The sequence below is a fragment of the Myotis nattereri genome (genome assembly GCF_964212035.1).
Source record: "Myotis nattereri genome assembly, chromosome: 14".
Taxonomy (NCBI): Eukaryota; Metazoa; Chordata; class Mammalia; order Chiroptera; family Vespertilionidae; genus Myotis; species Myotis nattereri.
This window is the reverse complement of record NC_138089.1, coordinates 22,220,535-22,292,074: the sequence shown is the minus strand read 5'-3', so window position 1 is coordinate 22,292,074 and position 71,540 is coordinate 22,220,535. Positions and strand designations below refer to the sequence as shown.

The 71,540-nt window shown below is 45.1% G+C and overlaps 2 protein-coding genes and 1 pseudogene across 3 annotated transcripts; 2 read left to right on the top strand and 1 right to left on the bottom strand.

The window, feature by feature from the left end:
- Positions 1-20,379: 20,379 nt before the first annotated feature.
- Positions 20,380-24,818, top strand: PPM1M (protein phosphatase, Mg2+/Mn2+ dependent 1M). Its single transcript, XM_081106496.1, has 10 exons — positions 20,380-20,741; positions 21,446-21,569; positions 21,721-21,975; positions 22,421-22,533; positions 22,861-22,945; positions 23,042-23,160; positions 23,313-23,376; positions 23,598-23,705; positions 23,811-23,959; positions 24,269-24,818. Exons 1-10 carry the CDS (start codon positions 20,509-20,511, stop codon positions 24,411-24,413), a joined length of 1,395 nt encoding a protein of 464 aa, XP_080962622.1. The 5' UTR covers positions 20,380-20,508; the 3' UTR covers positions 24,414-24,818.
- A 5,026-nt stretch (positions 24,819-29,844) lies between these two features.
- Positions 29,845-51,291, bottom strand: WDR82 (WD repeat domain 82). The gene is made up of 9 exons (XM_081106151.1): positions 50,823-51,291; positions 44,926-45,023; positions 42,048-42,114; positions 34,371-34,470; positions 33,795-33,911; positions 33,206-33,361; positions 32,716-32,785; positions 31,241-31,383; positions 29,845-30,273 (listed from the first exon to the last, which is right to left on the bottom strand). The coding sequence occupies exons 1-9, from the start codon at positions 50,981-50,983 to the stop codon at positions 30,244-30,246; spliced, it is 942 nt and encodes a 313-aa protein (XP_080962277.1). The 5' UTR covers positions 50,984-51,291; the 3' UTR covers positions 29,845-30,243.
- A 4,985-nt stretch (positions 51,292-56,276) lies between these two features.
- LOC308529877 (E3 ubiquitin-protein ligase RBX1-like) lies at positions 56,277-56,598 on the top strand (annotated as a pseudogene). The gene has a single exon. The product of its transcript is annotated as an E3 ubiquitin-protein ligase RBX1-like (transcript).
- Positions 56,599-71,540: the final 14,942 nt, after the last annotated feature.

The window sequence follows — 71,540 nt, the reverse complement described above, 5'->3', positions numbered from 1 at the left end:
AGAGATTTCCCATTTTACAAACATAAGTTACTACTATGAAAAACCAGGGCATTTTAGATAAAACAGAGATATATGGGTTTATTGAAAAGGTCCAATGAACTGGCAAACCTGGACCCACATTATCACATGACAACAATCAACTAGATTCTTATTTCTCAGACAGTGGACGAGGAAACCAGGAGCATGGCATCACCTGGGAGATTGTCAGAAATATGGTGTCTCAGACCTCACCACCTCCTCCCAAAACTACAGCCCCAGAGACAGCTGCCCAGTGACCGACCCCCAGGCACACAAAAGTCTAGGAAGCACTGAGCTAGCGCTGGACAAGGTCTTTAGTGAGGCATGAACTCCCAAGACTAGTATGGTCCCCACCAGTCTATCTCTCTTCGCATTTGGTCTTTTTTACTTATTTACATTACCTGCCTGGCCTGTGTACATAGTCCAGCTTTCAACCCTAACCCACACCCCTTGGCCTATCAGCTAAACTCTCCAGAACTATATTTCAAAACTTTCTCTCACTACCTCCCAGCCCAACCCTTCCATTCCACTTATACTAACTCCCTATTAGATCTTTCCTCCCATTCCTTCTGCCAGCAGAAATCCAATGTGATTATTTTACCTATCCATTCATTCATTCACATTAGAAAGCACGTATGCTGACACGCTCTGCATTCCTAATTACAGGACTCTTCCGATGTTACTTTTGCTCACATCTGTAATTCTAGCACCCAGCACAGTAGTGTCTGGCATATAGTAGGCATTCAGTAGTGAAACTATGAACGTAGAGACAAATATTCCAATGAGCGGAGGAATTATTAAAGCCAGAACTTCAGGTGACAAATGTTTATTGCCCATCAGGTACTGTGCTGGGCCCTGGGGATAGTAGGTACATAAGATAGCATCCTACTCTCAAGGAGCTTCCAATACTCCTGGAGAGCCTGACAGGGAAGCCATATCGCAACACAAGAGAGTGTGAGCTATTACAGAAGTGTAACCATTATCTATTGCTTTAACTACTGCATAACAAACCACAGAACCCCAGTGGCAGGCTACAGGCATTTCTCTCCCGGGTGGTCATTTCGGTGGCCTTGCTGTTCCTGACCGGAACGTATTAATACCTGGACGCCGAGTGGAGGCCAGGTGCTCCTGGCTGGAACGACTGGCTCGCCTCCATGGGTCTCTCCCTTTCCAGCACACTGCTCCTGCTCCATGGTGATGGCTTAAACTTATTTTTTCTTTTAATAAGGCAAAACATTTTCCCAAGAAATAATACAATTTTGCAAAAAAGACCCAAGGAACTACGTCTGTCTTATGGTTCAGGTTTGTTTTGCAATGAACTGCCATCCCCTGCCCCTTCTCCCGGCAACACTTCCTGGTGATGTCCTTGGTAAAAGCTTAAAATCCAAACACGGGGAAATTATTTTGGAAGCTTTTCCATTCCACAGTCCCTAGATCATTTTTTTTCTAAACACTATACAATGGCAGGGAGAACACAGCCATTCAAAGCAATAAAAAAATAACATAAAACATGTTGAGTTCTTTCAATGGGTCCTTGTGCTAGGCACTCCGTATGCACTAACTCATCTCTCCTCCTAACAAGTCAAAGACGTGTCTGATTGCTCCATGTAAGTTATAGATGAAGGAACTGCGGTCAGAGAAGTTCGATGACTTGTTGGAGGATGCACAGCCAGGATCCAGCGTTCTAGAAACTTTTCCCTCCTGAGTGACACCACAGAAAGTGAAGTTATGCCCCTTCGCCTTGTCTTACTTTCCCTTCCTGAGGAAGGCTGTGTAATGGTTTTCACATCTCCGTCATTTCTGGCCAAATGTAGAGTCCCAAGAGTTAAAATCTCAGTAAACGAACCACCAGGAGTAAATTACAACACAGGTCAGCCATGAAATTACAGTTGTATATTTTTAGGGCCATTGTGCACTAACAGACAAGGCCTATTTTTTTTCCTTGTCCTGCGATATTAAATTTTGAAACTGCTGCCTTGGTTCAAAAAGTTATGATGCCATTTGCGTTGTGTCAGTCATAAAACAAACCCAAGTAATCCTGAAGAGTCTAATAATTATGTGCCAACCAAAGATGAGGACGGTAGTGTGTGTGTTTTTCCTTCTACGCCTAGTGCATTTTTAATGAAACCACTTCACTTCTCACGTTTGAAAACTGTAACCTAAGTTTTCCTTCCTATCACATTATTTTGTTCAATGTAGTCATTTGCCTGCCTTTGCTGGCAACTTCAAGAGACGGGGAAGAAAGAAATCAAGTATGTAGACATGAATATTCCGGGTCATGTGGTAACTGACTTGCCATCAGAGAGAACTTTCTCACCCTAAAGGACTGGGTTCGCACTTGGTACATGCAACCCACTGGCTTTCTCTCCTGAAATACACAATTTTCCATCTGTTCCAGGAGTTGACTCCCATTAATGTCTGGTGTGGAATAAAAAGCTCAAAAATCAAATGAAGCCTTGCCTCAGCCATCCTGTCAAATTCTGCAGTTTGACTTCTAAAATGGCCCACTTTTCAAAGTGACATAACGATCAATGAGCCATTTAGTGATTTAGCTGGAAATACAAAGCCTGTTTATCTGTAAACCTTTCCATAAGGTTAAAAAAAAAAAAAAAGTCAGCAAGGAGAACAAGAAAGTTAACTTTTTCTTATACTCTACATCAGAGATGGCAAAAGGCTTCATTCATCTCACATGACAACTCCAGTTAAGTAGTAGTTCTGCCTGAAGCACACTGTTGAGAACAATTTTGAGGTCACATCTGGAGATGATGGGAAATGTGCAGCAATCGATTAGTAATGTCTGCTTAATTATACCATTACAATTGGCAGCCTCTGTCCCATCCTGGCTTCGTTCTTCCAAAAGCTACAGTTGTTTAAAAGTTTAGTCATCTAGAACTATCCAGTATATTTTATTATATATGGCCAATAAAAAAGCGTCTTTTGATGCCCAGCATAACTGATGACTCTTAAAGAAATTAGAGTAGACATTATTGTTTTTCCACAATGGGCCACTACTCAGAAAAGTAGCCCAGGGTTTTTCCCTAGACAACTGTGTGAGAAACCTCTAACGTACTTACTAGTACATATTTATGGTTCATATCCAAGCTCCATAGAATTGGCTTCACCCAATTAGATTTCTCTTTTAAAGTACATCATTGGGTTTCATGCTTATGTGAATTCTCTGTACACACACATTAAAATTTTTTTTTTCTACTGTTAAATAATTAAACAAATCATTGAATCTCTCCCCACAGTTTAGAAACTGAGTGCTATAAAATGACTATGTAGCCATGTCTTTCTGCAGCCCGGAATCGAATCAGCGGCTTTTCACTAGGCACACGGTCAGACAATACCGACAGCCTTGTTCAATACGAGCAATGCCCTCCGTAGCGTGGCTCCAAGGACCACATCAGATCCCGAGGCAGAAATCAACAGGCGTTCTTGTCTGGTACCTCATTAAAGGTCAAAAAAGATAGTTGTTCTGACTAGTTGGCCCTCGTACCTCTTCCTTTATCACCTGTAGAGCCATGGTAAGAGGAACATCCTGACTGACTGATGTCAGCAGAACCTGGGAATCAGTGGTGTTTTGTGCAATAAGCAAAGGTTAAAGCACAACCACATTCAAAGACCACATTAAAAAAAAAAAAAAAAGCCACCCTTTCTCCTTTTCCTTATCCTTTAGCGCCACCTCCAGGAGTTTCTAAGAACAGCTCAAACAAAGTCAAGACCTTCAACAAAACACGGAGGCCTGGAATTCCAAAGGAGAACTCAGCCACGTTCGCCTGCTGCAAAGCGGGAGCCACTGGGGCACGAGGGTCCTGCGGGTACCCAGCAGGGTCATCCTGGAGGGGCTTCTCGAAATCCCTTCATAGTCACCACAATAAATATACAGGAAAGGAATTTCAAACCTAAAGAAAAGTTTGAAGAGTTTATTATGAGCCAGGGATTTAGGGCAGTGATGGTGAACTTTTTGAGCTCGGCATGTCAGCATTTTGAAAAACCCTAACTTAACTCTGGTGCCGTGTCACATATAGGAATTTTTTTTTAATATATTTTATTGATTTTTCACAGAGAGGAAGGGAGAGGGATAGAGAGTCAGAAACATCGATGAGAGAGAAACATCGATTCAGCTGCCCCCTACACACCCCATACTGGGGATGTGCCTGCAACCAAGGTACATGCCCTTGTCCGGAATCGAACCTGGGACCCTTCAGTCCACAGGCTGACACTCCATCCGCTGAGCCAAACCAGCCAGGGCACATATAGAAATTTTTTGATCTTTGCAACCATAGTAAAACAAAGATTTATATTTTTGATATTTATTTTATATATTTAAATGCCATTTAACAAAGAAAAATCAACCAAAAAAATGAGTTCGCATGTCACCTCTGACACACGTGTCATAGGTTCGCCATCACTGATTTAGGGGCTAGTCCTAGAAGCAAAATCTCAAGGGACTGAGATAATGCTCTGGGGGATATCAGTTTTGCAGTTTATTTCATGCATTAGCATCAAAGGAGAAGACGTAAAGCAAGTTATATGAGCCCAACCAGTGTGGCTCAGTGGTTGAGCATCAACCTATGAACCAGGAGGTCACAGTTCAATTCCAGGTCAGGGCACATGCCCCAGTTGCTCACTCGGTCCCCAGTAGGGGGTGTACAGGAGGCAACTGATCAATGGTTTTCTCTCATCATTGATGCTTCTATCTCTCCCCATCCCTTCATCTCTGAAATCAATAGAAATATATTTTTTAAAAAAGTTATATGAAATCCATTAGTGGCAGATTAAGGAGGTGGGAGAAAGCAAAGCTGGGAAATCACTAGGACTGGATGAAAAGTAAAATGGAGGAACACATGTTTCTTTCATATCAGTGGGTCCAGGCCAGTTAACACCTAACATATGTAGTTTACAGGGGTATGCAGGTAAAGAGTTCTAATGAGGAATGTTGGAGTTGTCCCACCCTGTTATCGTTGGAGATCTGGAGAAGAGATCATTCTGACATGTTAAGTGTGTTATTCTAGATGCACAGAAATAATGGACAGAGCTTGTTCAAGGTAGAGATTAATCTATCACTTAAGCCTTAGGACATGACTTCCACCATAACATGGACATGAGAACAGGTGTTTCCAGAGTTTCTATTTTTAAGAGAAATGAGAATTCTGGATTTTTTACTGCAATCTCCTTCAATAGCTAAGATCTGGAAGCAGCCCAAGTGCCCACCAATGGATGAGTGGATAAAGAAGCTATGATACATATATACTATGGAATACTATGCAGCTGTAAAAAAGAAGGATCTCTTACCCTTTGAGACAACCTGGAGGGGCCTGGAGAGTATTATGCTAAGCAAAATAAACCAGTCAGAGAAAGGCAAGTATCACATGATTTCACTCATATATGGAATCTAATGAACAAAATAAACTGATGAATAAAATACTAGTAGATCCAGAGACATAGAAGCATGGAAATGACTGATGAATCTCCAAGAAAAGGCAAGGTTAGGAGGGTGGGGGGAGAGATTAACCGGGCAACTTATGCATACTAGAGGCCCAGTGCACGAAATTTGTGCACAGGTAGGGTCCCTATGCCTGGCTGGAGATCAGGGCCAATTGGGGCCTTCTAGCTGCCGGCCAGGACCTTCCTTCATTCTGCTCTGCCCCCTGGTGGTCAGCGCACGTGATAGCGAGTGATCCAACTCCCGGTCTCCCGGTCGAACTCCTGAGGGGACACTTTGCATATTAGCCTTTTATATATATAGGTAGATATGCATAACCCATGGACACAGATAATTGTGGGTGAAGGCCTGGAGGGGCGGGTGCAGTGTGAAGGGGGTCAAAGGGGACAAAAGGGGACATCTGTAATACTTTCAACAATAAAGATAATTTTTTAAAAAAAAGACAAGCATTTAGCCCTGGCCAGTGTGGCTCACTTGGTTGAGCCTTGACCCGTGCACTGAGAGATCACTGGTTCAGTTCCCAGTCAGGTTGTTGCCCAGGTTGTGGGTTCGGTCCCTGGTTGGAGTGTCAACCAGGAGGCAACCTGTCAATGTTTCACTCTCACATCAATGTTTCTCTCTTTCTCTCTCTCTCTCTCTCTCTCTCTCTCTCTCTCTCTCTCTCTCCCCCCCCCCTCCCTCTCTCCCTCTCCTTTCCTCTCTCTCTAAAAATCAATTTAAAAAACATGTTTTAAGCCGAGACCGGTTTGGCTCAGTGGATAGAGCATCGGCCTGCGGACTGAGGGGTCCTGGGTTCGATTCCGGTCAAGGGCATGTACCTGGGTTGTGGGCATATCCCCAGTGGGGGATGTGCAGGAGGCAGCTGGTCGATGTTTCTCTCTCATCGATGTTTCTAACTCTCTATCTCTCTCCCTTCCTCTCTGTAAAAAATCAATAAAATATATTAAAAAAAATAAATTAAAAAAAAAAAAACATGTTTTAAAAAGAAGACTAACGCTTAAAATGACTTTAAAAACTAGAAAATATGCCGAAACCGGTTTGGCTCAGTGGATAGAGCGTCGGCCTACGGACTGAAAGGTCCCAGGTTCGATTCCGGTCAAGGGCATGTACCTGGGTGTGCAGGAGGCAGCTGATCGATGTTTCTCTCTCATCGATGTTTCTAACTCTCTATCTCTCTCCCTTCCTCTCTGTAAAAAATCAATAAAATATATTTAAAAAAAAAAAAAAAAAAAAAAAAAAAAAAAAAAAAAATAAAAATAAAAACTAGAAAATAGACCAGTGCACTAATCTAGCCTTTGTGCCCCCAGGACCTCTGGTTCAGATAGTAAATTAATTCAAAAGAGAAAGATCTCCCTATGGATTAATTATACCAATCAAAGAATGCCACGGAACCCATGAATCCTGAGCCGGACCTTAAAAAATGGGGAATATTCTTGGCAGTTTAAGTTTTATTTTTAGAAAGAGAGAGAGAGACATCGACAGGTTGCCTCCCAAACACACCCAGACCAGGTATGGAACCCACAATCTAGGTATGTGCCCTGACTGGGAATTGAACCCACAACCTTTCGGTGCACAGGATAATGCCCCAGCCAACTGAGTCACACCAGCCAGAGAAAATATTCCAGTTTAGAAAACTCATGAATCAGAAATTACAATCATTTTCAAGGCCTTTCCAACCCTGAACTGAGGCATAAAGATGGGAATGCACGAGGTACATGCCAGGCAAAGAAGAGACAAATGGGTCAAAGGTAAGGAAGATTGACAAAGATAAAAGAGCCTCTTTAAACTCCGTGCTTATTTAGATCGGGTGGAACAGCAGAGGTTCCTCACCCCTTTCATCATCATGCTTGAATTCAGAGGGAAAACCCATTTATAATGATCATTTTATGGAAATTCTAAAATTCAGAGACATCTTAGTGGGAGAGAGAAGGAAGAGAAGAAGAGGGTGGAGAAAACTAGAGATTCGTTTATGATGCATTTACAGATGGAGAGCAGTGATTGTCTTTCCTTTTTTATTTCTTTATTGATTAAGGTATTACATATGTGTCCTTATCCCCCCATTACTCCCCCAAGCCCCTCACTCATGCCCTCACCCCCCTGTTGTCTGTGTCCATTGGTTAGGCTTACATGCATGCATACAAGTCCTTTGTTTGATCTCTCCCCCTTACCCCCACCCTCCCCTACCTTCCCTCTGAGGTTTGACGGTCTGATCGATGCTTGAGAGTAGTGATTTTCAATCTTTTTCATCTCATGGCACACATAACAAATTACTAAAATGCTGTGGCCCACCGAAAAATAACTTTTTTACTGATCTAACAAAAAAAAGGTATAATTTTGATTCATTCACACCAGATGGCTATTGTTGTGTTGACTGTTGTCATTTTTTTATTTGAAAATCTAAGGGAAAAGAGATCAGTGCCCCTGACTAAATAGTTGGGCATTGCATGTTTTAAAAATTCTTGCAACACACCAGTTGAAAATTGCTGATGTAGAGCATCTGCTGTGTGCCAGGAGTTATTTTAGGTGCTGAGGATGCAGTCATGAATAAAGCAGGCAATGCCCCCATTTTCAGGGAGTCTCAATTCCAGTGAGGAAAGAGAAATGATCTACACCAGGGGTCCTCAAACTACGGCCCGTGGGCCACATGCAAATACAAATATTGTATTTGTTCCCGTTTTGTTTTTTTACTTCAAAATAAGATATGTGCAGTGTGCATAGGAATTTGTTCATAGTTTTTTTTTAAACTATAGTCTGGCCCTCCAGCAGTCTGAGGGACAGTGAACTGGCCCCCTGTTTAAAAAGTTTGAGGAACCCTGATCTACACTAATAAAAGAGAAACATGCAAATTAACCATCACTCCGCTACACCCATGAGCCAATTAGAGTGACTATGCAATTTAACCCAACAAAGATGGCAGTTAATTTGCATACGCAGGCACGGAGCGAAGACTGAAGACGACTGAAGATGGCAGCGGCCACAGAAGTGGAGTGAGCAGGAGGCTTGGGTTGCTCCCAGAGACGGAAGAAGCCAAGCTTCCCACCGGCCCTGGACTCCGCTCAAGGAGTGGCTGGGGGCCTGGGTCACTGGGGGCAACCCAGGCTTCCAGCCCGCCCTGGGCTCCGCTCAAGGAGGGGCTGGGGAAAAAAAAGGAAGGGCTGGGAGCAGCCGGAGCGGAGAAGCCAAGCCTCGCTGCTGCGGCCGGACCAAAGGCCTGGGTCCCGGGTGCCGGAGGAAAACCGGTGCCGGCAGCCAGGGGAAGGAAGGCCTATTGAGCGTATCTTCATGCAACGGGCCACTAGTAAACATATAAACATGTAAGTACGTACTATGTCCATTGTGCAAACCACATGACTCTCTGGGGAGGAGTCCCTGGCAGAGGGAACTGCAAGTGCAAAGGTCCTGAGATACGCTGATCAGAGCACGTTTAAGGAACAGTGTGGGAGGCAGAATTCCAAGAGGGCCCCATGAACTCCCTCCTCTTCTGTATTGCTCCCAGGAGTACTAAGTATGTTAAAGGAATTTTGCTGCTGTGATTAAGATTACTAATCAGTTGACCTTTAGAGAGGAAGATTGTCCAGGTGGGGCTAACCTAACTGCATGAGTCCTTTAAAAGCAAAACGTTTTCTCTGGCTGGTTGCAGAAGGGGAACTCAGAAAGATTCACGTCACCCTTTCGGGCTTAGAGATGGGGGAGACCGCGTGGCAAGGAATGTGGGTGGCCTCCTGAGAGTGGCCTTCAGCTGACAGCCAATGAGGAAACAAGGCTTTCAGTCCTACAACCATAAGGAACTGAGTTCTACCAACAACCTGAATGAATTTGGGAGTAGACTTTTCCTCAGAGCCCCCAGTCCTGAAGACAGCTGACGCTGGCCTAAGCAAAAAACATGGTGGAGCCTGACCACACTTCTGACCTACATAATCTATATATATAAAAGACTAATATGCAAAGTGTCCCCTCGGGAATTCGATCAAGAGACCAGGAGTTCAATTGCTCACTATGACGTGGGCTGACCACCAGGGGGCAGTATGGAACGAAGGAAGGCCTCAACCAGCAGGGGAAGGAAGGGGAAGGCCCCTGCCAGCAGCCGGAAGGCTCTAATCAGCCCTGATCACCGACCAGGCCTAGGGACCCTACCCGTGCACGAATTTCGTGCACCAGGCCTCTAGTTTAGTATGTAATAAGTAGTGTTGGCTAGAGCGAAGTCTCAGGCACATGTTACTAGGTCCACCTGGTTCACGGTTTTGTCACCTTCAGAGGCTCCAGGTGAGAGGTCTTCGTTGTCTTTGCTAATGTCACCATGAAAAATGAGCACCATTTTTTTTGTTTCTAAATAGCAGTGCACAACCTCTTTAATTGGCCCAAAACTTTTCCATGGATCCTGGCTATTCTACTTCTTGGCAACAGAAAGAGCCTTAAATTGTGAGTCCCGTGAAGGCACAGAGGTGATTTAGGGCTTTCTCGTGGACCTAATTAAATGACTGCAGATGCTTATTTAAACTATATGCAAGTGTTGTGGGAGCCCCTCAGAAAAATCCCTTACCTAGGCCTCAAGACCCTGACGATACTATGTAATGGCTTTTTCATCTCATGGATACTTGATCCAATTAATGAACTGTAGTCAGTTCCTCCATTCATTTTGTGGGGTCCTTTAAGTTTTCCATTTCTTTTCTCAGAAATGGGCTTTGCATCTTTTTGCTCAAAGTAAGAGGACACTTAATGTTTGCAAACCCTCTGCTGAATACTCCTTCATTTAAAAATCACCCTTGCTTGGTCGTGGAGATTCTCTGCCTGTGGGACCTGGATCCTGGCCAGCCCGTGGGGCTCGCTGGGAGTGAGTGTCTTTTCCAACCAGGGCTGGAGGAAGTACATGGGGGATGTCCTCAAATAGTGGTGGAGTCGGAGCCCACGGCTAAAGCCCTCGTCCCCTTGGCCACCTCAGCAGCCATCACTGTTGGCTCTTTATTTTATTACTAGAGGCCTGGTGCACAAAATTCATGCACGGATAGGGTCCGTAGGCCTGGCCAGAGATTAGGGCCAATTGGGGCCTTCCGGCTGCTGGCCAGGGCCTTCCTTCGTTCCGCGCCGGCCCCTGGTGGTCAGCGCACATCATAGCAAATGATCAAACTCGCAGGGGGCACTTTGCATATTAGCCTTTTATATATATAGATTTTCCCCCATCACCATTTACCCCCCTAGACCCTCTTCCTCCACCCCCCAGTTCCTGTAATCATCACAGTTTTCCATGCCCACGAGTTTTTTCTCTCTCTTTTTCTTTTCTCAATTCTTCCACGTCTCCAATAGCCCTGGGAGATTTACTTGAGCTCTCTGAGCCTCAGTTAATGCCTGGAAAAGTGCCTCCTTCCTCACTGAGTCGTAGGATCAGAGGAGATGACCTAGAAAGGGACTGGCGTACAGCAGCTCGAAATGTGGTAAAGGACTGCGATCATGTCCCCCACCTTCGGTCCTCCTTCTGCCTCACTTCCATTCTTTGCTTGCTCTGTTTATCCTCATTTGCCTCAAATCTCAGCTCAGGGAAGTCTTCTTTGATCTCCTATCTGAAAGAGATGCTTTCCTGTTACTCATACTACTTTTTCAACAGTAGTGATTTTTCTACATAGTTATTATCTCTCTTGCCTACAGACTGTTAAGATGCATGAGGCAGGGACTTGGCTTTGCTTTCTGCAGTATATCTAGTGCCTTGCACAGAGTACACACTCTATATAGTCACTGAATGAAGACATGGTTATTGTCACCATGATAACAGAGAAGGCCATAGCAGGACTCAAGTGAGTTGTCCATCACTGGGATTTCCGGACTCAGCATGCTCTCCTTTAAGCGGCTTTAATCAAACTCCCAAGTGCCACATTCTGTGTTTCTGTGACCACAGGGCTGAGCTGATGCTCACGAAGTGGGGTCCACTCCGCAGTGTCTTTTGCATGTAAGCAGGATTCTCATATTCTGTTTCCACATCTTAAGTCTCCTCTCCTACCACCATACTCTCTCTGAGTTTCATCCTTGCCCCTTTCCACCCATCCACCAGCTTTCCTACTAAAAATACTAACAGTTTGTTCGGTACTTATCATGTGCCAACCACCCGCACATGCTTTAAATGTGTTATCTTCCAAACCATCGCTATCACCCTTTGTGATCAAATCACGAGTATTCCTAGTTTACAGAATTTCTAGTTACAGTTTATTCCAACAGCATTAGGCTCTGACTATGGATCTTTTTTTGTTTGTTATTTTGTTAATCCTCAGCAGAGCATGTTCTTTCCATTGCTTTTCCAGAGAGAGTGGAAGTGGAAGGGAGGTGGGGAGAGAGGAAAAGAAATGGAGGGAGAGAGGAAAGGAGGGAGGGAGGGAGGAAGGGAGGGAAGAAAGGAGGGAGGGAGGAAGGGAGGGGTCAATGGGTTGCTTTCCTCGCAGGGAGCGAACCGAAACCCAGGTACTGCCCTTGACCAGGAATCAAACCCACGACTCTTTGGTGCGAAGGCTGATGCTCTGACTACTTAGCAACACCAGACAGAGTTGAAGAGAGAGAGTGGGGAGCCAGGAGAAAGCAAATATGGACAAGAATGGAAATGGAAGCTAGGAGTACCCCAAAACTGACAGTTGGGATAAAATTCATCAGAAACCAGTCAAGAAAGTCACCAAATAAATAAATTTTAAAAATGGAAAAAAAAGAAAGTCACCAATACCAAATTCAGGAAGCTCAACCTGCTTCGAGAGTTCAGCATCCTCAGGGAGCAGGGTCAAAGCTGAGCAGAGAGCTGCGCGCACAGGCAGTGGGCACTCAAGGCATCCTCCCCAAGCACCACGTGACATGGACCCTCGGTGGATTCCTGCTGGCGCACCCTCCTACAACCAGCGCCACAGGGCCCATCCTGCACATGGTTCGCCAGTGAAAGTGGGAATGGGGGACGCCCATTATGGAGAAGTCAGGTAGAGGATATGAACAGATTCTGGCTGGGGCGGCGGGCGGGGTTAGCAGTAAAGGCATTGCAGATACAAAACACATTTTTAAAGGCATCTTCACCAGGACTGTTCTTTGAAAATGGGGCAGAAATCTCTTAAATGTCAAGAGATAGGGTTTTTGCCAAGGCAACAGAATGCTGAGGACTGCAAGGACAGATTCTCACTACAAGAAGGTGCTGAATTGTGGAGTAGGGTTTAAATATACCTGAAGTATTTCTGATTTGGTGTGTGTGAGGAAGGCTCTGCCTCTCTCTCTCTTGCTGTTTTTATCTTGGGGGTCTATATTTTTCCTATGGTGGGGTTCCCTTGCCGTTTTTCCAATCTTCCAGCCCCATCTGGAAGGCAGTTTCTGGCAAAGCACCCAACCGCCAATAAAAGCTGCCCCTGAGTCGCTACTAGTAATCAATTCCTGGCCGTGGCAAATCATCAAATTTAATCATATCTTAATCATTTGCCAGGATAGCAGGGGGCAGGCTGTGGATATTCCTGAGGCTGAGTCTCTACCGCGTAGATATGTTTGCTAGAGAAGCACATCTCCTGAGAGCCTTTTTCCTACTGTACGTGGGAGCTGACCAAAGAGGGAGGCGTGTGATCTCTCTTAATGGATTTGCTCTTCTCAGTCGCTGGTATATCCTTAATACTGTATCTGATATGCATTGTCTCTCAACCGCTCCAGGTGTTCTCCGTGTGTTTTGCTGGCTCCTTCGGAATATTTTATGATGAAGGATTTGCCAGGATAAATGAATTCAGTAAAGTAGCAGGATACAAAATAAATATTCAGAAAGCAGTTGCATTTTTATACACCAATAATGAACTATTAGAAAGGGAAACTAAGAAAACAATCCCATTTACTACCGCATAAAAAAGAAATAAAATAAAATACCTAGGAATAAATTGAACCAAGGAAGTAAAAGACCTGTACTCAGAAAATTACAAGACACTGAAGAAGAAATTGAAGAACTGAAGAATAAGTGGAAGCATATACTATGTTCATGAATAGGAAGAATGAACATCATTAATATGTCCATAGTACCCAAGAAATCAATGGATTCAACACAATGCCTATCAAGATACCAGTGGTGTGTTTCACAGAACTAGAACAAATATTCTGAAAAGGTATATGGAACCACAGAAGACCCCAAATAGGCCTCAGCAATCTTGAGAAAGAACAAATTGGGAGGAATCACACTACTTGATATCAAACTATAACTGAAACCAAGGGAGCCCATCTCCCTACCTCAGTGTGAGCAGAGGTTTCTGTAAGGAGCGGGAGGGAAAGCAGAACAAGAGGTCAAGGGGAGGGGATTGAAAAGTTCTCTACATACAGACCAGCACAGTCTATTCCGATAAGGATCTGGAAACTGGTCACGCAATGGTCTGGTGTGTGTCATCCTGGTTCTACATCATCCTGGTTCTATGATTGAAAGTCAGCAAGTCTCCTGGAAATGGGGTGACTGAAGATCAGAGTCTGCATCTTCTGACGTTAGCTCCTCGGATTCTAATACAAGCATATTGTTTATCTACAAGCTACATATTAGTCAGAGTCAGCATTTACCAAAACAATGTCAAAAGAATGATGGATTACAATTCCCCACTGTTACAAAACTATACTACAAGTCCATAGTAATCAAAACAGCATGGTACTGGCAAAAAACCAGACATATAGAGCAGTGCAACAGAATAGAGAGCCCAGAAATAAACCCATGCCTTATGGTCAATTAATATTTGAAAAAGGAAGCAAGAACATACAATGGGGTAAAGACAGTCTAACAATAAATGGTTTGGGGAAAATTAGGTAGATATATGCAAAAAAAATGAAATGAGACCACCTTCTTACATCATATTCGAGAATAAACACTAAATGGATTAAAGACTTAAATGTTAGACTCAAAACTATAAAACTCCTAGAAAAAAAACATAGGCATAAAATCTCAGACATTTCTTGTAGCTATATTTTTTCTGATATGTCTCCTTGGGCAAGGGAAACAAAAGAAAACTAAATAAAGGGGACTACATCAAACTAAAAAGTTTTTTCACAGCAAGAACTATAAGCAAAATGAAAAGACAACCCACTGAATGGGAGAATACATTTGCCAATGATATATCTGGTAAGGGGTAAATATGCAAAATTTATAAAGAACTTATACAACTGAACACCAAAAGTCAAACAATCCAACTAAAAAATGAGCAAAGGACTTAAATAGACACTTCTCCAAAGAGGACATACAGATAGCCAATAGACATGTGAAAAGATGCTCAACGTCACTAATCATCAGAGAAATGCAAATTAAAACCACAATGAGATATCACCTCACACCTGTCAGAACGGCTATCATCAATAAATCAACAAACAATGAGTGTTGGTGACGATGTACAGTGGGGCCTTGACTTACGAGTTTAATTCGTTCCATGACGGAGCTCATAACTCAAATTACTCATATGTCAAATCTTAAAGTAAACGAGTGAGACACGTGATGCTGGGCTGATGTTGTGGCGTTCATTGTGACGTTCACTGCGCCAACTAGCGGTGGGGTATCTGAAGCTGGCTCGTAACCCGAATTTTAGCTCGCAACTCAAAGCAAAAAATCGGCCAAGAGGCGGCTCGTATCTCGAAAAACTCGTTAGTCGGGACACTCATAAGTCAAGGCCCCACTGTATAGAAAAGGGAACCCTCGTGCACTGTTGGTGGGAATGCAGTTTGGTGCAGCCACTGTGGAAAACAGTATGAAGTTTCCTCAAAAAATTAAAAATGGAATTGTATTATGACCGAGGATTTTCCACTTCTGGGAATTATCTGAAGAAACCTGAAACACTAATTCAAAAGGATATATGCACCCCTCTTTTCATTGAAGCTTTATTTACAATAGCCAAGATTTGGAAGCAGCCTAAGTGCCCATCAGTAGATGAGTGGATAAAAAAGCTGTAGTATATTTACACAATGGAATACTACTTGGCTGCAAAAAGGCAGGAAATCTTACCTTTTGCCACAGAGAGTATTATACTAAGTGAAATAAGCTAATCAGAGAAAGACAAACACCATATGATTTCATTTATATGTGGAATCTAATGAACAAAATAAACAAACAAAATAGAAGCAGATTCATAGATACAGAGAGCAGACTGATAGCTGTCAGAGGAGAGGGGGGTTGGTGAGCTTGGTGAAGGGATTGAGCAAAAAAACACACAAACCTCTTACACACAGACAACAGTAGCGATTACCAGAAAGGAAGGGGAGGAGGTAGAAGAGGGTAATGGGGTGATAAATGGTGATGGAAGGAGACTTAACTTGGGGTGGGAAATACACAATACAATGTACAGATGATGTATTATGGAAGTGTACACTTGAAACCTATATAATTTTATTAACCAATGTCACCCCCAATAAATTCAACAACAAAAAATGAAACTACTAAAGAATTAGAACAACAACAACCATCAACTTAAAAAAAAAGGATCTGTTAGTACCACTGGAAGTCCTTGGGGGTCCTACCAGTGAAGTTGCTTTCTCTGGCTACCAGTTCATCAGACAGTACTGAGCTCTCAGGAGCAGGTCAAGGCCACTGTTCCTCTGCTCAAACCTTCCAGCAGCGTCCCATCCCAGTCACTGGAAATTCAATGGCACGACCAAGGCCCAGAAAGCCTTGCGTTTTCTGGCTTTGGGCTAGCTCCCAGATTTTATCTTCTCAAAGTCTCCCCTTACTTATTTCATTCCTGCCATATTGGCCTCCGTGCTATTTCTATTAGTTTTCTGTTGTTACATAATAAATTACTGTGTAGCAGCTCCCCACTCCCATCCCCCAGTCTTTTACTATTATCTTACAACTAGAGGCCCAGTGCACAAAATTCATGCATGGGTAGGGTCCCTAGGCCTGGCTGGTGATTAGGACCGATCGGGACCTTCCGGCTGCCAACTGGGGCCTTCCTTCCCTGGCTACTGGCTGCCAGCCAGGGACTTCCTTCATTCCGCGCCACCCTCTGGTGGTCAGCACACATCATAGCAAGCAATCGAGCTCCCAATCTCCCGGCCGAACTCCCGAGGGGACACTTTGCATATTAGCCTTTTATATATATAGACTAGAGGCCCAGTGCACAGATTTGTGCACCGATGGGGTCCCTCGGCCTGGCCTGCTGGGATCGGGCTGAAACCGGCTCTCCACATCCTTCAAGGGGTCCTGGATTGCAAGAGGGTGCAGGCCAGGCTGAGGGACCCCACCGGTGCACGATCGAGGCCAGGGAGGAACCACAGGAGGGCTCCAGGGCGTGTCCAGCCCATCTCACCCAGTCCTGATAGGCCAGACCCCAGCAGTAAGCTAACCTACCTGTCAGAGTGTCTGCCCCTGGTGGTCAGTGCGCATCATACCAACTAGTCGAACAGTCGAACACTTAGCATATTAGGCTTTTATTATATAGGATAGTCTGCCTAGAAGGTTCAGCATTCACCCAGGTCTCTTGTGAAAGGCTGACATGCATGGTACGTCCAACTCTCCAATAAGTGAATGATGCAGGGGCCCAAGCACTGGCCTCTGACAAGTTTGAATCCCAGCCTAACCATCTTCCTACAAGACCTTAAGAAAGTCATGCTACCCTCTTTGGAACTCATTTCTCATAACCTGTAAAATGATGAGTCTGGACCAGCGTAGTATTTCCCAAACTGTGTTTCTTAGAAAACTAATTTAACGAGACATTTCATAGATTAAAAAAGAAAACAGAAAAATATCCAGTGATCAAATAAGTGTGAAACATGCAGCATACTGAATGCGCCCACTGTACTACACTCTCAGATCCTGCTACTGATTCCAGTGGGATTCGCGCTAATAAACCTCTGAGATGGAAGATTGAGCTGTAGCTGCTGCAATCCCCATTTTGTTTCGTTACAGATAGTATGTACTCACCAAAAGTTACTTTATTATTCTTCTGACATCTAATTCCGAAATGAGCGATTCCAGTAGTGAAATGTACATGCTGTGTGCCAATATTTTCAGAAGCTGGGCAAACCCGATTGCTTCATGAAGTCATACGTGAAGAAGGGTTCATACGTGGCCGCTCTGAGTCTCCATGCAGCCCCGGTGGCCCTGTGGTCAAATTCACACGGACACATTAGTGACGTGGCTTCCTACCTCTCAGTCACTGCCTGGAATTGTAGTAAAGGGGCAGGGACAATTGCACTGCTCTGGACGCCACACTTTTTTAAGGGTTGGGGAGCGCTGCCAGGTCAAGCACAATCTAGGGTTGCTGACATCAGCCCCCAAACACTCAGAGACTCCAAACTGAGTAGGGAATCTGCCTGCGCTTTAGGCAAGGAACTTCAGGAGACCTGGTTTCTGAGGGAGTGCTGTCCCTCACGCTCTGCGACAATGGAAATATCCTCTGGTCTGCCTGCTCAGTAAGGTAGCCATATGTGTCTACTAAGCACTCATAAAGTGGCCGATGCAACTGAGAAAGTGGAATGTTAATTTTGTGTCATTTTAATTCATATAAATTTGAGTAGTCACTATGTGACGTCAGTCAAGTTAGTTAACTTCTCCAGCCCTCCCAAATCCAACCACTTTTCCCCATCTCTCTAATCCCCTTAATATTTTGAGGATCCTCCATCCTGTTTTTCACAGTGGCTTCACCGATTGACATTCCCACCAACAGTGCACAATGGTTTCCTTTTCTCCACATCCTCCCCAGCACTTGTTATTTCTTGTCTAGTATATGCAATGTAATGTTTTTGTTTGAATTTCCACAGAATACCCCTGACATTTCTGGAAGGATCCACAAGAAGGTAGTGATATTGGATGTCTCCAGGGAGGGAAGCTGGGTAGCCAGGGGTTGGGGTTGTGAGGGAAAGTTGTTGCTAAATACACTATTATACTTTTTTAAAAATTTTGAGTCATGTAAAAGTATTAAATTTTAAAAATTACATTTTGTTAAGGAGAGATATTGGACATAACAAAAGCTATTTTCATTGTGAGGTTTTAAAAAAATGTAGCATAAACATTTTTCTCCTTTTCTAAGCTTGATCCTCTCGTACCTTCCATTCCTCACGTGCTGAGGGAAGGCCTCCTGCCAGGAGAGGGCGCAATCGAGTTCATTCAAGCAATTGGAAAAGGTTGTCCAGAGAAGGGTGTCACTGGGGAGTGAGGTGTTGCATGACCTCCAGGGAGGGCCAGCCCAGGAATGTAGCCCCTCCCCCACAATTTCAGACACCAGAGTCAGAAGAACCAGGAAGTTTGTGGAGAGACAAAAAGGCAAAGACAAGCCAAAGGTCTGGGAATAAGACAGACACTGGATTTCAGCAGCAGCCACAGGCAAAAGACAATATACAGAGCAGTCAGCATTCTGAGCCAAAATATCGATCAAAAGCAAAAGTAGGATACAAACTTTTTCAGACTTGCAAGCTGTTAGAAAGTTGTTAAAGGACGTGCTTCATCAAAATGAGGGAGTGAACCAAAGGAGTCAAGCTTGGGATCCAGGCAAGAACAGAGGCTCAGGGGAGCCTAAGAGCCCAGAGGATCCTGGTGGCACTGAAGGAATACTCAGGACACCTGGGAACGGAGTATGGGATTGCCATAGGGCTCCACGCGGCTGTGAAAACTTAAAATGGCTACGCTGGGCAACATGTGGCATCTGGCTGTCAGGAGCTTCTTAAAGAACAGGACCTGCATCCCACCAAGGAGAGGCCATGACAGTGGGTTGGAGGAGTAGGCTGTGTTTTTGGTATTTCCTTGAATTTTAGACTTTACAAGCCTCTTAGCCATTGGCTGGTGGGGATGAGGTAACCCACATCCTGAATTAAGTCTGCCCTACCCTGGGTCCCTGGTCCAATTCTGTCTAAGGACAAGTCAGAGCTCAGGTGTCCTTTGGGAAGCTTTCGCTGACTTTGCCTTCACCCCCTTGCCAGCTGGATCAAGCAGCATCCACCAGGACTTCCACCATCACTGCTGGGGAGCTCATATCCATCAGTCAGTGCTGTGCCCCTGCACCCAGCGCGGGCCTGGCACACACAGTGGGTCCAGTAAATTAGCCCACAGGCTCTCTGGAACTGAACCATCTGAGGGAGGTGTTGCACACAGCTTCCAGCCCCGAGAACCTTCTTTTTTGGGTAAGGGGAACTCACAAAGGGGCAGGCTGGCCCACCGGGAGGAAGTAAGGCCTAGTGGGCATATGATGGGTTTAGGAGCAGAGGCAAAGGTAGGGACTTCTCCTATCACCCTCCCTGGGGGCCCTGGGCTCAGGGGCTTTGAGTTGACTAGCCTGCCTTCCCGGAGGAGGAAAGGGGAAGAGAAATCCCTGGGGGGTGGGTTTTGAGTCAGCTCCACTGTCATAATGGAAACAGCACAGCCCTGGGCGCAGGACACTTCCCCTGTGTGGCTGCACGGTCCTTATGGGATGGAAATAACAGGCCTGCACGGGGAGTCGAGTGTAAGTGACAGAGGGTGATCTGCTGGCATCCCGATGTGAAGGGGGACCCTGCCGCTGACCCTGCAGTGACAGCCAGCCAGGGGCTCAGAGCGGTGTCCCAGGACGAGTGTTGTCCATCCCGGGGTGGAGGGGGCCGAGCTGAGCCGGAGGAACAGAGGCCACCGGAGGGGAACGCCGAGCTGAGAGGCACTCCCGGTGTCAGCCCAGCACCTCAGGACATCCTCTTCCCTCCTCCCCTTGCGCAAGGTCCGGGCCAGCAGGAGGCGCCCGGCGGCCCTGAGCCCTGCGCGGGCCCCTGGAGCGGGGAGGAGGGGCAGCCCCTCTCCACGGCGAGGGCCCCACCCCCACACGCGTGGGTGGACAGTCCGCCTGCCCAGGTCACCGTGGGGCACGGGGCGCGACTTCCCTCTCTGGGCCACACTTTTCCGGCCTGCGAAGTGGGGTTGGTAACGGCGTTTGCTTCTTAGGTTGTTCAGAGGTTTGACGAGCCCGACGGCAGCAGGCGGCGCACGGACTCCGCTGCGAGGCTGGGGTTTAGGGGAGTCCCCGCCCGCCCGCCCCGCCCCAGCCCTCCCGGCCCGCTTCCTCCTCCCGGGGCCGGGTGGTGTCCGCCCAGCCTTCCCGCCAGCCCCGCGCTCCGCCGGCAGCCCCTGCCGCGCCATGTCCGCGGGCTGGTTCCGCCGCCGCTTCCTGCCCGGGGTCGCCGGCGGCCCGCTCCCCGCGCCGCGCTCGCCCCGGCCGCGCGCCAGCCCCGTGCCCTACCGGCGGCCCCGCTTCCTGCGCGGCTCGGGCTCCTGCCCCGGCACCCCCGACGCCCCGCGCCGCCCGGACGCCCGGCCCGTGCGCTGCCCCGCGCGCGGCCGCACGCTGCCCTGGAACGCAGGCTACGCAGAGTGAGTGCCCCACCCCCTGCGACCCCGCCCGACCCTCCCCTTTCAGCGACCCAGTCCCGGGACCCCTCACCCCGGACCCCTGCCGATCCAGCCGGGGCCTGTGCAGAGCTAGGGGACAGGCTAAACGGAGTGAGTGACGCCCTCCCCAACCTGCGGCCAACTCCTTCTTGCCCTCGTCTCTGGGCTCCGACAGCCTTCCCCTCCTCCACCTCTGCCTTTTCTTTGGGACGCCGACCTCCCTCAGAGAAGAAGGTTGCAAGTTGGCAAGGACCTGCACCCCTGGGCTTCCAACATGAGACAGGGAGACTGGGTGGAGTGCCCGCATTGTGGGCTTTGGCGATACCTCCCCCGGTACACACACACACACTCTGGGTTCTGGCTTATGCTGTGTGGGACAGGGATTCTCGCTTACATGGGGGGTGGGGGAGAATAGCAAGGGAACCCCAGATTTCCCCAGCAGCCCCCCCCCGCCCCCCGACCTCCCAGCCAGGTCAATAGGCAGGCTTCAGAGGAGCTGGGCCCTGCGTTTTGCCTTAGGTCACTGAAGAGTTAAGAAACTTACACCATCTTTGTCCAGACATAAGGGACAGCGTGGGGGCTATTGCCCAGAGGGAGGGCTCCTCCCTGTGCACCTGCTCTGGTCTCTGTGCCCACAGGGACATGGGTGTGTCCCTGGAGGGTCACTGATCACTTCCTGGCCTCAGGATCATCAATGCAGAGAAATCGGAGTTCAATGAGGATCAGGCCGCCTGTGGGAAGCTGTGCATCCGGAGATGTGAGTTTGGGCCTGAAGAGGACCAGGAGTGGCTGACCTTGTGCCCAGAGGAGGTGAGCACACGGGGTTGAGCCCCTCTTACAGGCTGGGGCCAGGACTGGGGCTAGGACTTCAGGCTGAAGTTGTTGCCCTAGTGCCCCATGCTGGGCCAGGGATCAACTGGGGAAGCCAGGAAGAACCTGACACCAGTCCTTTCCTGGACAGTTCCTGACCGGTCATTACTGGGCACTGTTTGATGGGCACGGCGGTCCAGCTGCAGCCATCCTGGCTGCCAACACCCTGCACTCCTGCCTGCGCCGGCAGCTGGAGGCCATAGGAGAGGGCATGGTGGCCACTCAGCCCCCCATGCACCTCAGTGGCCGTTGTGTCTGCCCCAGTGATCCCCAGTTTGTTGAGGAAAAGGGCATTAGGACAGAAGACTTGGTGATCGGGGCTCTGGAGAGCGCCTTCCAGGAATGTGTAAGTTAAGTGTGGTTTTTGACTGGGGAAGGAGTGACAGTTTTGTCCCCAGGGACCTGAGAGACCTTGGGTGTGGTAGTCCCCCTCGATGTTTGAGTTGGGAAGACAAGATTGGGTTGGTTTGTTCCTAACAGCCATCATTATCATCATAACCCCTCCCATTTATCCAGCGCCTACTATGTGCTATGTGCTCTTACCTGCATCATCTCGTTGCACACCCTGTTGGTCCTTGGTGCAGGAGCTGGCTTCCCTTTCTCACTCTTTTGAGTAGGACTTCCCTCCCCCCAGCGATACACACAGATCTGACCACGGGGTCCTGGAGACATAGCTAGACTTTGGACGAGGACTGCCAGGCTGGTTGGTGGGGAAATGAACTGCAGGGTGAGCACTGGGGACAGAGTGATACGGTGGCAGTACAAGCTAAAGTGGCCTCTGTTTGCCCCAGGATGAGGTGATCGGGCGGGACCTGGAGGCCGCAGGCCAAGTGGGTGGCTGCACGGCCCTGGTGGCTGTGTCGCTGAAGGGGAAGCTGTATGTGGCCAATGCCGGAGATAGCAGGTGAGTGAGCTCCGAGTGGGGCAGGCGGCAGGCAGGCAGCACAGGCAGTGGGGACAATGAAAGGGGGCTGGAAGTGGAGGGAGGGAAATGGGGAGGCTTGACTACCTGAGCTATTTGTACACCTGGTCTACATGGAGTCTGAGTGGACAGCAGATGCCAGAGAGCGCACAGGGCGAAGGGGCAGAGGCTTTACCCTGCAGGAGGTTATGGAGGGCTTCGAACACGGGGGTGTGGGCAGAGCAGGCCCCTGGCCAGCAGAAAGGAGGCCATGGGTGACGTTGGAGGCTTCATCACAGCCCTCTCCCTCTCCTCCCCAATCCCATCCAGGGCCATCTTGGTGCGGAGAGATGAGGTGCGGCCTCTGAGCTCTGAGTTCACCCCGGAAAGTGAGCGACAACGGATCCAGCAACTGGTAGGTGCCCTTGGCAGAGGGAGGCTGTGGAGCTCCAACTCCTGGGTGCAGGGCCACCAACAAGAGCCTAATCGGAGCATGGCCTCCCTACCCCAGGCCTTTGTCTACCCTGAGCTTCTGGCTGATGAGTTCACCCGACTGGAGTTCCCTCGGCGACTGAAGGGGGATGACTTGGGGCAGAAAGTTTTGTTCAGGGATCACTACATGAGCGGCTGGTGAGCAGGATGGGGGTGGGGAGACACACGGGGTCTAAGCCCAGCTCTGTAGCCTGGGGCAATCCCATCCACATGGGCAGGGTGGGCCCTATGTTGAGGGGAGAGGAGGTGGGAAGTAGGGCCTGGGTTGATACTGGGTCTGCTCCTGGTAGGAGCTACAAGTGCGTGGAGAAGTCGGATCTCAAGTACCCACTGATCCACGGACAGGGTAGGCAGGTCAGTGAACAGCTCCCTCCAAAAATCCCTCTTCACTTGCCCACTGCAGAGGCGGGAGCTTCTTTGTGCTGTGGCTGTGGCTGGTGTCTTGGGTCTGCTCCAAGGCCACAGGATGTTTCTCCCTCAGCCCAGGGTGCCTGAGGACCACAGTCCATCTCTGTGCTTTACTTGTGCATTTGCTGGGGCTATTTGCTGTCACCTCACATCTCCCTTGTCCCCAGGCTCGGTTACTGGGAACACTGGCCGTCTCCCGGGGCCTGGGAGACCATCAGCTCAGAGTCCTGGATACAAACATTCAACTCAAGCCCTTCTTGCTCTCTGTCCCACAGGTGAGAGGGCAACAGCCCACCCCAGCTTCCTTCCATCTACCCAGAAAATGAGGCTGGTGGGAGCCAGGAAGGGAAAGTTGAGGGATTCTCAGGCTTAACTTGCAGGTGACAGTGCTGGATTTGGACCAGTTGGAGCTGCAGGAGGAGGATGTGGTTGTCATGGCAACTGATGGGCTCTGGGATGTCCTGTCCAATGAGCAGGTGGCACGGCTAGTGCGGAGCTTCCTCCCTGGCAATCGAGAGGACCCACACAGGTACTGTAACTGCTGGGGACCTGCCTGGGCCTGGGTGCAACAGCAACACCAAGTAGTTACGGCTGAGAAGACAGCACTGGCAAGCCTGGCTCACAGCAGGGTCAGGATTAGTGTGGTCTCTAGATTCCAAGGGGTGGGGATGTCTGTGGGTCCAATCTGGCCCTCACAGGTTTGCAGCTTGCCTGGCCCCTCAGTTGGACTGCATGGCTTGGTCTCCAAGTGTCTAACCCAGCGCAGTGAGTTCTCCCTGAGGGTGGGCTTTGCCTCTTTGCTCAGCCCTGGAGTACATCTGCAGGATGATCCCCACAGGTTCTCGGAGCTGGCCCAAATGCTGATACACAGCACACAGGGGAAGGATGGCAATCCCACAGAGGAAGGGCAGGTGTCCTACGATGACGTCTCTGTGTTCGTGATTCCCTTGTACAGCCAGAGCCAAGGGAGCAGTGGCCACTGAGGATTCAGACACCATATCCCAAAACCACTCAGGTTAGGTGCAATGTGAGCATCCCTCCACTGTGGTCAACAGCACGCCTGCCTGCCTGCCTGCCTGCCCCCAGACACAGCCCAGGGCTTTTGCCCCACCCCTACCCATTTCAAGAGGAGCATTTATTTATACCAGGCAGTCAGAACTGAAGTGTCGAGAACCCAGCTCCCACGGTCCTCCCTTTGGCAGGCAGCTGGAGAACAAAAAGGGGCAAGGAGTCCCAGTTGGCTGAGTGGGGAATTCCCTCCAATGACTGCACCTGCCTCTGGCGTTGCATCCCAATTGCTCCTTCCAGTCCCCTCCCCAGGCTGATGCCCCAATGCCTTTCTTTTGTTGCTCCCCATCACCTCCATATGATTAAAAGTTTGTGTGCAGAAAAGCCCTTGTGAATCGTGAATTCCTGTACAGCTTGGCATTACAGTTTACCTTCGCTTTTACCTTCCAAAAAATCAGTCTTAGTTCTACCTTGCAAGCTTGCATATAGCACTTCTTTTCTGGGGCCTCCCTAGTTCCCAGCTTAGGGTGAGCGGCAGTGAGAGGACTGCTGCCTGGGGAACAGAAAGGAGGTCTCCACCACCACCTGTGAGCTCTGGGCTTGAGGCACCAGAAGGGCTGCCCTTTTAACTTGTTTTTGAATAGAAATTCCAAGGCTTGCATTTTGATGGGCAGCTTAATTTTTTACCCTTCCAACAAGACTATTTTACAATCTAGCACTTGCCAAGACTCAAGTACTGGGAAAGTATTTGTTCAGTTATAAGGCAATCACCTTCATGACCTCAACCTCACTCGACTCTTCCCTGATCCACTATTTTGGTTTACAATTGAGATGAGTTCTTATCAGGTAGCTCACAGCCTAAACAGCAGCTATGAAAGACAAGGGCCAATAGGCCCTGGAATTGATGGTAAAATTCATGTATTTACTAACTCCTTGAGGAGGCTCTCAGACCCTCTTTCCGGCCCATTAACTCATTTTAGACTCCATTTCCTAAACCAGTGGTTGGCAAACTCATTAGTCAACAGAGCCGAATATCAACAGTACAATGATTGAAATTTCTTTTGAGAGCCAAATTTTTTAAACTTAAACTATATAGGTAGGTACATTGTTACTAACTTAATTAGGGTACTCCTAAGGCTTAGGAAGAGCCACACTCAAGGGGCCAAAGAGCCGCATGTGGCTCGCGAGCTGCAATCTGCCGACCACAGTCCTAAACGTTTTTTAGGGAAGATAGGAAAAACTACAAAATTTCTCGTGTTTCAGTCATATCCCATAGCCCAGCATTTCTGGACCTACATCTGTCCACAGTCTGGACCTCCATGTATCCTGACAAACTGGTCGGCCCCAGCTGCCCTGGGCAGCCTCTCCGGGACTCTAGTTGGCAGCTGGCAAGGGCAGGAGTGCGCCCGGATAACCTGCAGGAGTTTTACTTCCCCTTTCCTCAGTAGTTTCCCGCCCCCAAGAGTGTGGGCAGCATCCTGTGTCTGCCTCTCGCCCATATCAACAGCTGAGCCAGCTCATCCTCTTGCTCCTCACACCAAAGGCTGAAGCCAAGGGCGTGGGTGCAGTGGGTCTGTCAACTACAAGCAAGCTGACAGGAGTGACTGCAGCAGGGACAGCTACACTGACCTATGTATTTATGTCTCAGAGTCAAATGCTGCAGCAGCGCTCCCACTGGGTTGTGAGGTCTCTTCCTCTTTGAGCAATCTGTCAACCTACTGCTCATAAGCTGGGATGTTCCCTCTGCTGCCTTTCACAGCCCTTGGCCAACCTCCAATGACCATGGGCAAAGTAATGGGCCTAAGACTGTCTTCTCTGGTCCAGAGAGGGCCGAGAATAAGGCACATGGCAGGTGCTTGCAGCTCCAAGGATAGAGCAATTAGAATACAGGCTCTAGTAGTTACCAACTCACAAGCCAGGCAGTGGGTTACCAAGCAATTGCCAGGCCGTCTGCCAAAACTGGCATAGGAGCCTCAAAGAGGCCCCACTATCCTTGCCCCCCAAAAGCTAAGGCCTAGCAGGACAAATCTTATTCCAGATAGAGGCTGCCAATCTGATTAAGAGCTGAGATAAAAGTGGGGATGAAAGGTAGCCTGAGGTACATGCCAGATGTAAGTCTCTGAAGATCAAGGTTGGCTCAGGCTGGCCTTTCCCATTCACTCATTTCTGGCCATATGGTTGCTTATTAGAGGCTGGGGTAGAGGAGACTCACGCTGCTATTCACCTGAGGACTGAGTTTAGGGGTTCCTCCCACCAGCCCATAGCTTAGTCACCAGGGGCAGTCAAGGGCAGTCCCAGGAAGCACAACCATCCATCCACACAGTGTTTTAGCGAAGCCCACTGTGAGCCAGGAGTCAACCCATCTCACCCTCCAACTCTAGGAACCAAACAATGCTACCGAAACTCAAAGGAAGAGGCTACAGCCATAAAATTCTGTTTAAGACAGATAACATGGAAAAATGTTTATGTTAAGTACAAAAGGGACATAAAATTGTATATACAGTAGAATAACAACTATGTAAACACACCAAAAATCTACACACAGAAATGTCTAGAACACTTAACACCAAAAGATTAACAGTGATAGCATTTGGGTGGAAAACTGATTCTTTCTAAAATTCCCAAATTTTCTTTAATAAGCACTAATTGTTATTGCAACCAGAAGTTTTTCTTAAAAAAAAAAATAATAATAATAATAATAACCAACTAGCTGGTGGCTGAGCAATGCAGTGTTGTTACTGTCGCATACAAATCGGTGGCTCTGGCCCGACTTGAAAGTGGTGAGCAGCCCCTCCTCACTAAGAACTCAAGCACCTCTGGCTCCACTGTGAGCATCCATGCAGCCCCAGCCTTCAGCCTCTTTGGCCAACAGCCTTTATTCTCTTTATTCTGCCTTATTCCCACCACCACATCATCTCCAGTCACTTCCAGCTACATCGTTTTCCTTTCCTTCCTAACTCAGGAGCCAGGTCCTTATAGAGGCCATGAGTGCATATTTTCAAAGGACATGGTACCTCAGCTTTGGACACACAACTCAATACAATTCATTTTCCTGCTGACAGGAAAATTATGCTTGGTAGCTTCTCTAGTTACAGATATGTTAATTATGCAGGTTTTCTGTTAACCCTGTTCCAAGCACTCTCTGAAGTTATCCCTACTATGAATTTTCTATCCCGGGAAAGTCAGGAGTGGGCAGTAAACAGCTCAGTTCATTTGGTTTCTAAAATTTCCTTCACTATTAAATTGCAAAGCTATATAAAGTGAGTATCACAGAAGCTGCAGGTCCTAGTCTACATTGAGAAAGATGCATGCCCCTTGACCTTTAAGTTTGAGAACAAGTCAAAAATTGCACCCTGGCCAGTGTTCTCAGTGGTTAGAGCATCAGCCTACGCCAGGTTCGATCCCTGGCCACGGTCAGGGGCTTGTGCAGGAAGCAACCATTTCACGTGTCTCTCACACTGATGTTTACCCCTCCTTCCCTCTCTAAATATCAATGGAAAAAATATCCTCAAGTGAAGATTAAAAAAAAAAAAAGCTGCTAAAACAAAATAGTAATTGCTTGCAATTCATAGCCTATTTCTGCTGCTGAACAGAGGCAGTAATGGCTTGCTTTCCCCCTAGCAGACATGTACTCTTGGGCAAGTCCTTGTGGACAAATCATTACCTTGTTGAGTCTGTTTCTGGAAGAGCAGGGAGTATGTTACCTGCTTAATTAAATGTTTGGGAATTTAGTAAAATAACATGCCATTCATCCTGCTCTAAGAAGGCCATGCAGGGGAAGAAAAGCCATAAGCTAGCCACAGCTCATCTCAACCCTGATCAGGACCCCTCCCTCCCCCAAGAGAAGGCAAAGAACAGAAACAAGAAAGAAGACATAACAGGTAAACAGGAGTGATGTGTAATTGGTAAAGCCTCAAACTGAAAATGCCATGGTTCCAGCATCCTGTCCCCAAATACTGTAAGCCAGACACAGAAGGCATGCAAAAGTGACTGTCACACATATAAAGGTGCAGACAGAGTATCACCAGGCAAAAAAGGGGGCTAATACTGCAGAGAGGGCCCCAAAGTGCGGCTTGATGAACACAAGGGAGTCGTCCCAAGACCCTCAATTAGCTGCCATGGGAATAGCAAACACTTGGAGCTTTGCTCCGTAAAGTCACCTAAGGGAAAATGTAATAGGGAAGACTCACAAACACTTGTGGAAAACACTATTAGCAAGGATGCAGTCTTTCCCCCAGGCTGTTCTTCGGCTAAACTCCAAGAAACAACAAGTATTTTATATATATATGCATACATACACCCTATCCTATATAATAAAACCCTAATATGCAAATCGACTGAAAGATGAAACGACCAGTCACTATTACATGCACTGACCACCAGGGGGCAGATGCTCAAAACAGGGGCTGCCCCCTGGTGGTCAGTACACTCCCACAGGGGGAGCACCGCTCAGCAAGAAGCTGGCCTCACGGCTGGTGAGCATAGCGGCGGCAGCGGGAGTCTCTCTCCCGCCTCCGTAGCAGCACTAAGGACCCCTTGGGGGATATCCGCTTACTGGCTTAGGCCCGCTCTCTGCACAGGGAGCGGGCCTAAGCCGGCAGGCGGATATCCCCCAAGGGGTCCTGGACTGCGAGAGGGTGCAGGCCAGGCTGAGGGACCCCCACCCCAGTGCACAAATGTCATGCACTGGGCCTCTAGTATACATATATATGTATGCACATACACAGATATATTTAAATGAAGGTGTACACACTGTGCTAAAATACAAACAACAGAAACCCAAGATCATATATAAAAAGGCTAATATAACATATAACACAGGCCTGGAGCCAGCTCATGGTTAAGAGCTGGGAAGGGATGGTATCATCAGAAGACTATGTACACAATTTGTGGTGGGCAGGGAAGGCATCAGTGTAAACAACTCAAACTCACTCAACAATACTGGTCCCACAGGAAAGTGTGATGTATCTCATGTACAAAAATAGACTCCCTTGCTTTTGTACACAACCACACTGGGTAGGCACCCAGGAGGACCATCGGTTTGTCTTGATGAGAAGGGACCACACTAGGCTACTGCTATACCTCCCAGTCCTAGGAACTCATCTGCTACCCCTTCCTCCCTTTCAGGTTCTTGGGTCTTTTCCCACCTAAAACCCAGAGCCTGAGGCATGTCTAGGTCACCCACCTTCAAATGACTATAACTTGACTCTTCCTAGCAAACAAGGTCTTTCTGTATCTGTCCCTTTCTGACCCTAAGATATATGAAGACTTATTTCTGTAAATGTTTGGCACCTAAGTAACATATGGTTGTGGATTATACCACAATGACACAGGGAGACCCAGTAATAAGACATGCAAGGTGAGGGCAAGGGGCACTGAGCTGCTCTAGCATCTCCAAACCAGAACTGTGGCTTCCCATGCATTTATGGGGGTAAGAGAGGGGATGTGCAGAATTAATAACTTCACCAGCTCCTCAGCAGCAAATACATTCAAAATTGAAGGCGCCTTAAGGGCCCCACTATACCCTAATCATGAGTCTGGTCATCCTCTGGAGGAGCTTGGTGCAGTGGACAGCTAGAAAATCTGAGTCCCAATTGAATCTGCCCCACCAAGAGTCCTTTTGAAGAAGCTTGGCAAAGTACTTTTTTTCTTTTGAGCAGATGTACAGCACATCCATGGGAAGGCCATGTGGAAAGATGCTCTCCAGCCCAGTCAAATGATCCAGTCCCAATATTAAATCAGTCCCTCTGAGTTTTTTCCTGCTGGCCACACTCACTGTACAGAAATAGCCAAACAGCATCAGGATCAGTCATCAATGGTGGGCAACCAGAAGGCCTGGAAAAAGAACATAAGTCAACTTTAAAAAGCCAAGTCGCTCTCTTAACTACTAAGGGTTCTTTTACCCCTTCCCACAGCGTCAAGCTGTCCAACCCTTATGGCTGGTGGCCTTCTCTCCCAAACAACCGACTCTAGCAATCTATGGAGAAACACTCCACTTTACATGGTTCTGTTTCCCTCCAATACTGCTACCCTTTTCATCCTTACCACAGTGGCCCAGTGGTAAGGATAAAAAGGAGTGCTGACCAGGAGGTAGGCATCTGGGTAACCTAGCCTCATACTAATGTACAAGTGACCCTCATTGAAAGGCCCTACCTGCCTGATCTGTAAAAAAATGAGGATTGGACTGGATGGTTTTGATGCTTTTTTTTTTAGGTTTTCTTAGGAGGAGGGGTGGGGGGGAGGGCCAGGAAGGTAATGTGTTCTGGGTAAGTGCCTCATCTTCCAAATATCCAGGTAGGTTTAGAAGATGCCAAGGGGAAACTGGTGGCTGAGACTCATGATGCTTTGTTCTGCCAGTGTTATCTAGGAAGAGACACAGCCTGGAGAAAATTTTCTAAGTGGTGAGTTATGATCAACTGTAAGAATTTCTGAGGAATTCAGCGATAAACTGAGAAAAACGGAAAACTTATAGGTTACAACCACAAAAGGCTTGTTCAAAGTATTTTAAGAAGACAAAAAGCTGTCAAAGCATAGCCCAGATAGTTTGGGCATAAAACCAGGAGCCAGAGCTAAAACTGGCTTAAGATCTCCAGGGAGTTCACAGGTGATCCCAGATCATAGAAAGAAGAGTAAAAATGAAAGGCCAGCCCAACCAGAGATCAGAGAGTAAGAGGTGAAACATGGAAACAACAGCTGAGAAACAAACTTGGGTGCTTGTAATGAACCTATTTAGAACACAGTTTGCTGTGCTCATTGAAACACCCACAACCCAACTGAAGGACATCTCCCATTGTTCACATACCATGTTGGAACATGCGCTGGCAAAGGTCATGAACTTGGGGTTGAACTGCAAACAGGTAATGGGGCCTGTATGTTTGCCATCCAACACAGCTACTTTTATACCGCTCTCTCCATTCCAGACATGGATCTTGCCATCCTCTGAACCTGAATAGAATGATCAAGGAACACACAACAGCTCAAAGCACAATAAAAAGGGAAGTGGGAAAGAGACATAGATTGGCATGTAGAAAGAAGTCATGTTTCAGGACCCAGCCCTCAGCAGAAATTGAGAGGGAGGAGAAGCGGTGAAGAAAGGACACTCTGGGAATTAATCTTGATCCTAGTTATTTGTTCCTAAGCAAATAACTTCCCCTCTGACTTCAGTTTTCTCATTAAAAATGGGGGCTGGTATTTAAATCCAGCTGGTATGGCACAATGGTTGAGCATCAATCAACCCATGCACCAAGGTCACTGTCAGGGCACATGCCTGGGTTGTTGGCTCGATCCCCAATAGAGGCATGCAGGAGGCAGCCGATCAATGTTGATGTTTCTCCCTCTCCCTTCCTCTCCCTAAAATCAATAAAAACATTTTTTTTAAATGGAGGCTAAATATCATTACACCACCAACACCTATCCATTAAGATAACTGAAATGGGGGGATGAGAAGAGATAAACCAAAGAACTCATATACTTGTATGTATAGCCCATGGACACAGGCAATAGGACAATAGGATAGTGAAGACCTGGGGGGGGGGGGGGGGGGGTAGGGCAGGGAGGAGGGAGGTCAAGGGGGGAAAATGGGAGATATCTATAAAACTATCAACAATAAAAAATATACTTTAAAAATGATTGAAAGCAGGATTATATCAGAAAATTAGTATTACTAATAAGATGGTGCTTAAATACCACATGATCTCACTCATTTGTGGATTAGAGAGAATAACACAGACTGATGAAAAGGGACAGACCCAAAGACTGAGAAACAGCGATCAGGCTATCAATCCCCAGAAGGAAAGTAGGGGAGGGCGGGGGTAAGGGGAAGAGATCAACCGAAGGACTTGTATACATGTATATAAGCCAAACCAATGGACATGGACAACAGGGGGATGGGAGCATGAGTTTGTGTGCGGGGGGGAGGTTGGGGGTTAATGGGGGGGATGAGGACACATTTGTAATACCTTAACTAATAATAATAAAAATAAAAATAAAAAGAAAAAAAAATGTGGAAAAAAAAAAAAAAAGATGGTGCTTGTAGAGTTTAACTCTAATGCTAGTCCAGGAAAGACCAACATTAATGCCAGTTCCCAGTAAAGAACTGCAAAGTCAGAATAGTTTAAAGACACTATACCTTTGGCATACAGTGATACACAGAAATCTGAGAACATCTTAACAAAAGGATAACAAATATTACCTTAATTAGTTAAAATTAACAAAAATAATAGAAACAAAACCTCAGTATTAAAAAAATAACCCCCAAAGGGTATAAAGAGCACTTACCGATCATAATAAACTGGGAATCCGGAGTAAATGAGGCCTCCAGTGTGACAGCTTTGCTGTTGGCATAACCCTAAAAAAACAGAACAGTTCTCTGGCCAAAGTGCCATTAACAAAAAAATAACTGCTTAGAAACACTGACCCAGCAGACTCATCACCTTCCTTTCTGTGAAACCCTCTTCTCATGCACAACGGCACCAAGTTTCCAAACGTGGCCCCACCCTTTACCATTCACCGCCTACTCTAGCTCCAGATTCAAGAGGGCAAGAAAACGTTTATGGTCACGAATTATATGACATCTAAACACTAAACTTGGGTCACTGGGTGAGAAGTGAATGTCTCAGAATCCAAGGGAAGTAAGTTCATATATAGGAACAAAATGTAAGCCCGTGCCTCAATCAGTGAGTCAAGGATAGCTGTTTGTCTCCACTAACCAGTGAACACAACTCTCAACCCAGGAGATAGGAACATGGAAACAGCTATGTCAGCTCACCCCAAACGTGTGCATCACCACTCCCTTAAATGCATCAATGAGACGAATGAAGCTGCCATTGGTGGAGATGAGGATGAGTTTGCCATCGTTGCTGAACTTAAGTCCTGTCCACTCACAAGTCCGATCATACTGCATCTTAAATGTTGCAAATGGCCCCTGCAAAAGATAAAAGCAGCAGCCCCAATTCACATCAATAATTCCTTCTGCCTGAGCTCTTATTCTATCCCCTTTGGATTCCTTTTTGACAAGGGAAAGCAAAGGATGAACTGCTGCTATGACACTCTCCAATATCTACCATATACCTCTCTATCATAGAAAAGGTTCTTAAAGCCCTAGCTGGTTTGGCTCAGTGGTTAGAGCATCAGCCTGCAAACTAAAGGGTCTTGGGTCCAACTCGGGGTTGCAGGCTCGATCCCCCGTAGGGGACAAAGGCAGCAGATCAATGATTTTCTCTCATCATTGATGTTTCTATTTCTCCCTCTCTTTTCCTCTCTGAAATCAATAAAAATATATGTTTTTTAAAAAGTTCTTAAAATGTCCATCTCACCCATCAAAACTTCCACAATATCAAGAGAGCTTAAGGATTTACCTTATCAAAAGAGCGAAGGTCATAGAGTTTGACCATTTCAGAATTGACACCGGCAGCAAAAATTAACCCTTCTGGATCAAAAGAACAAACTGGCTTGCCCTGTAGATGCATGAGGCCCTAAGAAAACAGAAATAAGAAAAAAAAGTTAATGAACCTAGGGTCCTATCACTATAAAATTTACTTTTCCCAAAGAAAACTAAGAGACACAAATAGATACCAGCCTACCTACAGAAGTGGAAAAGTAAAACTGAAATGAAGCTTTTATAAAAAAAAAAAAACAGGTCTCCATACAACTGATTTCAGATCAACCTTAACTGTATTTTATAGCCACTAAATCCAAATAACAAATCTGAGGCTAACAGGCTCCAGGAAAACATTTTTAAAGCAATAAGCCACAGAGCATAATTTGCTTAATTACCAGCTACCTACCAGAAAATCAGATTTTCTCCAAAGTTTTTAAAAAGACTCTGGGATCCCAGAATAGAACCAATGCTTTCCCCCTTTCCTTGAGAGGGAGAGTTGATGACAGTGCCTACCATACATAACACTCAAAGTGTAACTGTGAGGTACCATTACCTGGCAGTTAGGAGACCGGAGATCCCAGAGTCGAATGGTCTTATCAAGAGACCCAGAAATGAAAGTGTCATCCACAGGTGACATGGACAAGGCCACCACCCTGAAATGCATTGAGATAAATAAGAGTTGAAGCAAAATACTTACAAAAACTGGATGCGAACCTTAAACCACTCTACCGGCTTACATATATACTAGGTGTACCGGTTAATAATGACGTATTCCATAATCAAAGAAAACACGATAATTTCAAGAGAAATATCAAAAAGTGCTTTATTCAAAGTCATGTCCATCACTAGCTACACATTTCCCTTTTATCTTTCAGGTAACTTGTGGATACCATCCCAAAAAGAACTTTTCTTGTTTTGAGGCAAACCATTCAGAGACCCAATTTTCCACTTCGTACATTTTGAAGCGCTGCTCAGAAAGTGCATGTGCCATCGATCGGAACAAGTGGTAATCTGAAGGAACAAGTGATAATCTGAAGGAGCAAGGACTGGTGAATACTGCGGGTGGGTTAATACTTCCCAGGCAAGATCTTTTAACATGTCTTTAACTGGTTTTGAAGTGTGTGATGGTGCGTTATCATGAAGCAAAATTACTCTGCCATGTCTTCGGGCACATTCTGGTCACGATCAAAGCGTGATTCAAATTGATTATTTATTGTTGGTAGCAATCAGTTTTAATGGTTTCACCTGTTTTAGAAGCTCATAATACACCACACCTTCTGGATCCCACCAAATGCAGAGCATTGTCTTCTTTCTGAAACAATTTTGGCCTTGCAGGTGATGTTGATGGTTAACCTGGATCAACCCATGATTTTGTGCATTTGGGATTCTCAAAATAAATTCACTTTTCATCGCCAGTCACAATTCAATGCAAAAAAGTCTTTCTTTCGTGCTGTTGAAGCAACATCTTACTGATGACTTTTCGGTTTTCCATTTGTCTTTCGTTCAGTTGATGTGGCACCCATTTTCCTTTCTTTAAAATCTTTCCCATTGCTTGTAAACAATTGGAAATTGTTTGCTGAGCAACATTTAATCTTTCTGCAAGTTGTTTTTGCATTTGACATGGATCTTCATCCAATAATGCTTGTAATTGTTGGTCTTCAAACTTTTTCGGTTGACCTGGACGTTCTTTGTCTTTCACATCGAAATCATCAATTTTAAAGCGTTTAAACCAGTGTTCACAAGTATCTTGAGATGGAACATGTTCACCTTTATAAGCTTCCTGAAATATACGATCACTTTTTCTTCAAAATAAAGTGATGAATTAAAACTTCCCACAAATGCTTTTTTTGGCATGAAATTTGACATTTTTAAGCGTAAAAATATCTATGATGTTAACACCTTCAGCGAATTTGACACATGAAGTTTTGAAGCTTGAAGTCAATACAACAAAATGGCATACATATCAAATCGTATATATATCAACATATGTGTAACTCCATCTATTGAAAAAAACCCGCATTATTAACCGGTACACCTGGAAAACCTGTTCTCCCCAAACTGCCATTTTAAGGAACACACTACACAAGCAATCTGGATAATCAAAAGCCAACTAATATAATTAAAAAAGCAACTTAAAGCTGTAGCATAAAAATGTATGATTCCAATGCAAATCAAAACACAATGAAATACCACTTCACAACCACCAGCATAACTATAATCTAAAAGAGAGATAATGGAAAAAAAGAGAAAGATAACAAATGATGGTGAGGATGTGGAGAAGTTGGAATCTTCATACATTGCTGGTGGGAATGTAAAATGGCACAGTTCCTTTGGGAAAAGTTTATACTTCCTCAAAAAACAAGAGTTGCTATGACCCAGAAATTACAAGAAAAATGAAAATGTCCACACAAAGAAAGTACATGTATGCTCACAGCAGCATTATTCATAATAGTCCAAAACTGGAAACCCAAATGTCCATCAACTAATGAATGGATAAGCAAAATGTGGTATGTATCCATACAATGGAATATTATTCAGCATTAAAAAATGAAGTACTGCCCTAACTGGTTTGGCTCAGTGGATAGAGCGTTGGCCTGCGGACTGAAGGGTCCCAGGTTCGATTCCGGTCAAGGGCATGTACCTTGGTTGCAGGCACATCCCCAGTAGGGAGTGTGCAGGAGGCAGCTTGTCGATGTTTCTCTCATCGGTATTTCTAACTTTCTATCCCTCTCCCTTCCTCTCCGTAAGAAATCAATAAAATATATATATTTTTTAAAATGAAGTACTGATTCATGTTACATATAGTATGTATGAACCTTGGAAACATGGTAAGTGACGAACACAAAAGGCCACATACTATCTGATTCTATTTATACAAAATGTCTAGAAGAGGCAAAGAGCTGGAGACAGAAAGTAGATTAGTAGTTGCCAGGGAATGTGACTGGGTACAAGGTTTCTCTTTGGAGTGATGAAAATGTTCTGGAATTAAGATAGTGGAATGGCTGCCCAGCTTTGTAAGTGTACTGAAAACCGCCGAACTGTTTACTTTAAAAGGGTGAATTTATGGTACTGAACTACATGGGATACTTAATGAGTGGTCTGTGGTCTAGACTAAAAGTCTACACCCAAGTGGCACCAGCATGGCTGGGAGGGTGGGCTCACACTGATCACTGAGGTCACTCCCAGGACTGATCCAACAGGTCTGGACTGAGGTCTGAGAATTCAAGTTTCTAACAAGCTCCTAGGACAGTGAGGTGAACCTTTTGAGCTCGGCGTGTCAGCATTTTGAAAAACCCTAACTTAACTCTGGTGCCGTGTCACATATAGAAATTTTTTGATATTTGCATATTTTTGATATTTATTTTATATATTTAAATGCCATTTAACAAAGAAAAATCAACCAAAAAAATGAATTCGCGTGTCACCTCTGACACGTGTCATAGGTTCGCCATCACTGTCCTAGGACCTAGGTCAGTGGTTGGCAAACTGCGGCTCGTGAGCCACACACGGCTCTTTGGCCCCTTGAGTGTGGCTCTTCCACAAAATACTGACTTCGCATGGGCCACGAAGTTTCAATCGCGCTGTACCTGTGCGTCTGCACGTGGTATTTTGTGGAAAAGCCACACTCAAGGGGCCAAAGAGCCGTGTGTGGCTCGCGAGCCGCAGTTTGCCAACCACTGACCTAGGTCCTAGGAGCTTGTTAGAAACTTGAATTCTCAGACCTCAGCCCACTGATCTAGGTGATAGACTGCTAATTTGGGCATTACACTTACAGAGCCACAGGCCTGTGCTACCAGCAACTATATTTTTGATATAGGTCCCTTTTTATGATTATCCCATTAAGAATTACCCACTGTCCAGCTGGGTGGCTCAATAGTTGAGCATTGACCCATGAACCAGGAGGTCACAGTTTGATTCCCAGTCAGGGTAGATGCCTGGGTTGCAGGCCCAATCCCCAGTAGGGGGTGTGCAGGAGGAAATTAATCGATGATTTTCCTCTCATCATTGATGTTTCCACCTCTATCCCCCTCTCCCTTCCTCTCTGAAATCAATTTTTTTTAAAAAGAGAATCGCTCACTAAGAAAACATTTCTTCCAAGGACTCATCCTGAGCTCTCCTGTCCTCTCTGCTGGTGTTCTTGCTCTGCCATTCTGTGCTCTGAAGAGACACCCTCCTCCATTTCCCCAGCATTTGGGCCTGGCCTGCAGAGAAGGACCACACGTGGCACCACTTTACCTGCCTCCCAGGGCATTCCATGGCCCTGACCATGGGGTTCTTGAGGTGTGAGCTCTGACCTGTACAGTGACTGTGACTCTACCATATCGCCTATGAAGAAAGCCCTTGTGAAAGTAGACATTCAGGTGGCTCTTCTGGGTGTATGGACGAATAGTTCTATATTCTAGCTTGACTGCAAAACACTTCATAGATCTAGCAGCTGGTATCACAAATAAAGACTATAGGTATAGAGGAGCCCTGGCTGGGTAGCTCAGTTGGTTACAGCATTGTCCCAAAACACCAAGGTTGCAGGTTTGATCTCTGGTCAGAGCACATACATGAATCAACCAATAAATGCATAAATAAGTGGAACAACAATGTTTCTCTCTCTCTCTCTCCCTTCTTCTCTCTAAAAATCAATAAATAAAAAAACTTTTTAAAAATTACAGAGGAAATATGCATATTGTACTGTTTCATTTTGACAAAGAAAAGCTTGAAGTAAAAAAGGTGACTGAACTAACTGCACAGCTCATTTGTAAATAGATTTTTAAAATCTAGACATAGAGGAAATTCAAGTTTTGAATGATCCTGAAAGGGGTTCAGGAGGTTTTTGGTTCCACTAGAAAGAATTAAAATGTACACCATGAACAGAAAATGAAAAAAATTTACTTTCCTTACCATTTACGTTTTTTTAAAATTTTTCTTAAAAAAAAAAAGTATCTTCCAATGTAACATTTACACTAGCTCCCCAACTCAAAAATTTAAAATATACTGTAAGCCAAAATTTCCTGGGAATGCTAAGGTGATAATTAAAACAGAGTGAGCAAAATGCTTATAGACATGCAATTTTATGCCACAGCATTCAGGTCAATAGCTCAGAGGAAGTCCATCTTGGCAAAAAAACTTTATGCTGAGAGGTACAGGGAACACAAAGAGGAATAATACCTCAACTCTATGGAAGCTTAACTATCTAGTCCAGACAACTCCAAGAGAAGGCCAGGGAAGGCTTCCTGGAAGAGGTATTACCTGTGGTAAACATGATTTCAATGGGAAACACCTTTCCAGAAGGTGCAAGATAGGAAGTCATGAGGCACATGTTCAATTCACCGCAACTGAGTGATAATGCTGGGGGAAAAGTCAGAGCCAGAGGAAGGAGAACCTGAGTCCAAGGGAAAGGAGTAGGCAAATGTGGAGAGCCTTTAAGGCTTCCTGAGGGATGTTGTGGTCAGAACTATAATACAGGGTGCTAAAGCAGGATGGTGAGGGATGGGGAGGTTAATTAGGATTTGACAATAATTCACCTGACAGGACATAAGCCAGAACAGAAGCAAAGGAGAGAGTAGGGAGGAGAGCGACACAGGGGATTAAAGCTAGATAGAATCAATAGGATTTAACATCTCACTGGAGGGGAAAGGGAGTCAAGAGACAACAGAGGCTTTGAGTCCAGAGAATCGATAGGAACAGACATGAAGAAACATGAGGTAGACAGAGAGGAGATGACTCAAGGAATAGAACAATGATGGATGGAGTGTTGGACCTGTCAGGTGGGGGACATGGAAAAAACATCTGCACAGATGTGTATAAAACCTGTAGGTGGAAGTTGAGTCTGGAAATCATGACAGACATGGGCTAAAAATACTGATTTGGGAAGCCATCTGAGTAGACATGAATGAAATCAGGGGAGATATTTTTTTTTAAATACCAAGAAGGAGGAAAGGCTAGAATAGAACCTTATATATTTTAGAGCCAAAAGGAGAAAGAGAAGCCAAGAATAGCGAGAGAATAAAACCGAGATGGGAAAAGTCAGCTGCAAACTGGGGAAAAAATGTTTTACTGAAAAGTTGAGCACCTCCAAAAAAGCCCAGGGCAATGAATTTTAACTGGAGGCAGCAGGGAACGGGAAGTAAAACAGCTTAGAAAAAACCCCATACATGACTCTGGGACTAGATGGTGAAGACAGGAGTATGCAAATTACTCATATTTGACAGTGAAAAGGAGTGGGTGATAGGCTCCAGAAATAGATTTAAGAGACCAAGTAAGTTTGTAGACAGCAAGGAAATGTCCAGTTAAGCAGATGAAAGCAAACAGAGGTTGGTTTTGTCAAGGAAGAAAGGCTACTCTTTTTTCAAGGAAAGAGTTCGAAGGAAGAGCAGAATTTAGGTGAAAGAAATACAATTTGAAAAGAACTTATTTTGGATGGCCTTGATTTTGTCAAAAAGAGAGGAACAAAGTCTTCTACTAATAAGAATCAGGTGGTCAAGAGATTGGACAACTGGGAAAATTGGAAAGAATTTTGAACAACTGCAATCAACTCACTTATAGACAACAGTACATTAGTGAACATTAACTTGATTACAAACAAACAAAAACATCTACTTGTCACAAGCCATTCACTGTCTGGCACTCTTACCTTCAGTAACAGAAATGCCCTGCCCAATCAGAGTGCAGCCTGTCAGGGTACTCTACCACTCTAAGCCTTACTTGGTTTCTGGACATTTGCAAATGAAAGCAGGAGGAAATAACCCACTCCCTGTGATTAAAATATCATCCAAGGGGAAAAATGTGTTTAACATTCAACCAAAACTTGACAAACTAGAGAAAAAAATACTGAGGAAATTGGCAAAGGAGACAGAGAAGCAACCTACACTACCAAACAGGATAAGGAAACAAGCCTCTTGACTTTTAAAAGTAACAAAGGACAATTATTCTTTTGCATCCTCATTAAGGTTCTCATATAGAATGTTTATATAGAGCAGAAACCTGCTGAAATGGGACCACCTTACTGGGAGGCTTCATATATATATACAGATATCCCTTTCATTGGGGTTCCTAAATGCTAACTGTATTTTTACTACATAGGTTTCCACTGAATATCTTTAATCTACCATTTTTCCTAATTACATTTTAACTGTGATTTTGAGACAGGCCAGTAAACCAGGACAAGTGGACTAGGGAAACTAAGATCAGACTGTTAAAACAGCAGTTTACAACCATCTAGAAAATCAAGATGCCAAGCAGTTACAGCCATCTAGTACAGCGGTCACCAACCTTTCAGACCTCACAGACCAGCAGTGGTCTGCGGACCAACAGTTGGTGACCACTGCTCCAAAGGTTTCCTTAAACCAGCAGTCCCCAACCTTTCACACCTCAAGGACCACCGGTTGGCGACCACTGATCTAATATATCCTATCTTCCCTAAACCGGGGACACTTGAGTAAATGTTTCGTACTTCTCCTCCTAACCACAGGGTAAATAGCTTAAATCACTCTACGAAGGGTGACAGCAGAAATCCAATTAGTGCCATTTGCCAACCACAACCAAGGACAGATGAAGAGAAAAAACCTCATTTTGGTACATCAGGATAAAGCTGATGAATATTCTATTGAGATTCTCTCCTGAGACTTCCCCTAAACACCCAGCCTTTAAAACACCTCAAAACAAAGTTCCCAGCCTGCGTTCTCCTTCCTACTTCTTTCCCCTAGGCATGTATCTCCTGAACTCCAAGGGACCCCACAAGGCTTGCAACCAGGACCGCAATGGGCAGTGGCAGATCATCCCCGGCAAACCCCCAGAGCCTGTACCCAAGGCCCCCTTTTCTCTGACTTCTTAGTGAGCCAAAGCAGACCAGCCTAGGCTCATTTTCCCAGCCCGTCCTTGTTTCATTGTCCCAGCTTTAATAAACATCCGCTAAAATTCACCTGGACTTCATGTTGTGAAATTTTTCCTGCATGAAGAACCTACGCACTACAAGCTGGCCCTAGGCAGAACCACCAAGGACCAGGTCCCCTTTCCGGTAACAATTTAAATTTATGTATAAAGTCCTACCCCTGCCTCCACAACCTCAGTTAATCAAGAGTTGACTGGGTGGGGATTAACAAAAGAAGACCAAGAGGAAGGCCAAGCAGCAGGGAGGAACTAGCTTTAGTTCACTGATAAAATCTCTCCATTCATTCTTCTATTAACTGAGAGCTCAGGGATAGAAGAACTATCTACTTCTATAACACTTGGGTCTTACCTTTTGCTATGTCCAGGAAAGTATCTGATGTATTTGTTGTCATGTAAGGACAGGTAACGAATAGTATCTGTAAGAAGACAAATAAGGCATGATGATATCCTACTATTTTCAAAGAAAATTACTTTGCATTTTCATCTTGAAAAGGCAAGATCAAAGAAGTCATTGCTGTCTATAACTCAAGCAAGGTATGAATAAATAGTAAATAATTCCTTTCCACAACTGAAAAGAAGGCACTACAGATCTAACATAATTCAAAAGCAGAATTCTTAAGTTGACAGACTAGAGCAATAACCTCACCTGAATGCTAACTGTGTTTACAATTTACATAAAAATTAAACAAAATGGACAGAGAAGTTCTATTACTTCTTTTCTAATTAACCAACTATCCACTAGTCCCTTGTCCATCAGAGAAATTAGTTTAAAATACTAATAAAGTGGCAAAAAGCAGTGAGAAAATTTGGGTTTCAAAGATCTCAAGACATTTTCAAAATAAAACTCATGAACTATACCAAGAAGTCAGAACAGTGAGATTTTGACAATAACAAAGAAAGGAATAATCGTAGAGATCTGTGCTTGGGTAAAATAAGACATTCTTAAAAACCAAATGATTCTATCTAAAAAAAAAAAAAAAAAAAAAAAAAGATGGTGCTGGGAAGGGAAATGAAGTGCCATGAAGAATAGAACTAGAACAGGGGTGGGCAAACTTTTTGACTTGAGGGCCACAATGGGTTCTTAAACTGGACCGGAGGGCCGGAAGAAAAGCATGGATGGAGTGTTGTGTGAACTAATATAAATTCAAAGTAAACATCATTACATAATAGGGTACAGTCTTTTTTTTTTTTTAGTTTTATTCATTTCAAACAGGCCGGATCCGGCCCGCGGGCCGTAGTTTGCCCATGGCTGAACTAGAAGGTACGATGGCCCTAAAAAGACTATGAATAAGGAACAATTGTTGAGAAAGGGGTAATAGGAAATGATGCCAAAATGCAGAAAGAAAAGTACAGAAAGAACATTCTGGAGGAAAACAGAACACAGGAACAAAGACACTAACAGCACCAAGTCATCCCAGTGGTTCACAGGAGTACTTTCTAATAAGAGGGCATTTAACCTGGGAGAGGGTAACGGTCCTCTTTGTATGTTACAAAACTGAACTCTACATGGTTTTCCTTGAATACATCTTTAAAGTTCTCCTATAACAACTACAAAGTCTTCCTGTTTGTTCTATTACTAGGAGCTACTCACCTTCCCTAAGCAGAAAAAGGCTTTCTCCCCATTACCTGGTTTCCCAGAGATGAGCAGGGCGTCGCCATCCTCTCCGCCCCACTCAGTAGCTGGCGCGCTGTTCCTGGCAAGGCAGTGGCCTGTACAGTTATCTCCTGTACCGGGTGGTATCATAGACCCTCAAACTGTACAAACTACTACCTCAGCCTGGAATCAGGCAAAAGGAAACGAAGCGTTGAAGGAACTCTTCAGGATGCACTCGACACAGGAAAGGCAATATCCTCACAGCGGAGGCCTGGCAGCAAAGCTGCAGTGCCACACATTTGCCTCATCTTGAACCAGATTTGGACAATCCTCATTTAATCACCCAGAAAAAGACCCCAACAGAAGAAATATACCAGTCATGCAGATAATCACACAGATATGTTTCCTTAGGATTCTAATGTTTTATATATTCTTGTCAAAAGCATCAAATGCATGCTTACTTAAAAAACCATTTCTGAAATACAGGTATGAAAAGTAGAAATAATATACTTACTAAAAGTCAAGTACAGGCAGAAACATCTTATAAAAAAACATTAAAAAAAAAAAACACTTCAGCTCTGAGACAGGCAGAGCCAAAATAACAGTCTAAGCAATCTCTGTTGAATGACTTTAGAAAAATCTTACCGCAAAAAAAGTGAAACAATCAAATTCATGAGAATTTTTTTAAAAAGGAGTCCTAACATGAAAGTAAGTGTTGCCCAGTCGATGTGGCTCAATGGTTGAGCACTGACTTATGAACCAGAAGGTCACAGTTAGGTTCCCGTTCAGGAACATGCACAGGTTGTGGACTTTATCTCGTGTGGGGCGTGCAGGAGGCAGCCGATCAATGATTCTCTCTCATCATTGATATTTCTATCTCTCTCTCTCCAACTTTCTCTCTGAAATCCATAAAATATATTGTAAAAAATAATAATAAAAGAATTAAGTGGTATTGCTCAATTATCAAGATCATCTGTCAACTGAGAACAACTTATCCAGGTGAAATGCAGGTAAAAGCAGAACCATTTATTAGAGAAAGAAACTCACAAGTTTAATTTCTAAAAATAACTTTACTCTTCAAAGACATTAGCTTTATTTAAAAGCAAAAAGGGAAAAGGATAAAATTCAGATAAAAAAATTGTCCCCAGAATCAAAGACAAAATAAGGTCAGCACACTGTCCTTTATTGACACAAACCATAAAAGATTGGGCATACACTAAAAACTCTTCTAAGATCCCATAAACTATTATAGCTCAAGCATTTGTGAAAACTTTTCTCAAAACTCTTAATTTTGAGGAGGAGGTACTATTGTTCACCACTTGCTGTGTGTCAAGTATTCTTTCCTTTCATTTGTTCTAAAAGTATTCTTCTAAGTTTCCAGAAGTACAAACCATAAACACCAGTTGTTGCTTCCTATTTCCACTTTCTACTCTAAACTGAAGATCTTTCATACTCAATTTCAAAAGCACTTGCAGCTTGCCTCTAGCATCTTTTCAGTCATAACAATGTTAGCACTGTTAAGATCATAGGAAAATATTTAAAGTAACTACAACCTAAACAGAAATAGTCACAAAGATTCCGTGAACTATTTAACAAAGGAAACCATGACCTACTAAAAAGAAGGCTTGCTTACCGTCTATTTTATTAGAGCTGTAAACGACTGTGTTTGCTGCATGAGTATATCTGATGAGGTCCACGCCATATTTCTTACTGTACAGGGTTCTCTTTGGTCTGATAAGAAAATGGACAGAGAAAGAAAACAATCAAAATCCTCCATCATCAAATCTGAGATCTTCAAAAAAAAAAAGCACTTGAATGATGTGGCAAGGATGAGGATTCTTGGTAATCTCTAACACTAGAAAGAAACAGAATTTCTTTTTTTAAAAAAATATATTTTATTGATTTTTTACAGAGAGGGAGGGAGAGAGAGAGAGTTAGAAACATCGATGAGAGAGAAACATCAATCAGCTGCCTCCTGCACATCTCCTACTGGGGATGTGCCCGCAACCCAGGTACATGCCCTTGACCAGAACCGAACCTGGGACCCTTCGGTCCGCAGGCCAACGCTCTATCCACTGAGCCAAACCGGTTTCAGCAGAAACAGAATTTCTTACAAGAGAGAAGAAACAAATGAAATCAAGTGCAACAGCCTTTCTCACCTCTGGACACCAAATGCAAAGATTCGAAAGTGGAAGTAAATCTGACGGCTCAATTCAGTCTTTATTACAATATTCAAAAGTTAGCTTTGAGAAAAAGTACATCTATTTGGGAACAAAGGCACACAAAAAAACACAAGTCACCCTGATAATAAAGAGGGACATGAAAATACATCAAACCAGTGAGGCCAGAACTTACTTTTTACCCTTCCTAATAACCTGCTGTTGTAGAACCTACCCATTCTCCCTATCCTACATGTTCAAAGCACTTACTGAGCCTTTTGGAAGGCAAACCTAACTCTCCCTAGCAAAACTAGTCATTGGTTGCTTTCTTTTTACTTTAATGCAAAATCACATATTTCCCAAGCCAGAGGATACCAATCCATTCGCTGAAGTTCTGTAAATGTCTTCCTCTATGGAAGCTTGAGGATCAAGCTGAAACCGAACTCAACAAAATCATTAACCAAAAACTTCATAATGTTCTACATTTAGATGTAGGAGAATTTCATAAATCCTGTACCAGTATTTACCGAGAGTTCCAATTTATGAAAAAGTTCACCCTGTCATCAATGCAAATTCATCTTGGCACATAGATGCTAAACAATCAGATGACCCAGGCAGCTATAAGAAATCAATCATTTGCACTTCCAATATTTGTTTTTTGTTTGTCCTCACCTGAAGATATTTTTTCCCATGAGAGAGTAGGAGGAAGGAAGGAGGGAGGGAGATCAATATGAGAAAGACCTATCTCACATCAATTGGTTGCCTCCTGCACGTGCCCTGAATGAAGTGGGGATTGAACCTACAACCAGGTATGTGCTCCTGATCAGAAATCAAACTCACAACCCTTGGGTTCACGGGCTGACATTAACCACTGAAAACAACAGCCAGGTCTCTATTTTTTAATGTCAGTAAGATTAAGAATTTCCCTACATAAAACGCATTTCCAAACAAGACTTCTCAGCTCAGAGGCTACCTAGTCAAGTCCACTGTCCAGAGTTGTTCACTGGGGTTACTTACTGTATGGTGGTAACCAATGAGAGAGTGAGTAAACAAGTGAGTATGAGCGTGCACATGTGCTTGCTCTCAAAAGGTAGTTAACTTTGCCTCTACCAGTGAAAGGAGAAGCTTACTTATCCCAGTATTTCAGTCTATCTACCACAGTAGAGCCTAAAGAGCCAATGTTAAAGTCTATGGTGAAAGGAAAATTTTCAGTTCCACTTATATATACTAGGTGTACCGGTTAATAATGGCAGATTTTGTAATCAAAGAAAACACGATAATTTTAAGAGAAACATCAAAAGGGCTTTATTCAAAGTAACATCCATCGCTAGCTACACATTTCCCCCATCTTTCAGGTAATTTGTGGATACCATCCCAAAAAGAACTTTTCTTGTTTTGAGGCAAACCATTCAGAGACCCAATTTTCCACTTCTTCGTACATTTTGAAGCGCTGCTCAGAAAGTGCATGTGCCATCGATCGGAACAAGTGGTAATCTGAAGGAACAAGTGATAATCTGAAGGAGCAAGGACTGGTGAATACTGCGGGTGAGTTAATACTTCCCAGGCAAGATCTTTTAACATGTCTTTAACTGGTTTTGAAGTGTGTGATGGTGCGTTACCATGAAGCAAAATTACTTTGCCATGTCTTCTGGCCCATTCTGGTCGTTTCACGATCAAAGTGTGGTTCAAATTGATTATTTGTTGTAGGTAGCGATCAGTATTAATGGTTTCCATAATACACCACACCTTTCGGATCCCAACAAACGCAGAGCATTGTCTTCTTTCCGAAACAATTTTGGCCTTGCAGGTGATGTTGATGGGTGACCTGGATCAACCCATGATTTTGTGCATTTGGGATTCTCAAAATAAATCCACTTCTCATCCCCAGTCACAATTTGACGTAAAAAAGTCTTTCTTTGGTGCTGCTGAAGCAACATTTTACTGATGACTTTTCGGTTTTCCATTTGTCTTTCGTTCAGTTGATGTGGCACCCATTTTCCTTTCTTTAAAATCTTTCCCATTGCTTGTAAACAATTGGAAATTGTTTGCTGAGCAACATTTAATCTTTCTGCAAGTTGTTTTTGCATTTGACATGGATCTTCATCCAATAATGCTTGTAATTGTTGGTCTTCAAACTTTTTCGGTTGACCGGGACGTTCTTTGTCTTTCACATCGAAATCATCAATTTTAAAGCGTTTAAACCAGTGTTCACAAGTATCTTGAGATGGAACATGTTCACCATAAGCTTCCCAAAGTATACAATAACTTTTTCTTCAAAATAATGAATTAAAACTTCCCACAAATGCTCTTTTTGGGGGCATGAAATTTGACAATTTTACTAGTAGGCGTAAAAATATCTATGATGTTAACACCTTCAGCAAATTTGACACATGAAGTTTTGAAGCTTGTTGTCAATACAAAATAGCATACATATCAAATCACATATATATCAACATATGTGTAACTCCATCCGCATTATTAACTGGTACACCTAGTAGCCTATTTGCCTCAAATTTATCAATAACACTAACCTGAGATTTGTTCTTAATTACAGAAATCTTTTACCACATATGATTTTCTAGTTTGAAAGCAAGATTCTAGCCCTCGCTGATTTGGCTCAGTGGACAGAGCATCGGCCTTTGGACTGAAGGATCCCGGGTTCAATTCCAGTCAAGGGCACATACCTGGGTTGCAGGCTCAATCAGGGGGCATGCAAGAGGCAGCCGATCAATGATTCTCTCTAATCACTGATGTTTCTATCTCTCTCTCCTTCTCCCTTCCTCTCTGAAATCAATAAAAATATATTTAAAAAAAAAAATTCTAGCCGAAACCGGTTTGGTTCAGTGGATAGAGCGTCGGCCTGCGGACTGAAAGGTCCCAGGTTCGATTCCGGTCAAGGGCATGTACCTGGGTTGTGGGCACATCCCCAGTAGGAGGTGTGCAGGAGGCAGCTGATCGATGTTTCTCTCTCATCGATGTTTCTAACTCTCTATCTCTCTCCCTTCCTCTCTGTAAAAAATCAATTAAATATATTTAAAAAAAAAAATTCTAATGTATTTCATTCTTTCAGAGAATCTTTACAAAGCCCAGGAACAACATTTTTCCATAAATATTTTTGTAAGCTTCTCTCCACCAATGATGATTCTGGTGATCAAGAATGAGTAAATAGCCATAACCGGTTTGGCTCAGTGGATAGAGCGTCGGCCTACGGACTGAAAGGTCCCAGGTTTGATTCCGGTCAAGGGCATGTACCTGGGTTGCGGGCACATCCCCAGTAGGAGATGTGCTGGAGGCAGCTGATCGATGTTTCTCTCTCATCGATGTTTCTAATTCTCTATCCCTCTCCCTTCATCTCTGTAAAAAAATCAATAAAATATATTTTTTTTAAAAAAGAATGAGCAAATAATATTAAAGCCTTCTCTGAATAATTCGCATCACCTACCACAGTTAATATCCTTCATATTCTCTCAAGTTTAAAAAAAATCACTCAATGGATGAACTCCATTATAAAATTTAAAAAAACAACAACAGTAAACTAGAAAACACAGAGCATAAAGAATATTGTTTTAGCCCGGCAGGTATGGCTCAGTGGTTGAGCATCAACCTACGAACCAGGGGGTCATGGTTTGATTCCCAGTCAGGGCATATGCTCAGGTTTCGGGCTCAACCCCTTGTAGGAGGCATGCAGGAGGCAGCTGATCGATGATTCTCTCCCATCACTGATGTTCCTTTCTTTCTCTTTCTCTCTCTCTCCCTTCCTCTCTGAAATCAATAAAAATATATATATTTTAAAAAGATACTGTGCCTTACAAGAAAACGTTGGACTTCTTCCAATGTTGGTTTGGCCACACTAGTGGCAAATCTTTTCTTCACATTACCACTTAGGACCATGTACTCTGTCCGATAGGTTAAAGAGGTCATCTAATATCCAGAGAAGTGAAATGGCCAATGTCACATACCTGGTCACAAGGCCAAATGAATTAAGTTGACTCAAAAAACTCAGCATCACTCCAGCTAACAAATTCTCTTCCCCCCAAGACCACCACTATAGGCCACCCTCCCATGTACAGCAGGCAAATCCAGAGCCAATTACAGAATACTTTTTCATAGCCCCAGTGGGGAAAAAGTGGGTAGAACACTATGGCTCGGACGAAACAGAATTACTTTAGATAACTAAACTCACAAAGAGACAAGTTCCACAAGAAAGTTTGTAGGAGACATCAGTGTGTATTTTTAAAGGGGGGGGGGGGGGGAGGAAGAACAACAACAGCTGGAGAAGATAGAGGAAAACCCAAAGATTCAAAAAGTAAGATCTGGAACTAGACAACACAATGAAGTCTGACAAAAGCAAAGATCTGCAAGCCTGCTTGAGGAAAGTGGCTGAAGGGAAATAAAATTTAGCCTAAATCCAGTTCTGCTCCAAAGGAGCTCCCAAGTTAGCAAGGACTTAAAGAAAGCAAATCTACAGGGGTGAGGTGAAGCTGACAAGCTCCCCAGGAAAAAAGGGAAAAAAACAAATGCTGGGCTTACAAGCAGGTGTGGTGGGTCTCCAGAGGGGCAACGTATACATTTCATGGTCAGACTAGACTCGGAATTTTGGTAATTCCAAGTGGACCATAAAGTGTAGTTTAAAAAAAAAAAACACAAAACCGTAAGAGGAAACACGAAATTGTTAGCCGATGCTTTCTTTGTTCTAACGGGAGGTCCACATTCAGGTCGGGACGAGACGGCCAAGTTCGCTTGCGCCCGGCAAAAAGGAAAAGTTTCAGATGTTGGGTAGAAAGTTCACCTACAAGCGTGGGCACCGGGTCCGAAGGGGTGTGAGCATGACTCGGAACAGAAAAGAAAGGAAGCACAAAAAATAAATCCTGACGCTAAGAACTGCAACCCACGCGGCCTTCGCGGGAAGCCGAGGGCGAGCGGGTGGGCGGGGTGCCAGCGCCGGATCGAGGTCACCCCCGCGAGGGCACGGAGAGCGGCCTCGGCGGCCGGCGGGGGAGCGGCCTCCGCGGCCCGGCGCTGGGGATAGAGCCGGCCCGCACCTCAGATAGAGCAGGAGGCGCGGAAACTACCCGCTGGGCAGGTGTGGGCGGGCCCGGCGCCGAAAGGTCAAGGTCAAGGTGGGGTGGGGCAAGAGATGCGCTCTCTGAGGAGACCGACGACTTACAAAATACTACTACTAGCATTACTACCGTTACTTCTTACAAAAAAAAAAAAAAAAAAGGGCCTCCTGGACGGCTTCGGAGTGGAAACGGCCCTGGCGGGAGCGAGTGCAAAACAGGCCGGAGGCCGGAGTCGGAGTGGGGAACGGGCCGCGGCGCGACCCGCGGGAGGGAGGGAGGGCGGGGCCCAGGCCAACCGCCGCACTCACTTGCCCTCCTGGCAATCGTAGAGCACGATGGAGTCGTCGTCGCTGCTGGAGATGACCGTCTCGCCGTTAGGGCTGAAGTCGAAGCAGTTGATCTTGTCCGAGTTCTCACGAAACACCTTGGCGACGCGGAAGCTCCGCAGCACGCCGTCGGTCAGCTTCATGGCGGCAGGAGGCGGCAGCGGCGGAGCAGGGCCGGGGCGGGGCCCCGCAGCGAGCGGGCCGGCGAACGAGCGAGCGGGCGGGCAGCCGAGGGGCCGACCCAGGCGGGGCAAGCGCCGGGCCGGCGGCGAGCGGGAGAGCGGCCGACAGTCGGGGCGCCTCCTCCCCTTCCTCCTCTTCCTCCTCCTGCTCGTGCAACGCTCTTCTTTCAGTGAGGCCTCGCCAACCGTTCCTCCTCACAGTAGGCTCAGGGGCAACCAGCGCGGATCAGCTCATTGTGTTCGCCATCTTGAGGCGACTGGCAGAAGCCGAGGGCGAGGGACCTCACCGCGGGGCAAGCCGGGAAAGGGGGCGGGGCTAGGACGGCGGCACGAGGCCGGGAGGCGGGGCGGTGACGTCAGGGACGGCCTACGCGGAGTGGAGTGGCAGCGTGGCCCGAGGCGGCGGTTTCCCCAGCCGCTCACAGGGCGGGAGACGTGGGGCCGCCCACCACCTTCCCCCGTGGGCCGGAAGACCGTGGTGCCCCGAGCGGCGGGTCTTTGTGCAGCCATAGCCCCACCCCGACTCGGGCGCCCCCTGCAGGCGCCCGATCGCAGGCCACGCGGAGGTCCGCTATGTCAGTGAACACAGCGCGGGCGGGCTTCCACTTCTAGTCCTCGACAGAGCAGGCAGTTTCAATGTCTGTATTTTTCTTTATTGCGTTATAATGTATGGTAGACTGCACAAATTTTAGGGATGAATATTTTTTCATTTGGATATACACTCTTGTGATCACCAGCCAGAACTTTAAACCTTCTTTTAAAACAATGTATTTATAGCATAAAGCGCAGAGTGAACGAATTTTAAGTGTACTGCTCCACACTCACCTAAGTTTTAAAAAGTATTTACATCTGATAACATGGTACTGTATATAGAGAACCCTAAAGATTCCACCAAAAACTACTAGAACTGATCAATGAATTCAGTGAAGTAGCAGGATACAAAATAAATATCCAGAAATCAGTTGCATTGTTTTTTCAAGGATATTTTTCCATTGACTTTTTTAGAGAGAGTGGAAGGGAGAGGCAGAGACAGAGAGAGAGAAATATTGATGTTGGTTGCCTCCTGCACAATCCCCAACCGAAGCTGGGGATGGAGCCTGCAACCGAGGTACATGCCCTTGACTGGAATGGAACCTGGGACCCTTCAGTCAGCTGCCAGATGCTCCATCCGCCAAGCCAACCCAGCTAGGGCTCATTTGCATTTTTATACACCAAAAGTGAACTATCAGAAAGAGAGACTAAGAAAACAATCCCACTTAAAATTGCATAAAAAAATATAGCCCTAGCCTGTTTGGCTCAGTGGATAGAGCGTAGGCCTGCAGACTAAAGGGTCCTGGGTTCAATTCCAGTCAAGGGTATGGAGTTCTGTTGCAGGCTCTTCCCACTGGGGTCCTAGTTGGGACTGCAGGAGACAATCAATTGATGTATTTCTCTCACATCAATATTTCTCTCTGTCTTCCCTCGTTTCCACTCTCTCTAAAAATCAATGAAGAAATTTCCTTGGGTGAGAATTTTAAAAAAATTAAAATTAAAAATAAATAAATAAAATAGCTTGGCTATTTTAGAGCATCAGCCCACCAACTGAAGGGTATCAGGTTTGATTCCTGGTCAAGGACACATACCTCGTTGGAGGCTCCATCCCCCAGGGAGTGTGCGGAATGCAACCAATCAATGTGTCTCTCTCACACTGATGTTTCTCTCTCTCTCTCTCTCTCTCTCTCTCTCTCTCTCTCTCTCCCCCCCCGCTTCCTTCCATTCTCTATTTTTAAAAAAATCAGTGTGTGTGTGTTCCCAGACCATGTGCGTGCACATCCTTCTGCAGAAGTAAAGATATTTGCCTTGCTGAAAAACAAATTAATTAAATAAATAAATTAAATTAATGGGGAAAATATCCTCAGGTGAGGATTAAAAAAATAAAAATAAAATACATAGGAATAAATTTAACCAAGAATGCAAATGACCTGTACTTGAAAAATTATTAAGACACTGAAGAAATAATTTTTTCTTTTTTAATCTTCACCCGAGGATATTTTTTCATTGATTTTTAGGGAGAATGGAAAAGAGAGGGAAAGACAGAGAAACATTGATGGGAGAGAAACACATCTATTGGTTGCCTGAGGAGCCTGCAAGCAAGGTATGTGCCCTTGACCGGGATCAAACCAGGGACCCTTTGGTCCACAGGACGACACTCTATCCACTGAGCCAAACCAGCTAAGGCTAAAAAAATAAATTGAAGAAGATACAGATAAGTGGAAGCATATACTGTGTTCATGGATAGAAAGACTTTACATCATTAAATTGTACCCAAAGAAATCTATAGATTCAATGCAATTCTTATAAAGATATTAATGATGTATTTCACAGAACTAAAACAAATATTCCAAAAAATTTATATAGAACCCAAAGATCCCAAATGGCCTCAGCAATCTTGAGAAAGAAGAACAAAGCTGGAGAAATCATGCCAATTGATATCAACTATACTGCAAGGCCATAATAATCAAAATTGCATGGTACTGGCATAAAAACAGACATATATTAGCCCAGAAATAAACCCACACCTTTATTGTCAATTAATCTATGACAAAGGAGGCAAGAACATACAATGGGGTAAGGACAGTATCCTGTATAATGAAACCCTAATATGCAAATTGACCAAACAGCGGAACAACCGATCACTATGATGCACACTGACCACCAGGGGGCAGATGCTCAATGCAGAAGCTGCTCCCTGGTGGTCAGTGCACTCCTACAGAGGGAGCGCCACTCAGCCAGAAGCCGGGCTCACAGCTGGCGAGCGCAGTAGCAGTGGTGGGAGCCTCTCCCGCCTCTGTGGCAGCACTAAGGACCCCTCAGGGGATGTCCTCCGAGTGGTCCCAGACTGCAAGAGGGCACAGGCTGGGCTGAGGGACCCCCCCAACCCCCAGTGCATGAATGCTGTGCAACAGTCCTCTAGTATTCAATAAGTGGTTTGGGGGAAATTGGACAAATACATGCAAAAAAATGAAACTAGACCACCTTCTTATACCATACACAAGAATAAACTTAAAGTGGATTAAAGGCATATATTAGACTCAAAAGCATAAAAATCCAAGAAGAAAACATAGGCAGCCCTAGAGTTCAGTTAGATTATCATCCTGATACACCCAAGGTTTCGGGCGCAACCCCAGGTCAGACCACATACAAGAATTAACCAATCCTATATAATCAAGAGCTAATATGCAAATAGCCATCACACCATCATGCTGGAACAGCTCAGACACTCAACACTGGGAGAGAGGAATGGGGACCTGCCAGGCACAAATGAGCTCGCGAGAGAGAAATGGGGACTAGCCAGGCTGTGGCCAGGGAGAGAGACAAGCCGCCTGCCCCGTGGTCCCAGGGGCCAGTGGCTGCGCCTGTGCCTGCGGCCCGGATTGTAGAGGGTGCAGGCTGGGCTGAGGGACCCCCCCAACCCATGCACGAATTTCATGCACTGGGCCTCTAGTACAGTGGGGCCTTGACTTACGAGTTTAATTCGTTCCGTGTCGGAGCTCGTAACTCAAATTACTCGTATGTCAAATCAAGAAGTGAACGAGTGAGACACGTGATGCTGGGCTGATGTTGTGGTGTTCACTGTGATGTTTGCTGCACCAACTAGCGGTGGGGTATCTGAAGCTGGCTCGTAACCCGAATTTTAGCTCACAACTCAAAGCAAAAAATCGGCCGAGAGACGGCTCATATCTCGAAAAACTCATTAGTCGGGACACTCGTAAGTCAAGGCCCCACTGTATATGTATATGTATGTACACACACATAAACTTTACAGATGCAGCATTTCCCCCCCTGCTTTAGTATTGCTTCGTACACATTTTTTCATGTTACTAAACTGATTGTTGTTGGTGTTCTTAATCCAAGTATAATTTAATTTATAGTTTTTAATATTATATACAGTTGTGTAACCATCACCACATTTAAGATATGAAACAGCTGCATTACCCTCTTTGTAGTCAACAGGGTTGTTCCAATGGTTCCTCAAAGGGGTTCTTTGCCTTAAAGGGAGGGAAAGTTGATCCCTAACAAAGAAAAGCACATCTAATCACAAAATAGGCACCAAGAACCTTGGCTTTCACTTTCTGTGCAAGGGGGTAAAGAGTGCAACCCGTAAGGGTTCACAGATGTCTAACTTGTGCGGAGCTCTGCAAATGGTTCATTGCCTGGGGTCACCAACAGTGGAGATGGAGCCTATTTCTTTTACTTCATTAAACTGCAGTAGCTAAAGAGGAAAGACTGAAACATTTAAATCACTGATATTAGAAAGATGAGATATCCATAGATCCAGATATTGAAGCAATGAAGCATAGTAACGTTCATCTCGGGTAAAAACTGCTGTTTAATTTTTAACCCTGCTGTTCTGGCTTCTGTAAGTATTTGCTTGCTAAAATAATAGAGAAGTTGTTTTGATCTCCTGAACTTATATAAATCACCCCATTCGACTGTATATCCCATTGATTGTGGTTTTACTGGTCTTTCAAAACACATTCCTCTGCACCTGGAGACCAGGACCGCACAATTGCTTTAATTGCTTCAGTGGCTCCAGAAAATGTGTTTTCTGTTGACTCAGTGGCTCCAAGACCTAAAACTATAATTAATCTTTGTAGATAACTAACTTGCTCAATTTAGTTTCTGTAACAAACTGCTTTTTCAAACCTTGTTCCTCATTCCAAACCTAGAGATGTAATAGATACCTTTGTGATATAAGCCTGATGTTACTGCCGTGCAGGGCTATGAGATTTGGAGAGCATTTGCCCCTCGCAGTCGCTGGCTTTGAAATAAATGTGGCTCCTTAATTCAACATCTTGAGGCATCCTTGTGTGATTTGCAGGGTACACTACAACAATATAATCTGGACAGTGGCAAAACAATACAGAAACCCGGGGACAACAGGGGTCTTTCTGGAAAGAACTCAGGGCTGTGTCCCATCCCCTGAGTAAAGAAAGAAGAGCCAGGATTCCTACACATTAAAAACAAAGTTGTGCCCTAACCAGTTTGGCTCAGTGGATAGAGCGTCAGCCTGCGGACTGAAAGGTCCCAGGTTCGATTCCGGCCAAGGGCATGTACCTTGGTTGCGGGCACATCCCCAGTAGGGAGTGTGCAAGAGGCAGCTGATCAATGTTTCTCTCTCATCGATGTTTCTAACTTTCTATCCCTCTCCCTTCCTCTCTGTAAAAAATCAATAAAATATATTTTTAAAAAAAGTTGTTGGTGTGTTTCCAAAATGGCGGCAGCAATGGATGTGGATACCCAGAGTGGCACCAACAGCGGCGCAGGCAAGAAGCTCTTCGAAGTGAAAAAGTGGAACGCAGTAGCCCTCTGGGCCTGGGACACTGTGGTTGATAACTGTCATCTGCAGGAACCACATTATGATCTTTGCGTAGAATGTCAGGCGAACCAGGCATCTGCCACTCCTGAAGAGTGCACCGTTGCGTGGGGAGTCTGTAATCATGCTTTTCACTTCCACTGCATCTCTCGCTGGCTCAAAACACGGCAGGTGTGTCCGCTGGACAACAGAGTGGGAATTCCAAAAGTATGGGCACTAGAAAAAAAATATTCTCCATCAAGCTCAACTGTTTTGTTATTCATTTAATGACTTGCCCTCCTGTTACTTAATTGTAAGTTAGATAGAACTGGGTCTTTTCTGCTTTGGCTTCTCAGTTTTCTATTCCTGCAGTCCTATTGTGTTCTGCGTCAAATAAAATCCAGTTGGATTCTTAAAAAAAAAAAAAGTTGTTTTCTAAGGGGAGAAGGCAAGATCCTGGCTCAGTCTGGGCTGCAATTTGCCTCCTGACAAAGAGCAGAGTTTCTGGCTACGATTTGTTCTAGGGTCTGGAAAAAGCCTGTTTGAGTGAAACCTGAATGGATGGCAACTTTCCAAGCTGCAAAGCAGTGGAAGAAAAACCCTGGGCTCCCCAGCACACTCACTTCCCTGCAATCCCTGCTTCTTTATTTCACAGGCGAGAAATGCGGGTGTAGAGTCGGCTTTGAATAGTCAGATGCAACATGGATAAATCTGGGGCCATGTCCTGGACTTGTTGGGAAGTGGACACATCCACTGAGATACCATTTTGTGGTTCCTCTTAACCCACAAAAATAACCATAGAAATAGCTGTAATCTACTGAATGTTGTCAGCCAAAAGAAATCTTTGCAGGGTATCTTTCAAGTTTTGTACTTCCTGTACCTTTCCCAGATTTCACTGTTAAGACCGAAGCTTTCTTCCAAGACTTGACTCGCGGAATTATTTTTGGAATGGAAAAGGTCATTTTTCATATTTGAAGAGTGTCCTGAAATAGTCCAGCTTGTTTCACATTCCCAGCCTGGCTCCCAGACATGCTAGAGTTGGGCTCTCCTAGCTTCCAGTCCAATAGTGCCTTAAAGGCTGGACTTTAAAAAGTGTCCACACGACTGTAAAAAAGAAGGAACTCTTACCATTGGCAACAACATGGATGGACCTGGAGAGTATTTTGCTAAACAAAATAAAAGAGTCAGACAAAATAAGCATCATATGTGGAATCTCATGAATGAAATAAACTGATGAACAAAATAGATCCAGAGACATAGAAACTTGAAACAGATTAACAATTTCAGAGGTAAGGTGGGGGGTGGGGGGATGGGAGGATGGGTGGGGAGTGATTAACCCGGGAACTTACATTCATACTAGAGGCCTGGTGCATGAAATTCGTGCATGACCGGGTGTATCCCTCAGCCCGGCCTGCACCCTCTCCTATCCAGGACCCCTTGGGAGATGTCAGACTGCCAGTTTCGGCCCAATCCCGATCGGGCCGAAACTGGCAGTTGGACATCCATCTCACAATCTGGGACCATGGGCTCCTAACCACTGGCCTGCCAGCCTGCCTGATCACTCCTAACTGCCTCTGCCTGCTGGCCTGATGCTCCTAACTGCTCCCCTGCTGGCCTGATCATCCCTAACCACCTCTGCATGCTGGCCTAAATGCCCCTAACTGTTCCCCTACCACCTGATTGTCCCCAACTGCTCCCCCGCCAGCTGGATTACCTCCTAACTGCCCTCCCCTGCCAGCCTGATCGCCCCTAACCGCCTCTGCCTCGGCCCCTGCCACCGTGACGTTGTCCGGACGGACATCCGGAAGATGGCCAGTCTAATTAGCATATTACCCTTTTATTAGTATAGATATGCATAGCCCATGACCCAGAGAATAGTGTGGTGAAAGCCTGCGAGGGTCATGTGAAGGGTGGAGGGGGTCAACGGGGAAAAAAACAAAAGGGAAATCTGTAATTATTTAAAAAATAAAGATAAATTTAAAAAAAATAAAGACAACAAAAAAATTTTTAAAGGTGACTCAGAAAGGCTCAGAAATTTTTTTTAAAAAGTGACTCCAGAGCGGGGGTGGGAGGGGAACGGAGGGTAAAGTTTGAATCAAATTGAATCAAATTGCCTTAAAGAGCATCAGACTTGACGTTTTATTTTCCTCTTCTTTTAAAGCATTATTTCATTTATTTACTTAGTTTGATGAGAGAGAAACATGGATCAGCTGCCTCCTGCACATCTCCTACTGGGGATGTGCCCGCAACCCAGGTACATGCCCTTGACCGGAATCGAACCTGGGACCTTTCAGTCCGCAGGCCGATGCTCTATCCACTGAGCCAAACCGGTTTTGGCTGACTTAGTTTTCATACAAGTAAATACACATCCATTGGCAGAAAACTTAAAAAAAAAAAAAAGTAATATAAAAAACATAGCATCCAGAAGTAGCTACTGTTCCATTTGTTTTTATTATGGTAAAATACATATAATATAAATTTTAACTATATATATATGTATATAGTTAATTATATGTATATATAGTTAATTTCAGAGAGGAACAAAGTGGGAAAGAGAGATAGAGATAGAGGAGAGAGAATCATTGATCTGCTGTCTCTTGCATGCCCCACACTGGGGATCAAGCCTGCAAACCAGGCATGTGCCCTGATCTGGAATTGAACCGTGACCTGCTGGTTCATGGGTCGACACTCAACCACTGAGCTACACCAGCTGGGCTGAACTATATTTTTAATGGGTTCATAATGTAATATTACTTATAACCCACCCTTTTCTTATAATATGAACATGTTCCAGGTCAATAATACAGGGCTACATAATCATTTTGAATGAACTGTATTTATAAATTTACTGGTCTAAAGAATGCTAATTGCTTATTTTTAGTTGTCACTAAAATTAAGATTTCTAAGGGTTTAAAATTATAATTAATATGGAACTTATATTCATATATGCATAGTCCATATTTTTAATAAAAGATAGTATAAGGTATGGAGATATATTCTCATTAATGGACATAAAATAACTTTGTCTTGGTTATTTCAGAATGGGAAGAGAAAATATTATCTAATCTAATAAAAGACAAACATGCAAATTGACTGTACCTTTGCTATGCCTTAAGCCATTCCCACCAGCTAATCAGAGCAACTATATGCAAATTAACTCAACCAAGATGGCGGCCGGCAGCCACAGAGCTGAAGCGAGCAGGAGGCTTGGTTGCTCCAGTGATGGGGGAAACCAAACTTCCCGCCTGCCACGGCTGGCTCTGAGCTCCACTAAAGGCAACAAAGTTTCAATTATAGAAGATAAATAAACCCCAGATACCTGCTTTCAGCTGGCTGTGGCCACAAAGCTGGAACGAGCAGGAGGCTTGGGTTGCCCCTGGCAATGGAGGAAGCCAAGCTTCCCGCCCGCCCTGGCTGGCTCTGAGCTCCACTCAAGGCTACAAAGTTTCAATTATAGAAGGTAAATAAATCTCAGAATTAAAAAAAGAAAAAAAGGAGAGGCTGGGAGCTTCAATCGCCGGGGGGCTTGGTCAGCCTGAAAACAGCCCTCAGCCCCATCACCCAGACTGGCCAGGCAACCCAGTGGGGACCCCCCACCCTAAAGGGGGTGTGGCCAGCCTGAAAACAGCCATCAGCCCCTCACCCAGGCTGGCCAAACCTTCATGGGGTGAGGTTCCCCACTGGGGGGGCTTGACCAGCCTGCAAACAGCCATCAACCCCTCACCCAGGCTGGCCAGGCACCACAGTGGGGACCCACACCCTGAAGGGGGTGTGACCAGCCTGCAAACACCCAAGCTGGCCAGGCACCCCAGCGGGACCCACACCCTGATCTGGAACATTCTTCAGGGCAAACCAGCTGGCCCCAACCCATGCACCAGGCCTCTATCCTATATAATAAAAGGGTAATATGCAAACTGACCCTAACAGCAGAAAGATTGGGAATGACTGGTCACTATGACACACACTGACCACCAGGGGGCAGACGCTCAGTGCAGGAGCTGCCCTCTGGTGGTCAGTGCACTCCCACAAGGGGAGCTCTGCTCAGCCACAAGCCAGGCTGACTGCTGCCAGTACAGCGGTGGTGGTGGGAGCCTCTCTCGCCTCCTCAGCAGCGCTAAGGATGTCCAACTGCAGCTAGGCCTGCTCCCCGCTGGCAAATGTACATCCCCCAAGGGCTCCTGGGCTGCCAGAGGGATGTCTGACTGCCAGCTTAGGCCCAATCCCCCGGGGAGCAGGCCTAAGCCAGCAGGTGGTCATTCCCCGAGGGGTCCCAGACTGTGAGAGGGCACAGGCCGGGCCGAAAGACCCTCCCGAGTGCACAAATTTTTGTGCACCAGGCCTCTAGTCCTATATAATAAAGAACTAATATGCTAATTAGACCAAACAGCAAAATAACCATCCAGGCCAGGGGTCCTCAAACTACAGCCCGCGGGCTACATGCAAATACAAATATTGTATTTGTTCCCATTTTGTTTGTTTTTTTACTTCAAAATAAGATATGTGCAGTGTGCATAGGAATTTGTTTTTGTTTTTTTTTTAAACTATAGTCCGGCCCTCCAACGGTCTGAGGGACAGTGAACTGGCCCCCTGTTTAAAAAGTTTGAGGACCACTGGTCCAGACGACCTTCCAAATGAAGCCGGGGCTGTGAGGGCCGAGCCCCATGCACAAATTTTGTGCATCAGGCCTCTAGTTTTTTATAATTAAGCTGGCTAACATTAAGTTATTAGATTTTTTTGATTTTTTAATTGATTTTTAGAGAAAAAGGGAGGGAGGGGGAGAGAGAAAGAGAAACATCAATGTGAGAGCAGAACATAGATTGGCTGCCTCCTGCACGCCCCCTACCAGGGATGGAGCCCAAAACCTGGGCATGTGCCCTGACTGGGAATCAAACCAGCAACCTTTTGGTGCATGGGACAATGCCCAATCAACTAAGTCACACCAGCCAGGGCTATTATTAGGATTCTTAAAATTAATTAATATCCACTATCAATGGTATATTTATATAAAACTTAAGTTCTTTCATCAAAGGACAGTTTTCCTATATCATTGGTCTGTTCCTGATAAGATTTTATAAAGTTTGTTGCACAAAAAAATACAAGTTCTGCATATGATGTTGTTTTAATGAGGCCCTTACACAAACAGAATCTTCTCAATAAGTGTTTATCTTCCTGGCCCTATCTATGACATTAACAGTGTTGATCACTCCCTAAAATTCTTCTCCATGGCCCCCCTTGACATTATTCCTTTCTGACTTTCTTCTTGCCTGTCTGGACACACCCCTTCTAGTCTCATCCTAGCTTTTCTTTGGCCACTCTTTGGCAGACACTACTAGCTGCCTCCCCCCCTCCCCCTTGCTCCTTTTTGATGGAACCCTGATTTTGTTGATTCCTCCCTCCTCTAATTGGCAATGCATTTTCCACTTGTTGAGCTCAGTACTCTGAGATAAATCCTGGTTAGTCTAAACCACTGGTTCTCAAAGTATGATTCCAGGACCAGATGCATTAGCTTCAACTAGGAACTTGTCAAAAATTCAAATTCTCAGACCTCACATCAGACTTAGTGAACTAGAAGCTCTGGGGGTGGAGCCCAGCAATCTGTGTTTTAACAAGCCCTACAGGTAGGTGAGCCTAACACATGCTCAAATTTAAGAACCACTAGTCAACGCCAACCACGATGAGTGGTTTTGTTCCCCGTCCCAGTCATGGCATTGGGCATGCATAAGTGATGAAATTTCTGCTAATGATAAATGAGAAGAAGTCTGCTGTGGGAGGGGGTCCTGGGAAGGGCTCTTTGCTTCTAAAAGAGATACAAGGAAGAGATCCCTCTGATGGACTCTGTTTGTTGGACGTGATGCCTGGGACTGCTGTAGCCAGGTTTCACCATGAGGACAGCAGCCTAAAGGCAAGCCAGGAGGTTGACAGTGGCCGAGCAGAAAGATGGAAAGGTTCTGTTGTGGGTTGTGTTGTGTCTCTTGCCCTCCCCCAGAGATATATTGAAGTCCTCACCTCTAGTAAGTACCCCAGAATGTAACCATATTTGGAGATGGGGTTGTTACAAACGTAATTAGTTAAAATAAGGTCAAACTCGAGTAGGGTGGACCCAAAATCCAATATGATTGGTGTCCTTATTAGAAGAAAAGAGAGACACCCAAAAGATGGAGACAGAGAGTGGAGTCTCCCCCATGGATTTCAGAGGGAGCGAGATGCTGCTTGATTTTGGATTACTAGCCTCCAGAACCGTGAGACAATAAAAGTCTATTGTTTTAAGCCACCCAGTTTGTGTGACTTCCTTATGGCAGTCCTAGGAAGCTAACACGGTGTCCTTGTGATCTATATACCAACCCTACAGCCATCCTGTCTTGAGATTACTTGTTATGTTAATTTTTTCTTATTATTTAAGCTAGTTGGATAGAGTTGTTTTTTGTTTGTTTGTTTTTCCAGATTTATGCAATTAGGTTGACACATGGTATTGTGTAAGTTTAAAGTGTTGACAAAGAGAAAATTCCTTAGTGTCCTAGATTAAATTACAGCAGGCAGGAGGGTGGCGGGGAGAGATAAGGGAGGTAAAATCAGTTCATAGCTGCAGGCCAAAACCCAGCAAGATTGCTTACATTCCCAAATGCCTGTTGAAACTTTGAATTAACTTCCCGGTGGTTATTTTCATGATTATCTGGAGAATAGCTGACCATCAGACACCACTGCATTCTGCTTACACAGGAACATTCTGGACTCTTGCCCACAATAAATACAAAAAGAGCAAACCCTTCTTCCTTACTGACCAGCCACCTGTGCCAGAACCAGCCCGATTCACCTCCCCCACCCCCTTTATCTATAGCCAATGTAAATGCTTTTAAAACAACTTGCATCTTTCTTCTCCAACTCTGTCAGCTCCAGGACGACAGACGGGTTTGTCTTCTCCATCCAGCCCTGCTGCCGCGGGTTTGGACTGCATGCCCCGGACCTCGTCCTTCGTCCTTTCTCTGCCTAGCACGTGGCTCAATGAACCCTACGTTCAGAAAAGCTTTCAGCGACAAAGGTTTTTGTTTAATAGTGTACAATGTAATGACTTGATCCACTTGTATGTTGTGAAACGATTACAATAGGGTTAGGATTGGCCCATTTCTTTTTAATTTGGGGTGGGGGGGGTGTTAATCCTTACCCGAGGATATTTTTTCCATTGATTTTTAGAGAGTGGCAGGGAGGAGAGAGAGAGAGAAGGGGAGGGAGGGAGGGAGGGAGGGAGGGAGGGAGGGAGAGAGAGAGAGAGAGAGAGAGAAACATCGATGTGAGAGACTCATGGATTGGTTGCTTCCCGCTCTCACCCTGACAGGGATCAGGGATTGAGCCTGCAACTGAGGTACACGACCTTGACCGGAATCGAACCCATGACCCTTCAGTCCTTGGGCCAATGCTCTAACCACTGAGCAACTGGCAAGGGCGGGATTGGCCCATTTATTAAATGTTTACATTTCATGATACACAGTTTAAAGTGGAATCTGTACTAAGCCATATATCTTCTTTCCAAAACTGATGGCTCCTTACAAATTCCAATTCTTTGAGATAAATTTGAGTTAAAGTGGAACTTCTCTGGAACTTGATTAAGCTTGTTTGGGAGAAAAACATTTCCCTCCTTTCCTTTTAGATTAGTTGGCAGATCTAATACATAAAGATTGACATAAGACAAAAAAGAAAAAGAAAAAAAACCTGACATGACAGATTAACAGAAAAACAAGTTTAATTCTGTATATACAGGATGGGGCAAAAGTAGGTTTACAGTTGTCCGTATGGAAAATAATACAATGAATAAATAGTAAAACAAGAATGAACTCTGTTTTGTGTACTCACAACTGTAAACTTATTTTTGCCCCACCCTGATGTACAGGAGCTCCACAAAGGCAGAATCCAAGGTAGTCAGGCAATTTAGATTTTTATACCATCCTGAGCTAAGGAGAAGGTAGGGGTCTGGGACCTCAAAAGGGAGGAAGACAATTCACAGGAAGATAAGAAGAGCAAAACTTTGGTAAAAAAATGTTTGCCGCAGCATGCAGATAAATCTTTCTGGTGTACAAAGTTGTCTCTGATAACAGCTCTCTCCCTGGTTGGTATAGACCCCCTTTTAAAATTCTTTTAGGCAGTTAACGGGGAAAAAGAGTCTGCTGGCTCTTAATTGCCTTCAGCTCAAAACAACCCACATGCGAAAGTGGCACATTATGGGGAGACTATTCTGCTCCCCCTCAAGTTTTTACACAAGCCTTCACAATAACTAGAGTCAGGTGACTCTCTGGGAAGGCTGTGTGTGTGTGTGTGTGTGTGTGTGTGTGTGTAAGTTAAATTGCCAAAGAGGAAGAGCAGAATGTTGGAACATGATTGCAACCCACAGTAATTCTGAATAGCATGTTTCAGTTGTCACACACAGTCTCATACAACTGCTTCTTACCTGACAAATTGCTTTATTTTCTAAATGAATGCATCATTTCACTTACCACCAAGAGGAAATAAATGTTCTAGGATGACTATGAGCAGAGGTAACATTTCACATCAAATGAAAATTACAAACATCTTCTGTGGAGTCAAAGGCAACCTCAGCAATGGTTTTTATTTTAATTGAAACATATTTTCTATTTGTTTCTTGCTTGTTTTATTTTCTTCTGATGACCAAATTAATATCTGCTTAAAAGCATTTTGAAAGAGTAGAGGCCCTGGTCCATACAGCTCAGTGGTTAGAGCAGGGGTGGGCAAACTTTTTGACTCGAGGGCCACAATGGGTTCTTAAACTGGACTCAGAAGAAGGAGCTGCGGCCGTGTTTCCCGACGTTGCCATGTTAACACTGCTGCTGGTGAAGGAGCGGAGGGGAGAGCAAGAGAACCCTCCGCTCTTTCGGCTCCGCGGGCCGGATAGAACAGCCCAATGGGCCGGATCCGGCCCTCGGGCCGTAGTTTGCCCACGGCTGGGTTAGAGCATTGGCCCACACAGAGGTTCCATTCTCGGTCAAGGACAAGTATCTGGGCTGCAAGTTCGATCCCTGCCCCGGTTCCGAGGCAACCATGCAGCAGGCAACCACTCCACTTGTCTCTCTCACTTCTCTTCTCTCCCTCTCTCTCCTCCCTCCCTCCCTTCCACTCTTATCTAAAAATCAATGGAAAATATATACTCAGGTGAGAATTAACAAAAAATAAAAATAAAAACGAAAGGGTAGAATATTTACTCTGGCCGGTGTGGCTCTGTTGGTTGAGCATTCCTGGTTCAATTCCCAGAGCACAGGGTTGTGGACTCAATCCCCAGTAGGGGGCGTGCAGGAGGCATCTGACAGACGGTTCTCTCACATAGGTGTTTCTCCCTTCCTCTCTAAAATCAATAAAAACATTTTCAAAAAAGATTAGAACATTTGACTTTGTGGGGTTTTTGCAAGGAACCTGTGGCTGACTTCATAGAATTCCTGCAGCTTGTGCACTTCTGAATTACAGGCTGTGCTTCGTTTTCCCAAGGGGCCAGCCTGTGGGAGACCCAAAGTATGACCTTCAGCTACGGAGTGAGCCAGGCCGAGGGTTTCTAGGCTCTTGCTAAAAGAGCTCTCCTTGCCCTGAACGGTTTGGCTCAGTGGATAGAGCGTCGGCCTGCGGACTGAGGGGTCCCGGGTTCGATTCCGGTCAAGGGCATGTACCTTGGTTGTGGGCACATCTCCAGTGGGGGGTGTGCAGGAGGCAGCTGATCGATGTTTCTAATTCTCTATCCCTCTCCCTTCCTCTCTGTAAAAAATCAATAAAATATATTTAAAATAAATAAATAAATAAATACAAGAGCTCTCCTGGGCCAAGTGGCGGGAGGGACCTGTCTAGCGGTGGGGAGCTCAGACTTTGTCCTTACAGCCTCAGTACTGCCTGGGAGACAGTGCCACCTCCGCCTCACCCAGTGTGTAACCCTGGCCCTCCTGATGTGTAGCCACTGACGACTTCCTCAGACAGATCCTGAGACTCCTGGGCTATAGGGCCCGTAATACCATTCTTCTCCAGATAGTAGGACTAGTGACATAATCTGCCAGACCCAGTGCAAAATAAAAATATGGGCTCTCCCTCACAGAAACTGCTAAGAATTGCAAGACAGCAACAGCAGACTATTAAACCCAGTGCGGGACCCCTTCTGGCCTTGCTCCCTGGTGACTGCATAGGTCACACACCCATTAATCTGGCCCAGCTCAGAAACAGTACGGCCACAACTTGGAGCCTTTCTCTGTGCACTTTAAACACATGTCATGCTCTTAACCCCATTTTAATGATGAAGACCCTGGGGTTTTGTGAGGTTAAGGTCACCCAGCCAGTAAGCCCTGGAGGCTGGTTTCGCACTCTCCAGCCGAGTTTCCAGGGCAAAGGCTAGGTAATTGTTTCACTTGTAACTGAGTCCATTGTAGCTCAACAATGCCTTCTTGTTGTGGAAGGAAGGGATAGGAGCTTCCCAGATAAGCCGGCAGCTCAGAGCCAGGAAGAGCCGCCTAGCCTCCCAGAACCTCTTGTCTCTAAAAGTATACAACTGTTTCAAAGGCTTAACTGCCCCATCTCACAACCCAGCCTATACAGCCTTAGCCGCTCCTCATCAGTTACCCGCCAGTCCAGGCTGAGCTATTTGTATGCTCCCCTACCCCTCCTTTAAAAACACACACACTGTTTTAAGGGGTTTACAGTCCTTACTTAAAAGAGCTCTGTTCTCTCTCTCCTCCAGCACCGCCTCACCTGCTCCTGCCCCCAGAACAAGCCTTCATAACACCATTCTAGCACCAGAGCTTTGGGTCTCCCAGAGCTCCGCCTGGCCCTGCCCTGGCCAGGGTCCAGCAGTGCAGAGCACAAGGCAGGGGCGGCAGAGGGGAGTCCTGAAAGCTCACTGCAGAGCCCTTCCACGCCTCCGTGCAGACTCTTGGGAGGCATTAGGGTTGAATGCTTAGGAAGAGGGGGCTGAACCCCAAGGTCCCGGATGTGAAGGACGAGTGGAGGGAGGCCGTGAAGCCCAGCAGTGCCGCCCTGAGAAGGCAGCTGCCTCCAGTTTGGAGTTGATGACTGACACCCTCTGACTTATCTCAGGTTTTGCATACATTAAAAAAAAAAATCACTACTTTACTTTCACCATGGATTTTACGGTGGCAGAACTTTTTACAGGTTCTCTATGAATGCACTATCATAATTCACAATACTTTTCAGGGCTGAATAACCAAACTTTGTTCACCTCATTGGAGAGAAGACGGAACACATTGATATTCACTGTTTTTATTTCTGGTTCTCAATCAATCCTACATTTCCTGCTGGTCCTGAATTCTTGCGATCATTTACCTCTGTTCAGTCACAGGTAAAGTGCAATAAAAGGGGAAGGGGCAATCCTGACCAGTGTGGCTTAGCTGGTTTAGCACTGTCCCGGTCAGGGCACATGCCCAGGTTTCGGGTTCGATCTCTCTCTCTCTCGTCAATTGAAAAAAATTTTTTTAAAAAATACACCACCTTTTTAAAAAGGCCGGGGTGAGGGGCAGAAGCCACATGAACTGATGGAATAAAAATCTGCCCCACTGCTGGAATCTAAGACTGAAGCAAAGAATTTCTATTTGTGGAAGCTGCTTTCTGCTTTGTGCCCCCGCTTCGAGGTATTAATTAGTGCACAAGACTGTCCTGAGTTTGTGTATACACAGCAAAATGTTCTTGATCTCTTCATTATTGTTCTATGCCTCAAGAAAAGGTGTGCAAGCATGAACAGTGTGTGACCAGAAGCATGTCTGGCAAGGTGAATGCCAGTGAGAACCAAGAGTTTCTGGATGATCTAACATTAACAAGAGGAGATCTAGCTTCTAAGATGCAGGTCTACAGGATAAAGTGAGCTTAGCCAGGATGGGCTAGGTAATGGCCCAGTAACACAAACCCCCACATCTTAGTGATTCAAACATCCAAGGTTTATTTTCTACTTCCAATACATGTCCGTTGTGGGTTGGCCGGGTGTCTCTTCCCATCACTCACTCAGGGTTTCGGGTTGAATGTTGCCAACTGCCAGGTGAAGAGAAAAAATGCTCAGGAAAACCTCACGGGCAAGTAAATGGCCAGAAGTGACCCCTCACTTCCACTCACAACTCATTGGCCACAACTAACCGACTGCCTGAACTCGACCACAAGGGGGCGGGAAGTGCTGGAAGGTGAGACCTGGATTTCGGGGTAAACTGCTCTATGGGTTGGAAGCTGGAGGACAACAGGATGAATGTCCATAGAAGAGCAGGTGCTTTAGGAGTACAACTGCTGGCTTGCTGTGGTAACATGAACTAACACTTCCAACCTACTGAGGCATCTGAAACCTCAAATGGTTGCACATCATGTGTGACCAGCTTCTTCAACAAGCAGGATACATTTACAGTGAAGTTCCAGGTCAGAAAGCCCAAGACAGAGCACTACTCACTACCCTGACGACCCCCTTGAGCAGAGAAGGGGGTTGGGTTTCAGACTTACAGGGGTTCCTGAGATTCAGCAGTGTTAGTGGAGATGGGTGCACTGTTGCCACCTTCCCCATGTCACTATCATCCAACATCACCCAGGAACAACCTCCTCCTTTGCTCTCAAAGGGAACATGTAAACTAAAGCTTAACTTGAAAAAATAAATTCAGTAACCCCTCCCCCCGTAGGGTATGTGTAATTCAGCTTGCTTGAATAGGGAAAGCTTATAATCTACTTTAATGGCCTTTCAACAGTTTCCTTAATTCATAAAATAGCATCTCAAAAAAAAAAATAACATCTATGTAGCCTTAATAATATTAGAATATTATTAATATTTTTAGAAGCACTATAAACTTAATTGTATAAATTCTATCACCAATGGATATTTACATTGCTTTACACTCAGAAAATTTCTGGGATGAATACCTCTCCATATCACTGAAGGGATCAGAGTACATCACCCTAAATTTGCCACTTTAGCATACAGTCATGCTGAGAAACAGCAGACACACAAAGGGCTCCCTGTCCTCCTCCTTCCTACTGAAAAGCAGGACATAAATTTTCCGTGAGAAATTGTGTCATTCTGGTACCAGGAGATGGGGAACCAATGCCAAGATGAGTCTGTGCAAACAAATCTTACTACAGCAATCCTTATTTCCCCCATATAATTATTTTACCACAATGTACTGCCCCTTGTCGCTCAAACCCCCTCTATCTTGTCCATCTCCATAATTTATCACTCTTTGTTAAAATGGGTGTATAAGGTCTCAGGCCTACTGTCTTCTTTGGAGTCCTCACTCATTTCTGTTAGCAACCCCCACCACCACCATGTGCATATAAGATAAACCTTTTCCTCCCATTAATCTGTTTTCTGTCAGTTTAATTTGTAGGGCCTCCACCATTGAACCTAAGACTGTAAAGGAAAAAGTTTTTCCCTTCCCTACACCATCTTTGTCCGCATATCCAATTATTTCTTTGGACTGAAACTGGATGTCACATTTTTTATATTTATTGATATTGATATTTATTGCCAAAGTGCTCTTTAAAAGACTATTGACAGCCCTGGCAGGTGGCTCAGTTGGTTGGAGCATCGTCCTGTACACCAAAAGGTTGCAGGTTCGATTCTCAGTCAGGAATCTCTTTCTTTCTCTCCCTTCCTCTCTAAAGATATCCTTGGGGGAGGATTGAAAAAAGACTGTAGACATATTCATGCCCACTATCCAGAGATGTGTTATTATTCGGATGAGCTGAATATTCTGGGGTTTTTTTAGATCTAAACCCCACCACTCAATGAAGCCTTCTACTTCTATTCACCACCAACTCTTTTCCTTTTGTGACATCCTTTCCACCTAGGGTCTGCAGCAATTTGTAGTTGAGCACTTCACTGTTGTCTTAATTCATTAAAAACAAAAAAAAGAAAGAAAGAAATTCCAGTTTCTTTTTGTGCCTGGTCCTACGCAAGGCAGTACAAATACAAATTAGACCAAGTCATGACATTCCAGAAGCTCACAGTCCAGTGGGCATCTAAAACTTATGCTGTTGCTAAATGCATCTTGTGAGTAGTTGTGGGGTGCAGTGGGAGGTTAAAAAACGGGTACAGTTAGTCCCCTGCTTACAGTCTGACAGAACAGCACGGGCACAGTACACGGTGTCTGTTTATGAGTCTCTGGCACTAAATAATTAGAGAGTTGCTCAAATTTACACTCCTCTCACCAATGTGGGAATGCAATTACAAAAGCAGAGTACATTTCCCATCTGAAACAACCACTTCTAACTCATTGCAGCAGTTACAGCACTTGGCCCACAAAGAAGACACTCGGGAGATGACTGCTGAATGATGGAGGAGTGAATAAATGCATGCATGGATGAAGACAGCTTACTGGAAGTGAGGACAAACTGAAACTTTAAGTTCTTCCAATCTCCCCAAATTTAAAGAAGGAAGATCCGGGGATGTAAAGCACAGTGTAGGGAATACAGTCAATAATAACATTGTAATAACTACGAACGGTGCCAGGTGGGCACTGGAAACATGGGGGTGGAGGGAGAGAACACTGTGTAAAGTATATGATTATCTAACCACCATGCGGTACACCGACACTAATACAAAATAATACTGAATGCAAACTGTACTAGTAAGTGAGAGAGAAAAAATAATAAAGAAGGCAACTCCTCCTGAAGGCGCCTGTGCTTGGATGATGGGGTGGAGAAGCGTTTAGGAGCGGTTGATAGGGAATAAAAGGTCCTCTAGCATAAAGGCAAAGGAAAACCCAGGGAGACAGCTAGGAAGGGGGGAAGGAGGAGTTTATGACAAAAGCAGAGCATGGTTTGGAGACCTATGGAGAGAGGTGGCAGCTGCTAGAGAGCGGGTGTGAAAAACCTGTTTTAAGATTGTTAGGAAGTCTATTTTGTGATTTGTCATGTAGCTCTCCCCCACATCTCCCCAAGAAAACGTAGTCAAAATAGTGTACCCTCCTGCCCTAACCGGTTTGGCTCAGTGGATAGAGCGTCTGCCTGCGGACTCAAGGGTCCCAGGTTCGATTCCGGTCAAGGGCATGCACCTTGGTTGCGGGCACATCCCCAGTAGGGGGTGTGCCCAGTAGAGGGTGTGCAAGAGGCAGCGGATGGATGTTTCTAACTCTCTATCTCTCTCCCTTCCTCTCTGTAAAAAATCAATAAAATATAAACTAGAACCTTCATTAAAAAAAAAATAGTACACCCTCCTGAGCACAG

Bases quoted from the DNA above. Each gene is read 5' to 3' on its own strand.
- WDR82 (XM_081106151.1), bottom strand. From the start codon at position 50,983: ATGAAGCTGACCGACGGCGTGCTGCGGAGCTTCCGCGTCGCCAAGGTG. The intron at 33,912-34,370 runs GTAATGGTACCT...CTGTTTTCTTAG, and splicing joins TCCGGTCTCCTAACTGCCAG to GGCCTCATGCATCTACAGGG. The intron at 31,384-32,715 runs GTAAGTGCTCTT...CATTCTATTCAG, and splicing joins TTCCCAGTTTATTATGATCG to GTTCAGAGGATGGCAAGATC.
- PPM1M (XM_081106496.1), top strand. From the start codon at position 20,509: ATGTCCGCGGGCTGGTTCCGCCGCCGCTTCCTGCCCGGGGTCGCCGGC. The intron at 21,976-22,420 runs GTAAGTTAAGTG...TGTTTGCCCCAG, and splicing joins AGAGCGCCTTCCAGGAATGT to GATGAGGTGATCGGGCGGGA. The intron at 23,960-24,268 runs GTACTGTAACTG...TGATCCCCACAG, and splicing joins AATCGAGAGGACCCACACAG to GTTCTCGGAGCTGGCCCAAA.